General features: G+C 40.1%; 1 protein-coding gene and 1 pseudogene across 1 annotated transcript; one reads left to right on the top strand and one right to left on the bottom strand.

The window, feature by feature from the left end:
• The first annotated feature begins 18496 nt into the window (after window positions 1-18496).
• On the top strand, window positions 18497-18597 carry LOC113613520 (uncharacterized; annotated as a pseudogene).
• Window positions 18598-41647: 23050 nt separating this feature from the next.
• Window positions 41648-59338, bottom strand: FAM240B (family with sequence similarity 240 member B). Its single transcript, XM_027094290.1, has 2 exons — window positions 59196-59338; window positions 41648-41944 (listed from the first exon to the last, which is right to left on the bottom strand). The coding sequence occupies exons 1-2, from the start codon at window positions 59336-59338 to the stop codon at window positions 41851-41853; spliced, it is 237 nt and encodes a 78-aa protein (XP_026950091.1). The 3' UTR covers window positions 41648-41850.
• Window positions 59339-72089: the final 12751 nt, after the last annotated feature.

The following is a 72089-nucleotide window of genomic DNA, read 5'->3' as shown; positions in this document are numbered from 1 at the left end:
TTCACATAGAAGTACACAGAATGTTAGTTCATGAAAGAAAATATGTTGTTGTCTCAAGCATATTTTTATTAACAGTGTACCAAACTTAGAAAAGAAATTCCCCTCTCAAGATATATTAGTATGTTCCCATAGTAAACAAATAAGTGTTGTCTAAAAGCACACGTGTCTACTGAAATGAAGTCTGTGGTGTGCCTGTAGGTCTGTCCTCTAGTTTTGCTCTGGCCCCTGACACTGCACTGCATGATTTTGGGTCAGTTAACCTCTCTGGGTCAGATTCCTCCCTGAGAGAGACCCCTGGAGGTGATTTCTAGAACTTCTTGAAGTTCAAAAAGCCTGGATTATCTGTGCATTTATTTCCTTTTGTCAACATGATGGTCTGCTGCCAAGTCAACCACAGAGTTGCCTTTAAGACACAATATACTATCGCCCGTTCCTCTGTCTTAGGAGTGTGCACTTAGAACAAAAAAAAAGGAAAGGAAATAAAATGCTTGACTTGTGTCTGTCATAGGCTATTTGATCAGAGCAACTCTACTTGCATGGTTGACAGGCTATGATATGCAGGGCTCATCCTTTGGGCTTATAATTTCTATCATTAAAAGAACTGAGGGGATGGGGACTGTTAAAGAAGGAAGAGAAGAGAGAAAAATAATCAGAAAGCCTGTTGGGTCGCAGGGTGCCTGTCCTAGAGAGCTTATTGGGTAACCCTAAGTCTCACGTAGACTTCAGCCCCACTCATGAGTGTCAATGACAACTGCTCCTATCACATCCACACTTGCGGGCTTTTGTGTCCAGAATGGGCCTTCTGCCCATGGGTCGAGTATGGGTGTCTTCTCCCCTGGGCCTTTTATTCAAAGTTGAAAAAGAAAGTTCTACTTCCCCTCCTACCATTCCTCACACTCTGGGGGCAGAGCTAGGCTCAAAAGGAGACCTTAGAAGTAAACGCCGCTCCTGAATATTTCCCCTGAAATTCTTCACTTTGTCATTGTGCCTCAACTCCTGATTAGGGATTTATTTGTTTAACCAGCACAGTTAATCTGAAGCCAGCACCCACTTCCCCTTTGGTGTGATCAGTGGGCTTCCTCTGAACACCTTACTACAGCTGCGTTGACCTGTGGCACCTAATGGAGCAAGCATTTGTGGGGTCAAGAGATGGATGGGGGCAAGGTTTGCTACACCAAATGGTCAGGGAATGTGAAGTATCTATGTGAAGAGAAAGAAAGAAACAAGGTTTTTGAAACCCTGACAAAGATAAACCTGATTTATTCAAACATTTTGACCATTGTCATCCCTGCAGGGTCTGTAGCCCTAGAAAATAACCAGCAACCATGAGAGGATCTGAAACGCATAAAGAAACAAACAAAAAGATTTAGGACCAGTTAGTTTTAGGGTAGATTCTGATAAGGGATGTTATAGTCTCAATTTCTCACGTTCACATCTACCATTTGCAAAGAAGCCACTAGGAGTCAGCAGAGCGCTGTGCTCTAAGATGGTGTCTGAGCCTGTCAAGCTTTGCTCTCTCTTGTCAGCCTACGACATACTTTATTTTTTAATAAGCGTTTTGCGATATCTTCTCTTGGTACGTTATCCTGCATATGTAATCATTTCAATATAGTTTCTTCCTTTGTTTTATTACTTGCTTTCTTCCATGAGTAAGCATACAATATAGAAAAACAGAAGGATTTTTGACCAAGCTTCCTTGGGCCTATCTGTCCTCCTGTTGGCTCAGATCTCAGCGTGATTCGTTATTGGTGTAGGTGGATGCCATGGCTGGACCTTCAAAACTCTTCTCTCAGAAAAGAATTTTTTTTTTAACATCTTTATTGGGGTATAATTGCTTTACAATGGTGTGTTGGTTTCTGCTTTATAACAAAGTGAATCAGTTATACATATACATATGTTCCCATATTTCTTCCCTCTGGCATCTCCCTCCCTCCCACCCTCCCTATCCCACCCCTCCAGGCGGTCACAAAGCACCAAGCTGATATCTCTGTGCTATGCGGCTGCTTCCCACTAGCTATCTACCTCACGTATGGTAGTGTATATATGTCCATGCCACTCTCTCCCTTTGTCACAGCTCACCCTTCCCCCTCCCCATATCCTCAAGTCCGTTCTCTAGTAGGTCATGCCTTTATTCCTGTCTTACCCCTAGGTTCTTCATGACATTTTTTTCCCCTTAAATTCCATATATATGTGTTAGCATACGGTATTTGTTTTTCTCTTTCTGACTTACTTCACTCTGTATGACAGACTCTAGGTCTATCCACCTCATTACAAATAGCTCAATTTCGTTTCTTTTTATGACTGAGTAATATTCCATTGTATATATGTGCCACATCTTCTTCATCCATTCATCCGATGATGGGCACTTAGGTTGTTTCCATCTCCTGCCAATGCAGCGGACGCGGGTTCGTGCCCCAGTCCGGGAGGATCCCACATGTCGCGGAGCGGCTGGGTCCGTGAGCCATGGCCACTGAGCCTGCACGTCCGGAGCCTATGCTCCGCAACAGGAGAGGCCACAGCAGTGAGAGGCCCGCGTACCACAAATAAGCACAAAAAAGAAACAAAGCAAAAGCAAAAGGGGAAAAATACAAAAAAAAAAATAATCCTTTTTTTTTTAAAAAAAAAGGAGACAGATCCAAAAAAAAAAATACTACTATTTATTTCAAAAAGTGTTCTACCTATGTTCCCTTCTATGAATTTTATAGTTTCATGTCTTACATTTAGGTCTTTAATCTATTTTGAGTTTATTTTTTTATACAGTGTGAGAAAGTGTTCCAATTTCATTCTTTTACATGTTGCTGTCTAATTTTTCCAGCATCACTTTTGAAGGGACTATCTTTTCCCAAGAGCATTATATACTCTTGCTTCCTTTGTCATAGATTAATTGACCATAAGTGTGTTGGTATACTTCTGGAACTCTATTTTGTTGCATTGATCTATGTGTCTGTTTTTGTGCCAGCACCACTCTGTTTTGATTACTGTAGCTTTGTAATATAGTCCGAAGTCAGGGAGCATGATACCTCCAGCTTTGTCTGTTTTCCTAAAGATTACTTTGCAATTCAGGGTCTTTTGTGGTTCCACACACATTTTAGGATTATTTGTTCTCACTCTGAAAAATGTCATGGGTATTTTGATAAGGCTTGCATGATATCTGTAGACTGCTTTGGGTAATACAAACATTTTCACAATATTAATTCTTCTAATTTATGAACATGGAATATCTTTCCATTTCTTTGTATCATTTTCAAAGTCCTTCATCAGTGTTTTATAGTTTTAAGAATATAGGTCTTTTACCTCCTTGGTTAAGTTTATTCTTAGATATTTTATTCTTTCTGATGTGATTGTAAACAGGATTGTTTTCTTAATTTCTCTTTCTGATAGTTCATTATTAGTGTATAGGAAATCAACAGATTTCTGTATGTTAATCTTGTGTCCTGCAACTTTACTGAATTCATTTATTAGTTCTAATAGTTTTTTGGTGGAGACTTTAGGGTTTTCTATATATAGTATCATGTCATCTGCAAATAGTGACAGCTTAACTTCTTCCCATCACATTTGGATGCCTTTAATTTCATTTACCTGTCTGCCAACTGTGAGTAAGACTTCCAATACTATGTTAGATAGAAGTGGTGAGAGTGGGTATTTATATCTTGTTCCTGATTTTAGAGGAAGAGCTTCCAGCTTTTCACCATTAAGTATGATGTTAGCTGTGGGTTTGTCATAAATGGCCTATATTGAGATATATTCCCTCCATACCAAACTTGTTGAGGTTTTTTTTTTTTTTTTTATCATGAATTGATGTTGAATTTCGTCAAATGCTTTTTCTGTGCCTATTGAGATGATCATGAAATTTCTACCCTTCCGTTTGTTAATGTGGTGTATCACATTGATTGATTTGCAGGTATTGAAACATCCTTGCATCCTGTGATAAATCCCACTTTATTGTGCTGTATAATCCTTTTAATATGTTTTGAATTCAATCTACTAATATTTTGTTGAGGATTTTTGCATCTATGTTCATCAGTGATATTGGCCTATAGTTTCTTGTGTGTGATATCTTTGTCTGGTTTTGGTAACAGGGTGATGCTAGCCTCATAGAATGAGTGCAGAAGTGTTCTTTCCTCTGCAATTTTTTGGAATAGTTTGAGAAGGCTAGTTATAATTTCTTCTTTATGTGTTTGGTAGAATTCACCTGTGAAGCCATCTGGTTCTGGACTTTTGTTTGTTGGGAGTTTTTTGCTTACTGAGTCAATTTCATTACTGGTAATTGGTCTCTTCATATTTTCTATTTCTTCCTGGTTCAGTCTTGGGAGATTGTACATTTCTAGGAATATGTTCATTTCTTCTAGGTCCATTTTATTCATATATAGTTGTTCATAGTAATCTCATGATCATTTTTATTTCTAGGGATGTTGGTTATAACTTATTTTTCATTTCTTATTTTTGATTTGGGCATTCTCTCTTTTTTTCTTCATGAGTCTGACTAAAGTTTTGTCAATTTTGTTTATCTTATCAAAGAACCAGCTCTTAGTTTCACTGACCTTTTCTATTGTTTTTTAAAGTCTCTATTTCATTTATTTCTGCTCTGATCTTTATGATTTCTTTCCTTCTACTAATTTTGGGTTTTGTTTTCTCTTCTTTTTCTCATTCCTTTAGGTGTAAGGTTAGGTTGTTTATTTGAGATTTTTCTTGTTTCCTGATGTAGGCTTGTATGACTATAAACTTCCCTCATAGAAGTGCTTTTGATGCATCTCATAGATTTTGGATCATTGTGCCTTCATTTTCATTTGTCTCTAGGTATTTTTAAATTTCTTCTTTGATTTATTTAGTGACCCATTGATTTTCTTAGTAGCATATTGTTTAAATTACACGTGTCTAGGTTTTTTGCTTTTTTTCCCCCTTGTATTTGATTTCTAGTCTTACAGTGTTTTGGATAGAAAAGGTGCTTGATATGCTTTTAATCTTAAATTTACTGAGACTTGTTATGTGACTTAGTATGTGATCTATCTGGGAGAATGTTCCACTGCAGTTGAAAAGAATGTGTATTCTGCTGCTTTGTGAGGGAATGTTCTATCTATTAAGTTCAACTGGTGTAATGTGTCATTTAAGGCCAGTGTTTCCCTTATTGGTTTTCTGTATGGATGATCTGTCCATTGATATAGATGGGGTGTTAAAGTCCCCCATTGCTATTGTGCTACTGTCAGTTTCTCCCTTTATGTCTGTTAATATTTGCTTTATGTATTTAGGTGCTCCTATATCAGGTACATATATATTTACTGTTGTTGTATCTTCTTCTTGGATTGATCCCTTGATCATTATGTAATGTCCTTCTTTGTCTCTTGTTAGAGTCTTTGTTTTAAAGTCTATTTTTCTGATATATGTATTGCTACCCTGATTTTCTTTTAATTTCCATTTGCATGGAATACCTTTTTCTATCTGTTCACTCTCAGTCTGTTTTTAGATCTGAAGTGAGTCTCTTGTAGGCAGCATATATATGGGTCTTGTTTTTTATCCATTCAGCCACTCTATGTCTTTTGATTGGAGCATTTACATTTAAAATTATATTGATAGGTATGTACTTAATGTCATTTTGTTCATTGTTTTGGGGTTGCTTTTGTAGTTCTTTTCTGTTCCTTTCTTTCTCTTTTTTTCTTTCCACTTGTGTTTGATGACTATCTTTAGTGTTATGTTTGGATTACTTTCTTGTGTGTGTGTTTGTACGTGTGTGTACTTGTTATAGATTTTGGTTTGTGGTTACTGTGAGGTTTATATATGGCAATCTATATATATTTGATTATTCTAATTTGCTGATTTCTTATGTTCAAATGTGTTTTAAAAACCCTGCCTTCATACCCTCCCCACATGTTTACTGTTTTTGACATCATATTTTACATCTTTTTATTTTGCATATCCCTTAACTACTTATTGTGGGTATAGATGATTTTACCACTTTTGTCTTTAACTTTCCTACTAGGTTTACACATGGATGATTTACTACCTTTGCTGTATATTTGCCTTTACCAATGTGCTTTTTCCTTTCATAATTTTCATGTTTCTAGATGTAGCCTATTTTTTTTCCACTTACAGAAGTCCCCTTAACATTTCTTGTAAAGCTTTTTTCATGGTGCTGAATTCTTTTAGCTTTTGTTTGTCTGTAGAACTTTTGATCTCTCCATCAAATCTGAATGAGAGCCTTGCCATGTAGAGTATTCTTGGTTGTAGATTTTCCCCTTTCATCACTTTACATATATTGTTCCGCTCCCTTCTGGCCTGCAGAATTTCTGCTGAAAAGTCAGTGGATGGCCTTATGGGAGTTCCCTTGTATGTAACTTGTTGCTTTTCCCTTGATGCTTTTAATATTCTCTCTTTATCTTTAATTTGTGCTATTTTAATTATAGTGTGTCTTGGTGTGTTCCTCTTTGGGTTAATCCTGTATGGGACTCTCTGCACTTCCTGGACTTAGATGTCTGTTTCCTTTCCCAGGTTAGTGAAGTTTTCAGCTATTATGTATTCAAATATGTTCTTTGCCCCTTCTCTGTCCCTTGTCCTTCTGGGACCCCTATAATGAGAATGATAGTATGCTTGATGTTTTCTTAGAGGTCTCTTAAACTGTTTTCATTTCTTTTCATTCTGTTTATCTGTTTAGTTTCAATGATTTCCACTACTCTGTCTTCCCGCTCACTTATCTGTTCCTCTTTATTATCTAATCTACTGTTGATTCCTTTTAATGTATTTTTCATTTCAGTTAATGTATTCTTCACCCCTGTTTTGTTTTCTTTATATTTTCTAACTCTTCATTAAATACTTCTATATTCTCACTCTCTTCTTCCAGTCTTCTCCTGAGTTCTTTGAATATCTTTATGATCATTACCTTGAACATTTTACTGGGTAGTTGCCTATCTACTTCATTTAGTTCTTCTGAGTTTTTACCTTGTTCCTTCATTTGAAACATTTTCTTCTGTGTTTTCATTTTGCCACATTTGCTGTTTTTATTTCTATTTATAGAAATAGGTAGGTTGGTCATGTTTCCCAAACTTGGAGAAATGTCCTTTCATAGGAGATGTCCTATGCATCACACAGCACACTCCCGTCTGGTCACCAAAGTATATATTCTCTGGGGTGCCCCCATGTGGGCTGTGTGGGTCTTTCTGTTGTGGAGGGTTGACTACTGTGGGTGGTCTGGTGGGTGTGGCTGGCTTTTGGTCAAGTTGATTGTCAGGCCTTGCCTTGTTTGTAGGCTGCCAGCTGCTGGTGGGTGCAGCCTGGTCTGGAGACTACTGGCTGTAGGCCTTGAGTGGTCCCAGGCCTACTGCCAGCCCACTCATGGGTTTGGCTGAGTTCCAGGTGGGTGGTTGCAGGACTGGAAGTCTTGGATCTACTGTTGGTCTTCTGATGGGTGGAGCCAGTTCCTGACACAGCTGGTTGTGTGGTCCGTGGTGTTAGTCCCTTGGTGAAAGGGGCTGGATCTGAGGATGGCTGGATGATGGGTCCAAGATGTCTTAGAGATTGTATAGCCTCCTGGTAGATGAGGCTGGGGCCCAGGGGGTCCTTGGACTAGAGCCAGCCCATTGGTGGGTGGAGCTGGGTTCCCCAGTCCCTGGCTGCAGGTCTCTGGATGTCCTGAAGTTGGTATTAGCCCTCTGCTTGGTTGGGCTGGATCCTGGGGCAGCTGGCTGAGGGGCCCGAGGTGTCCTAAAGCTGCTGTTGGCTTGCTGGTGAGCAGGGCTGTGGCCCAGGTGGTCTTGGTGTGGATGCTGGTCTGCTGGTGAATAGCCCAGGTTCTGATATAGCTGCAGGGCTGTGATGGTCCTGGGGCTGGTGTCCACCAGTGATTAGTGGGGTCAAGGCCTCTGGAGTCCCAGGACTGGCGCCTGTCCACTGGTGTGTGGGGCTGAGGCCCAGGGGGTCCTGGGGATAGTGCTGTTCCGCTGGTTGGCGGATGTGGGTCCCAGGGTCTCTGCCTGGAGAGCCCTTGGGGTTTAGTGCCAGTGCACTGGATCCTGGGCCCTCTGGTGGACAGAACTGGGTCCTGGGGTGGTTGTGGGCTCAGGGGGTCTTATGGCAGCTTACCTGCTCATGAGTGGGCTGTGTCTCCACCCATCTAGTTACTTGCCCCAAGGAGTCTCAGACTAGTACTGACAGCTTGGTGGGTGGGGCTTGGTCCTGGAACTAATAATCTAGAAGGAGGATTCCAAAATGGTGCTTGCCAGCACTAGTATGCACGTGGTAGAGCAAGCTCCCCCAGACGGCTGCCAGCAGTGTCTATGTCTCCAGGGTGAGCTCCAGTGGCCTCCTGAAGGCTCTCCAAGATCAGCAGGTGGGTCTGACTCAGGCTTCATTTAAATTACTGCTTCTGCCCTAGGTCCTAGAGCATGCAAAATTTTGTATACATCTTTTAGGATTGGGGTCTTTACTTCCCACAGCCCTCTGGTTCTCCTGAAAGTAAGCCGCACTGGCTTTTAAGGCCAAACATTCTAGGGGCTTATTATTCCTGTGCAGGACTCCTGGGCCAGGAAGCCCAGTGTGGGTATCAGACTCCTTGTTCCTTGGGGAAAACCTCTGAAATTGTAATTATCCTTCCATTTGTGGGTTGCTTACCCAGGGGTATGGGTCTTGACTCCTACCCGTCTTGTCGTGGTTCCTTCTTTACATCTTTTCTGCTATTCATACGGTTTTTCTCATCAATAGTTTCTCTGTAAATAGTTGTAATTTTGATTTATCCATGGGAGGAGGTGAGTTCTGTGTCTTCCTACTTCATTATCTTGTCCACTCCCCTTTAACTACTCTATAAGTTAGTAATTAGTAAAAAAACAAAATAAAACAAAACTACAGATTAGAAGAAATAAATTTGGGTCTTAACATACTTGCATTAGTCTTTATCAAAGTTCTGAGTCAGTTCATTTGATAAAATGATCACTGGTGCCTACTCTTGTACTTAGGTGGGGGAGCCATAAAAAAACCACATGAAGGAACTTGACAAACCTGTCTAAAGCAGGACCTCAGAAGAAACAACTGAAACCTTCCTTCCTTGGCATTAATTTTTCTAATATGAGTAAGACACAGCCTCACAGCAGAATGGCAAAACTCTGAAAGCTTTATATCAAAGAACAAAAAGGGAGCATGAAAAAATACAAACTAGAGCTTGGAAAAATGCCACAAACAATGAATAGATGAAATTGGGGTAAACAATGTGAATTTCATTGGAAAGCACTTGAAAAACAGCTCGGTGAGAGAGAGCCAAAAATTCATTTCCTGTGATATCTTGTAGAGACTACATTTAAAGGAGAGAGTAATTAGCTTAAGAAATCACCTATCAGGGAAGGATGACAGAACACCTTACTTTTCTCGGGTGACCTCCAGAAAAGACCAAGTTCTCTCCAGTGTCTATCCTCTGATTCTCCCAGTGGAGCCAGCGGTTCTTGTCATCCTTTTATGTGCAGGAAGTGATGTACTCCTAATCGCATGGTAGGCAGGGGAGAGGTTTGAACCTAGACTGGCAGTCATCAAAGCCATGGCAGGGCACTTCAAAATAAATGTCTAGAGGAGCAGTAATTTAAAAAAAGATTTCATGCTAACTAGAGACCTGAAAAAGCCTTCTAAATCCTGCCTACCAACTATTTAGATCACTGGCTTTCTCACTTAAGAGAACTTCAGAAAATTAAGGAGGTAAAAGCCACACTCAAATACTGTTGCAGCTTTACTTTTGGAAAAATCAATCTTGATGTAAACTTTCATGTTCCATGGGATGATCCAATCAATGATTTAATAACAATAGTAATAAAAACAGAGCAATCAGCTCTACTTGAATGTTCACAAGCCAAGGAGTAATGGCATTCTGGCTTTGATGCCTTCTGTTATTGTTTACATAGCAAGCGAGACTAATATTAACAGCCTTTGGAAAGATACCCTTTCATACTTGATGCTGAGGTCATCTTGTTCAAATAGAAAACCTTGAGAAAAGTGAGTCTGTCTCCCCTCGAGGCTGTCATTTATTATTTAAACATTGAGAGTCCCTTTGTTGTCCTTGCTGGATCTGTAAGTCATAGCTACCCTGGCACACATCCAGCCCAGCCAGCTGCTCTTTGATCAGCCCTTTGGATGGATCTACAGTTGCGTCACTTAGAGGTGGGATCACCAGACCTCTCTGTGCCCTAATGCCATTCCCCTCTGGTGCATGTGAATGTCACATGATAAATGGGACTTTCTCTCTAGATGGAGACCGGAGACATCCCTCACCTGCTCACCAATGCCTGCATATCTGGTATCAAAAGCAGCCTTGCAGAACACCTCCTACTGTAAAAATCAATATGATGTCCAAAATGTGTATATCCTACAGTGTCCTTGTGTGTGTTTTGTGTTTTTCCATTTGAAAAGCAAATATGATCCCAACATCTGCATTAGGAAGTATTAGTAAATTGAGACTTGCTTGCTGAAGTTTTACTTAGTCATGGCTCTAAGAATGCCCAAGGCAGGACCTTGCACACGGCGGTGGGAAACGGATGTGCTGACGTAATGAAATGATGATGCTGAATGACTTTCATTATTATTATTAGTCTTCTGGTGGGTAATATTTAGGGTACTTGCCAAATTATAGAACTATTCCTTTATCAGCTTTGTCCCACTTTTATACCTTGTCACCTGAAGCAGAATTCCTTTTTTTTTTTTTAAGATGTCAAAATTTATTTGACAAGTCTTCTATTGATAGACGTTTTGTAGCAGAAGTCTTAAAATGTGATAAAGGTACACACACTGGAGGATGAGGAAGAAAATTTCTCTGTTTGTTCAACCAAATGGCTAAATGCACTGTGACCAAGGTTGGGAATCTAAAAATAGCCATTTTTATAATAGTTGCTTCAATTTACATCAAAGTAACATCTGAAGTTACATTAAGCCCTTGGCGGTGGCATCCCAGCCGTCTAACCCCCCCACCCTACACCAAGCGGTCAGATGCCAATGGTGACCGGGGACTGGCAAGAAGTTTGATAGCTGTGGGACTGGGTATTGCAGCTCTTGGATTTTCAGGTCATTGTGCATTTCAGATCTGGAAACCTCTAGGACAAGAAATCACAGAAACTGCAAAGAAGATTTCAACTCCTAGCTTTTCATCCTACTATAAAGGAGGATTTGAACAGAAAATGAATAGGTGAGAAGTGAGTTTTATTTTGGGTGTCAGCCCATCTGCCAGCAAGGCCAAGATTAGAGCAGCTCACAGGAGAATCATGATTTTGAATCACCCAGATAAAGGTGGATCTCCTTACTTAGCAACTAAAATTAATGAAGCAAAAGACTTGCTAGAAGCAACCACCAAACGTTGACTGATGCTCAAGGACAACTCTGAAGCAGAAAAAGGGGGAACCTTATAAAAAATGTCCTGCAAGTTAATCTAAACCATGGCCTTCATAATTGTCATACATGTACTGACCACAATCATTTCTTCCACTACTAAACTATATAATAGTAAAAGATGAACAATCAGAAAAAGTTACATTAAGCATGAACACACCCATGGCAGGGATTAAAAGAAAACATTAAAAAAAAAGGCAATCAGTTGCCAACATGATACAGTGAAAAGACTTCATGCTCCTAGTCTTGGATCAGGTCCTGGGTGCAAATGTTCTAGGCTGGGAAATCTTGGGCAAGTCACTGAATGTCTCTAAGCCTGTGTCCTCATCTGTTAACCTCACAGGCCTGCTGTGAGGAGTAAATGTGACAATGAATTTGGAGACCTCTTTGTCAGTGCTATTCCAGTGTTCTTATTTTAAAGTTTATTGCTTTTAGAGCTATACGAATTGGGTGTTGAGACATTTAAAAATTCTTCAGCACATATGGTGAGGTTCAGAGAGCCCTGATTTACATGATGCTAATTTGCAAGTGTCAGCCACACCCAGCTATGGGGTTGCTTGGGGAGACTGTGGCAACAAGAACTGCCTTCCCCACAAGCTGTGGCTGCTGCTGCTGCTTGGGCTTCCTCTCTTCCTCCTTCCATTTCTCTTCAGAGCTCCACCACCATCCCCTGCCAGTAGCTGAGACTGTAACTTCGGGCACAAGGTAGATTAAATACACTTTTGTAGTTGGCTTTTATAGTTAAGCACCAAACATAATTAAGCTTACATGTGAAAAAGTCTTGCAATTTACAAAGGACTGACAAACAAATACATTTTTGAAGATCAGTATGTTTGGAAATTGAGGACTGCTCTGGGCAATATTTTTTTTAATGTGTAGACCTGGTATAATTTTTCTCTAAATTAGATAAGGGACATTTGCAGCTAAAGGCAATACTCTGGCTAATGTTTAATACTGATGAGCAGGTAGTAAAGTCATGAACCATGATTCTCTTTATATGTCTACTGCCAATGCTTAACCAAATCAGGAATGGAGCTTCCTTGATCTGATAAAAGTTATCTACAAAACAACCTACAGATGTATATGGTGAAATACGGAACATATTCCCCTAAGTTGAGAACAAGACAAGGATGTCCACGCACACTACATCTATTCAACATTGTACTGGAGGTCCCAGACAGTAGAGAAAAATCAAGAGAAGTATAAAGAAAAGTTATAAAGATGAGAAAGGAAGAACTAGAGGTGTCTTTGTAGATGGTGGTTGTGTACATAGAAAATTCAGTGTAATTCACATGATGAAACTTTCTAAGGAGCTGAAAAATATTATACATTATACACAACAAAAATGTTATATATTTTGATCTAGGTGGTGGTTACACAGGTATATACTCATGTAAAACTACTCAGCTGTACACTTAAGATTTATGAATTTTACTTTACATAAATTATATCTCAAAATAAGCTATAAAGCTTGAAAATAATTTACATTTATCTATAACCACTGATGGTTTTAAAACACTTCTGCAAATTATGACACCCATCCCTTCAAAATGTAGAGCTTGGGCTTCCCTGGTGGCGCAGTGGTTGAGAGTCCGCCTGCCGATGCAGGGGACACGGGTTCGTGCCCCGGTCCGGGAGGATCCCACATGCCGCGGAGCGGCTAGGCCCGTTAGCCATGGCCGCTAAGCCTGCGTGTCCGGAGCCTGTGCTCCGCAACGGGAGAGGCTACAGCAGTGAGAGGTCCGCGTACCGCAAAAAAAAAAAAAAAAAAAAAAAAAAAGTAGAGCTTAATTCCCTTCCCCTTGAATGCTGGCTGGACTTAGTGACTCACTTCTAATGAATAGAAGTGATGTTATTTGACTACTGAGACTGGGTCATAAACGGGATATAACCTCCACCTCTCACATCACATTTGCTCTGTGGGAAAACTGCCACCACGTCATGGAGATATTCAACCAGCCTTGTGGAGAAGCACACATGGTAGAGACCTGAGGCTTGGTATCAACAACAAGTACTGGCTGCCAGCCGTGTGGATAGGCTAGTATGCATGTAGATCTTCCAGCTCACCAAGCTATCAGATCCTGGCAGCCCTTACCTACTATGACCTTGTGAGAGACATGGATCCAGGACCACCCTAAGTTCTTGCCTCACAAAAACTGTAAAAGATAGTAAATGTTTATTGCTGTTTTAAGTCAGTAAATTTTGGAGTAATTTGCTACACAGCAGTAGATAATATCTGTGCTCAGGGTCAGTGGTTATGTTTCAGTAGAATACTTCATGATTATAAGTGATTGAAATGTCTGAGGTTCTTTATATCGTATATTCTAATCTGAAAAACCAGTTTTGAGTGCTGTGTATAAGGCATTACTTAAAATAAATATGTAGGCCTGAAAACAAAAATGCAAGTAAAATTAATTAGCTAGAAAGTTGTCCCTTTCTACCTTGGGACCCAAAATGAATATAGTCTCTGCATATTCAGAATAGGTTTTCTATAACTATGGTGGGTAATGTTGGAACAAATTACTGAGTAAGAATGAGAGAATCATAATAAAGTTACTCTCTGGGGAATTTTTCCATAGTAGGAATCCAAGGCACAAAGACTGAGGATGTCTCTTGTCAAAGTGGCAGTGAGCAAAGTGACAGAAGAATAAGGAAACTGCCCCTACTCTAGGAACAGCTCTTAGCATCTAACCAGTTCCATGTTGGTCTCATTCCACTAATTTTGTTTTTCTAAACTAGATTTCAAGTCCCTATAAATCATCTTGTTTATGCTTTTTTTTTTTTTTTTTTGCGGTACGCGGGCCTCTCACTGTTGTGGCCTCTCCCGTTGCAGAGCACAGGCTCCGGACGCGCAGGCTCAGCGGCCATGGCTCACGGGCCCAGCCGCTCCGCGGCATGTGGGATCTTCCCAGATCAGGGCACGAACCCGTGTCCCCTGCATCGGCAGGTGGACTCTCAACCACTGCGCCACCAGGGAAGCCCTATGCTTTTTTTAATATCGTATTTTAAAATTGAAGTATAGTTGATGTACAATATTATATAAGATACAGATGTACAATATAGTGACTCCTGTTTATGCTTTTGAAGCACCAAGAAGTCAGGTTGGTACTCACCCAACGATGAATGTCTGGTTAGGTTGGTGTCCCCATCACCACGGCTGCCTCCCCAGCTGGCTGCCTGTGCTCACCAGGCACGTTCAACTTTTGTAACGACTGTTGTTGTTGCTACCAGACACAAATTCTCCTACACGCACTGAATGACCATACATAGACACTTACAGCAATCCGTTTTGCTTAATACTCAGTGCGCTAAGAGAAATTTAATTCCCAACACAATGCCATGCTTTGCAGCCCAAAGGTTTCTTTTTCAGATCAGCCCTTTCAGTATTAGCAGAGACAAAGCTGCTAATGTGCTTTCAAATCAGTATGCTGTTCTTCTCCAATTCTGCTTTGTAGCCTTTCCATTCAGTCCATGGTTTCCATAGTAAGTTTGTTAAATGAGCTCTTCAAGATACATTGTCATGAATAATTTTAAGAGTAAAATGGTTTGTTTAAACTATAAGTGCTGGTAAGTAAGCACCTGGTTATGGAAATGCAAGATTTTCCCCTCAAAAAAATCAGTATTTCTCCAAAACCACTAGTGGTTTTCTCAGGGCATCAATTTTCTCTGAAAAAGTAAGAAAAGTTAAAGGGCAGGAATAGCTACATGAATAACCAGGGTCTTCCTATACCTCTGAGTTGTTATGTCTGACCACAGATATGTTCTTGATGCCTTTTATACACAGTTTCCTTGTGTGAAGCCCTTATGTTAAAAAAAATAACACACACCTGAGGGGAAAAATGAGCATGTATGGATGGTAAAATGCAGACACCAGTGGAAATTATTCTTAAGCTGACAGTTAAAATTCAACAACAGAACCATTAATTTCAAGTAATACGAAAGTAGGATGTTTTTATGTTAGGAGAGAAGATTTTGTAAGTAAGGATCAGAGTGAAAATCAATACTAAATGATAACAATAATAACGATGATGATGATGATGACAATGATGAAGATGATGTTGATTTTAAAAAATCATGAAAACAACATAAAACCTTTTCCCTCTGTCCCCGAACTGTTTGAAGTCTTTTAATTGGAAGGTGAGACCACTGAAGTAAGAGATGAAGGAAGCCTGGGAAGATTTCTTTTTTAAACAAAGGAGCTTTGTTTAAAAAAGAAATCCTGGGCTTCCCTGGTGGCGCAGTGGTTGAGAGTCCGCCTGCCGATGCGGGGGACACGGGTTCGTGCCCCGGTCCGGGAGGATCCCACATGCCGCGGAGCAGCTGGGCCCGTGAGCCATGGCCACTGAGCCTGTGCATCCGGAGCCTGTGCTCCGCATCGGGAGAGGCCACAACAGTGAGAGGCCCGCGTACCGCAAAAAAAAAAAAAAAAAAAAAAAAAGAATACAAAAAAGAAATCCTAAGATGGAGGTAGGTAATAAAAGTTTGGGGGATGTGTGCATGCACTGCTGAGTGAATAAAGCTAAGTTACCTACATTCTGCTCCTGTTGAATTTTTGATGGTTAACATGAAAAGAAATGAGCTGTGGCCAAGGGGAGAGGAGGTAAGGGTCATACGGAGCTCAGGGAAACATGTGGCAGAGGTGATGAAAGGCAAATTCATAGATATGAAAAAGGAAAACCTAACGGGGAGATGGGACATGCAGACAGAGGGATATTTTTGGTTACTGGAATCTTTGGCTCAGCAGGGCCAAGTATGGTGGCAAGGGGACAGGTGTCAGAAGGTTTTGGTCCATGACCTCATGACAGGCACCTCTCTCCCGTTCATCACCTCCCCAGCCAAGAGCCCACAGGGTTATCCAAGCACGCTCTCATCCTGCAGTGGGAGCATTACGCATTTGTTCTCACTTTGATCCAAGAGATTAGTGTGTTTTTCACCATGTTCTCTGTGAAGAGGGTGGGAACAAGCAGGAGTTATAGGAAACTTAATGGACTCAGCCTACCAGAAGCTATGCTTAGAGACAGAGGGCATTCTAGTTTTTCCCAAGGATTAAGTGAAACTTTGCAGAATGCCAGGACAGGAACCAGCTTCAAGACTGTGTCTGCATGAAGACACACTCTACAGTGGAGACAGAGCCTGGGGATAGCTCATGGACCCAGGGCTTTTAAGGTTTTGTGTGTTACCCAGCAGTCTTGATCATCGTGTGATACCTCCAGACTTTTGATCAGCCAGGGGACCAGAACACACTTCATGGATAACCACAGCGTATGCGATCAAGTGGTAAGGTCAATGTTCAAGCACATTAAAGGGCCTTATAATCACAGGCCACATTTCTTTCTACTTTCCATGGCTTCACCCATGGTGCAAAGTGACCAGAAGAACTTTATTGATACCATTTCTAGGGTGCTGTGGGAATAGAAGTTGCCTTTAAAAAATGCAGTAGTTAATGACATATTGCGCAAAGTGGAGTAACAAAAGCAAGGGTTTAGGCACCAAAACCATGTGCTAAATCTGGCCTGGCTCCTGGCTAAGGGATGTTGGACCAGCTGCTTGACTTCTAAGTGTTTTCCCCTCATCTGTAAAATGAGAACGCTGTTGTTGATGTTGCTTCCTAAGAGCTCTTGGTGTTATGAATAACCCATAAAGTGTGAAGGGTCACGTGAATGTCAGCTGTCCTTGCTATAACTCAGTGTTGGCATCCTTGGTCTCATGAAATCTCAGACCTACCCAGTCTGGCCCATAGCAGGCCTTCTTGGAGTTGGGTGTGACAAGTTCTCCATGAATTTGGTGGCTGCAGACATACCTCAGGTTCCAGGGAAAGCCATCTTCAGAACCCACTATCAGCCCCAATGAGAGGTGGGGACTTCTTTACAGATGTGGTGGGGCAGCATCTTGCTGGGTATCTTGCAGGCTTAGGCAAAATAGGCTCTACTTTACGTTAGTTTTTGGAAATTACAAACTGCTTCAGAGGTCTGAGTGTCAATAGTTGTGAAACCGTGATGCATAGAATCGAAGGAAAACCTACTATTTAAAGACTATCACATGATATCGCTTGTATGTGGAATCTAAAAAAAATGGTACAAATGAACTTATTTACAAAACAGAAATAGAGTCACTGATGTAAAGAAACAAACTTATGTTTACCAGGGGAGAAGGGGGGGGAAAAACTGGGAGATTGGAGTTGACATATACACACTACTCTATATAAAATAGGAAACTAATAAGGACCTACAGTACAGTGCAGGGAACTCTACTCGGTACTCTGTAATGACCTACATTGGGAAAAAAATCTAAAAAGGAGTGGATATATGTATATGTATAACTGATTCACTTTGCTGTACAGCAGAAACTAACACAACATTGTCAATCAACTATACTCCAATAAAAATTTAAAAAACAAATATCACAGAAAAATGAAAAAACATTTTTAATAGAAAAATAAATATATATATTCAATGAATATAAGAAATAAAGACCATCAGGTGTTTCCTCTTTTATGAGAGATAAAGTCTGCATTAATAATTCTTCTATTTGAGAAAAGGATAAAAAAAAATCCCTCATTATTGATTTTAGTTTTTCAAAGGTGAAGTCAAGATCCTGCTCTGGAATGGAGTTCAAGGCAATGCAGAACTTCATAATTTTCTATAATAAAGTCAAAGATGTTTTCCACTGAAGGTAGAATTGCATTTCTGTGTTTATTCATTTAACTAGGATGCACTGAGCTCCCACTGTGTACCTAACATTCCTCTATGCCCTGAGTGCTGCCCTCAAGGAGCTCATAGTCTAGTGAGACAGAACAGACACCAATGAAACAAGCATATAACTCAGGGGTCCCCAATCCCCAGTCCTCGGCCTGTTAGGAACCTGGCCGCACAGCAGGAGGTGAGCGGCAGGCGAGCGAGTGAAGCTTTATCTGCCGCTCCCTATTGCTCCCCATCACTCACATTACCACATGAACCATCTCTCACCCCAGCCCGCGGAAAAATTGTCTTCCACGAAACCGGTCCCTAGTGCCAAAAAGGTTGGGGACGGCTGATATAACTCATACTGGGTGCTGTGCATTCAAGGGGAATGTATGATTGTGATGGACCTGGTCTTGAAAGGCTTCCCTGAATAAATGGAAGATGAGTCAGACTTTATAGTCAGAAGGGAGAAGGTGCTCACTTCAGCAGCACATAGACTAAAATTGGAAAAATACAATTAGCATGGCCCCTGTGCAAGGATGACACACAAATTTGTGAAGTGTTCCATATTTTTGCACAACAATGTGAAAGTGCTTAATGCTACTGAAGTGTATATTTAAATTAGTTAAAATGGTAAATTTTATGTTATGTATATTTTACCACAATAATAAAAGGGGAATGGTGTTGGGATGGTTCCAATGCAGACAGAGGGAACAGCAGGTACGAATGTCTTGTGGGGAGAGGGAGCATGGATGAGAGGAAAGCCAGCAGGGCTGGTTTGTCAAGATTTGGAGGATGTTTTATGGCCTGAGATGAGGAGTCACAGGCAGAGGCCAGACCACCACAAACCTGGATACTGATCTCTGTCCTGAGATCAGTGGGAAATTGTTGAAGAGCTTTCATAAGGGCAGCAATAGAATTGTGTTTTGAAAAGTTACCATGGACTAGGGTAGACAGTGGGTAGAGGGGCAGTGGATGTGGCTGACCAGTTGGGAAGGTGTCAGAGTCCTTCAGAAGAGAGATGGGTGTTGCTGGGACTAGGATGTTGAGGTTGAGATGGAGCGAAGTGGATAGATTTGAGAAAAGTCAGAGGGCCAATGGCTGAACTTGTTGAAAGTTTGCTTTGGGAGTGAGGGGAGGAACCAGTCAAGAAAGATCTCCATGTTTCCAGATGGATGGTGGTTCCAGTGACTGGGACAGGAAGCACAGAGAGAAGGAGTTTGGAGAGGTGGGTCATGATTCTTGTTTTTGACATGCTGAGTTTGTGAGCCTCAGGAAGTTTGCAGCTGCCAGTGCAGGGGAACCTACGCATGGGGCATTGGTGCTGGGTTAACTGAGGCCCACACTAATTTCTGGTAGAGTTTCCAGTGATGCTACCTGGCTCACAGCACAACTTATTCTCTGAGGCATGTTTGTCATGGGACATGTGAGGACTCAGGACCACTCCCAAGAGAGAAAACAGAAGGAACACCCAGTCTGCTCCATTGGACAGCTGACAAAAACAATTTTTTCTTCTTCTGAAAAGCTGCTCTATGTCAGAATCTTGACTAAACCATACATGTTGTGGATGGTAGATAAAATGCGGTTGGTTGTATGCAGCTGGGATGGCATCTATGTGTCCACCTCCAGTCTTTTAGACCCAAGGATGAGCAGTCCTCAGAGTGCTTCTGAAATATCAAGCATAAAAGGCAGGTAATGTGTGCTAATTGAAGCTAAATGTCATGTTCAATCACAGGGCTTGATAGTCTCTGGAACAGCTGCCTTTTCATTTGATAATTTTGGAAAATCAAAAACATCCACCCAAGGCAGAGGTAGCATTGTATTTTTCAGCTTCTCTCCTCCCTGCCTTGAGCTTCTCTGAAATGACTACCACTGTTCCGGTCCCATCTGAGGTAACCTCAATCTTTATTCACACCCCACCAATGAAAGATGTGTAAAGGCTTCAAGTGAACAATCAAATGTCAAGAAAACAACATTTTAAAAGACTCTAGCTTTAGGACATACCATCTAGGCAACTAAGCATGTAATAAACGCCTGCAATTTGTTACACATGCCTCAAGAAGTAAACTCTGGCTAGATTGAATGGCAACTTTTTCTTTTTTTTTTTTTGAGATGTCAATTCTTCCCAACTTTATGTATTGAATCTACACAATCCAAATCAAAATCCTAGCAAGCTATTTTGTAGATATTGAAAAAATTATTCTAAAGTTTATATGAAAACACACCATAATGGAAAAGAATATGAAAAGAATATGTATATGTATGTATGACTGAATCACCTTGTTGTACACCAGAAACTAGCACAAAACTGCAAATCAGCCATACTTCAGTAAAAAAAAATAAAGAAAAAGAACTTTGAATAAAGTTTATATGAAAACACAAAAGACCCAGAATAACCAAAGCAATGCTGAAGAAGAACAAAGTTGGAGGACAGATACTACCTGACATCAAGACATGCTATAAAGCTACATAATCAAGACAGCCTGGTGTTGGTGAAAGAAAAGATAAACATATCAGTAGAATAGAATAGAGAGCCCAGAAGCAGACTCACACAAATATGATCAACTGACTTTTGACAGAAGACCAAAGGCAACACATTGGAGAAAGTATAATCTTTCATCAAATGGTGCTAGAACAATTGCACAGTCAAATGTTTTAAAAAAAGAAACTAGAAATAGACTTTACACCTTTCACAAAAATTAACTCAAAATGTATTCTTTTTTTTTTAACATCTTTATTGGGATATAATTGCTTTAAAATAGTCTGTTAGCTTCTGCCTTATAACAAAGTAAATCAGCTATACATATACATATGTTCCCATATCTCTTCTCTCTTGCGTCTCCCTCCCTCCCACCCTCCCTATCCCACCCCTCCAGGCGGTCACAAAGCACCAAGCTGATCTCCCTGTGCAATGCGGCTGCTTCCCACTAGCTATCTACCTTACGTGTGGTAGTGTATATATGTCCATGCCACTCTCTCGTTTTGTAACAGCTCACCCCTCCCCCTCCCCATATCCTCCAGTCCATTCTCTAGTAGGTCATGCCTTTATTCCTGTCTTATCCCTAGGTTCTTCATGACATTTTTTTTTCTTAAATTCCATACATATGTGTTAGCATACAGTATTTGTCTTTCTCTTTCCGACTTACTTCACTCTGTATGACAGACTCTAGGTCTATCCACCTCATTACAAATAGCTCAATTTCGTTTCTTTTTATGGCTGAGTAATATTCCATTGTATATATGTGCCACATCTTCTTTATCCATTCATCCGATGATGGGCACTTAGGTTGTTTCCATCTCCAGGCTATTGTAAATAGAGCTGCAATGAACATTTTGGTACATGACTCTTTTTGAATTTTGGTTTTTTCAGGGTATATGCCCAGTAGTGGGATTGCTGGGTCATATGGTAGTTCTATCTGTAGTTTTTTAAGGAAACTCCATACTGTTCTCTATAGTGGCTGTACTAACTCACATTTCCACCAGCAGTGCAAGAGTGTTCCCTTTTCTCCACACCCTCTCTAGCATTTATTGTTTCTAGATTTTTTGATGATAGTCATTCTGACTGGTGTGAGATGATATCTCATTGTAGTTTTGATTTGCATTTCTCTAATGATTAATGATGTTGAGCATTCTTTCATGTGTTTGTTGGCAGTCTGTATATCTTCTTTGGAGAAATGTCTATTTAGGTCTTGTGCCCATTTTTGGATTGGGTTGTTTGTTTTTTTGTTATTGAGATGCTTGTAAATTTTGGAAATTAATCCTTTGTCAGTTGCTTCATTTGCAAATATTTTCTCCCATTCTGAGGGTTGTCTTTTGGTCTTGTTTATGGTTTCCTTTTTTTTTTTTTTTTTGTGGTATGCGGGCCTCTCACTGCTGCGGCCTCTCCCGTTGCAGAGCACAGTCTCCGGACGCGCAGGCTCAGCGGCCATGGCTCACAGGCCCAGCCACTCCGCGGCATGTGGGATCCTCCCGGACAGGGACACGAACCCGTGTCCCCTGCATCAGCAGGCGGACTCTCAACCACTGCACCACCAGGGAAGCCCTATGGTTTCCTTTGCGTGCAAAAGCTTTGAAGTTTCATTTGGTCCCATTTGTTTATTTTTGTTTTTATTTCCATTTCTCTAGGAGGTGAGTCAAAAAGAATCTTGCTGTGATTTATGTCATAGAGTGTTCTGCCTATGTTTTCCTCTAAGAGTGTGATAGTTTCTACCCTTACATTTAGGTCTTTAATCCATTTTGAGCTTATTTTTGTGTATGGTGTTAGGGATTGATCTAATCTCATACTTTTACATGTACCTGTCCAGTTTTCCCAGCGCCACTTATTGAAGAGGCTGTCCTTTCTCCACTGTACATTCCTGCCTACTTTATCAAAGATAAGGTGACCATATGTGCGTGTGTTTATCTCTCGGCTTTGTATCCTGTTCCATTGATCTATCTTTCTGTTTTTGTGCCAGTACCATACTGTCTGGATTACTGTAGCTTTGTAGTATAGTCTGAAGTCAGGGAGCCTGATTCCTCCAGCTCCATTTTTCGTTCTCAAGATTGCTTTGGCTATTCAGGGTCTTTTGTGTTTCCATACAAATTGTGTAATTTTTTGTTCTAGTTCTGTGAAAAATGCCATTGGTAGTTTCATAGGGATTGCATGGAATCTGTAGATTGCTTTGGGTAGTAGAGTCATTTTCAAAATGTTGATTCTTTCAATCCAAGAACATGGTATATCTCTCCATCTATTTGTATCATCTTTAATTTCTTTCATCAGTGTCTTATAATTTTCTGCATACAGGTCTTTTGTCTCCTTAGGTAGGTTTATTCCTAAATATTTTATTCTTTTTGTTGCAATGGTAAATGGGAGTGTTTTCTTGATTTCACTTTCAGATTTTTCATCATTAGTATATAGGAATGCCAGAGATTTCTGTGCATTCATTTTGTATCCTGCTACTTTACCAAATTCATTGTTAGCTCTAGTAGTTTTCTGGTAGCATCTTTAGGATTCTATATATATAGTATCATGTCATCTGCAAACAGTGAGAGCTTTACTTCTTCTTTTCTGATTTGGATTCCTTTTATTTCCTTTTCTTCTCTGATTGCTGTGGCTAAAACTTCCAAAACTATGTTGAATAAGAGTGGTGAGAGTGGGCAACCTTGTCTTGTTCCTGATCTTAGTGGAAATGCTTTCAGTTTTTCACCATTGAGGATGATGTTTGCTGTGGGCTTGTCATATGGCCTTTATTATGTTGAGGAAAGTTCCCTCTATGCCTACTTTCTGCAGGGTTTTTATCATAAACGGGTGTTGAATTTTGTCGAAAGCTTTCTCTGCATCTATTGAGATGATCATATGGTTTTTCTCCTTCAATTTGTTAATATGGTTTATCACATTGATAGATTTGCGTATATTGAAGAATCCTTGCTTTCCTGGAATAAACCACACTTGATCATGGTGTATGATGCTTTTAATGTGCTGTTGAATTCTGTTTGCTAGTACTTTGTTGAGGATTTTTGCATCTATGTTCATAAGTGATATTGGCCTGTAGTTTTCTTTCTTTGTAACATCCTTGTCTGGTTTTGGTATCAAGGTGACAGTGGCCTCGTCTTCTACATCTTCTACCTTCTGAATTTCGGAGTGTTCCTCCCTCTGCTATATTTTGGAAGAGTTTCAGAAGGATAGGTGTTAGCTCTTCTCTAAATGTTTGATAAAATTCCCCTGTGAAGCCATCTGGTCCTGGGCTTTTTTTGTTGGAAGATTTTTAAAAACAGTTTCAATTTCAGTGCTTGTGATTGGTCTGTTCATATTTTCTAGTTCTTCCTGTTTCAGTCTTGCCAGGTTGTGCATTTCTAAGAATTTGTCCATTTCTTCCAGGTTGTCCATTTTATTGGCATAGAGTTGCTTGTAGTAATATCTCATGATCTTTTGTATTTCTGCAGTGTCAGTTGTTACTTCTCCTTTTTCATTTGTAATTCTATTAATTTGAGTCTTATCCCTTTTTTTCTTGGTGAGTCTGGCTAATGGTTTATCTATTTTGTTTATCTTTTCAAAGAACCAGCTTTTAGTTTTATTGATCTTTGCTATTGTTTCCTTCATTTCTTTTTCATTTATTTCTGATCTGATTTTCATGATACCTTTCCTTCTGCTAACTTTGGAGTTTTTTTGTTCTTCTTTCTCTAATGGCTTTAGGGGCAAGGTTAGGTTGTTTATTCGAGATGTTTCCTGTTTCTAAAGGTGGGCTTGTATTGCTATAAACTTCCCTCTTAGAACTGCTTTTGCTGTGTCCCAGAGGTTTTGGGTCATCGTGTCTCCATTGTCATTTTTGCTAGGTATTTTTAAATTTCCTCTTTGATTTCTTCAGAGATCACTTTGTTATAGTGTATTGTTTTGCCTCCATGTGTTTTTATTTTTTACAGATTGTTTCCTGTAATTGATATCTAGTCTCATAGCGTTGTGGTCGGAAAAGATACTTGATACAACTTCAATTTTCTTAAATTTACCAAGGCTTGATTTGTGACCCAAGATATGATCTAACCTGGAGAATGTTCCATGAGCACTTGAGAAAAATGTGTATTCTGTTGTTTTTGGATGGAGTGTCCTATAAATATCAATTAAGTGCATCTTGTTTAATGTATCATTTAAAGCTTGTGTTTCCTTATTTATTTTCATTTTGGATGATCTGTCCATTTGTGAAAGTAAGGTGTTAAAGTCCCCTATTATGAATGTGTTACTGTCGATTTCCTTGTTTATGGCTCTTAGTATTTGCCTTATGTATTGAGGTGCTCCTATGTTGAGTGCATAAATATTTACAATTGTTGTATCTTCTTCTGGGATCGATCCCTTGATCATTATGTAGTGTCCTTCTTTGTCTCTTTTAATAGTCTTTTTTTTTAAGTCTATTTTGTCTGATATGAGAATTGCTACTCGAGCTTTCTTTTGGTTTCCATTTGCATGAAATATCTTTTTCCATCCCCTTACTTTCAGTCTGTATGTTTCTCTAGGTCTGACATGGGTCTCTTGTAGACAGCTATATATATGGGTCTTGTTTTTGTATCCATTCAGCCAATCTGTGTCTTTTGGTGGGAGCATTTAGTCCATTTACATTTAAGGTATTTATCGATATGTATGTTCATATTCCCATTTTCTAAATTGTTTTGGGTTTGTTATTGTAGGTCTTTTCCTTCTCTTGTGTTTTTTGCCTAGAGAAGTTCGTTTAGCATTTTTTGTAAAGCTGGTTTGGTGGTGCTGAACTCTCTCAGCTTTTGCTTGGCTGTAAAGGTTTCAATTTCTCCATCAAATCTGAATGAGATCCTTGCTGGGTAGAGTAATCTTGGTTGTAGGTTTTTCTCCTTCATCACTTTAAATATGTCCTGCCACTCCCTTCTGGCTTGCAGAGTTTCTGCTGAAAGATCAGCTGTTAACCTTATGGGGATTCCCTTGTGTGTTATTTGTTGTTTTTCTCTTGCTGCTTTTAATATGCTTTCTTTGTATTTATTTTTTGACGGTTTGATTAATATGTGTCTTGGTGTATTTCTCCTTGGATTTTTCCTGTATGGGACTCTCTGTGCTTCCTGGACTTGATTAACTATTTCCTTTCCCATATTAGGGAAGTTTTCAACTATAATCTCTTCAAATATTTTCAGTCCCCTTCTGTTTCTCTTCTTCTTCTGGAACCCCTATAATTCGAATGTTGGTGCATTTAATGTTGTCTCAGAGGTCTCTGAGACTGTCCTCAGTTCTTTTCATTCTTTTTTCTTTATTCTGCTCTGCAGTAGTTATTTCCACTATTGTATCTTCCAGGTCACTTATCTGTTCTTCTTCCTCAGTTATGCTGCTATTGATCCCATCTAGAGTATTTTTCATTTCATTTATTGTGTTGTTCATTGTTGTTTGTTTCATCTTTAGTTCTTCTATGTCCTTGTTAAATATTTCTTGCATTTTGTCTATTCTATTTCCAAGATTTTGGATCATCTTTACTATCATTATTCTGAATTGTTTTTCAGGTAGACTGCCTATTTCCTCTTCATTTGTTAGGTCTTGTGAGTTTTTATCTTGTTCCTTCGTCTGCTATGTGTTTTTCTGTCTTCTCATTTTGCTTATCTTACTGTGTTTGGGGTCTCCTTTTTGCAGCCTGCAGGTTCGTAGTTCCCGTTGCTTTTGGTGTCTGTCTCCAGTGGCTAAGGTTGGTTCAGTGGGTTGTGTAGGCTTCCTGGTGGAGGGGACTAGTGCCTGTGTTCTGGTGGATGTGGCTGGATCTTGTCTCTCTAGTGGGCAGGTCCACGTCTGGTGGTTTGTTTTGGGGTGTCTGTGGACTCATTATGATTTTAGGCAGCGTCTCTGTGAATGGGTGGGGTTGTGTTCCTGTTTTGCTAGTTGTTTGGCATAGGGTGTCCAGCATTGTAGCTTGCTGGCCGTTGAGTGAAGCTGGGTGCTGGCGTTGAGACGGAGATATCTGGGAGATTTTTGCTGTTTGATATTATGTGGAGCTTGGAGGTCTCTTGTTGACCAGTGTCCTGAAATTGGCTCTCCCACTTCAGAGACATAACACTGAGTCCTGTGTGCAGCACCAAGAGCCTTTCATCCACACGGCTCAGTATAAAAGGTAGAAAAAGTAGAGAGAAAGAATTAGCAGAAGTAGGAAGAAAGAAAGAAAGAAATGAAGGGAGGAAGGAAGGAAGAAGAAAAGAAGGCAAGAAGGAAATAAAGAAAGAAAGGAGGGATGGAGGGAGGAAGGAAGGAAGGAAGGATGGAAGGAAGGAAAAAAGAAAGAAAGAAAGAAGATAAAGTAAAATAAAATAAAGTAAAATATAATAAAGTTATTAAATTAAAAAATAACTATTAAGAAAAAAAATTTTTTTAAAAAAAGACCAATAGAACCTTAGGATAAATGGTGGAAGCAAAGCTATACAGACAAAATCTCATACAGAAGCATACACATACACACTCACAAAAAGAGGAAAAGGGGAAAAAATCATAAATCTTGCTCTCAAAGTCCACCTCCTCAATTTGGGATGATTCGCTGTCTATTCATGTATTCCACAGATGCAGGGTACATCAAGTTGATTGTGGAGCTTTAATCCCCTGCTTCTGAGGCTGCTGGGAGAGATTTCCCTTTCTCTTCTTGGATCTCACAGCTCCCAGGGGCTCAGCTTTGGATTTGGCCCCGCCTCTGCGTGTAGGTCGCTGGAGGGCGTCTGCTTTTCGCTCAGACAGGACGGGGTTAAAGGAGCCGCTGATTCGGGGGCTCTGGCTCACTCAGAGCGTGGGGACCGAGGGGCACGGAGTGCAGGCGAGCCTGCGGCAGCAGAGGCCAGTGTGACGTTGCACCAGCCTGAGGCTCGCCGTGCGTTCTCCCGGGGAAGTTGTCCCTGGATCCCAGGACCCTGGCAGTTGTGGACTGCACAGGCTCCCTGGAAGGGAGGTGTGGATAGTGACCTGTGCTCGCACACAGGCTTCTTGGTGGCGACAGCAGCAGCCTTAGCGTCTCATGCCCGTCTCTGTGGTCCGCGCTGTTAGCTGCGGCTCACGCCCATCTCTGGAGCTCCTTTAAGCAGCGCTCTTAATCCCCTCTCCTCGTGCACCAGGAAACAAAGAGGGAAGAAAAAGTCTCTTGCCTCTTCGGCAGCTCCAGACCTTTTCCCGGACTCCCTCCCGGCTAGCCGTGGTGCACTAACTCCTTCAGGCTGTGTTCATGCTGCCAGCCCCAGTCCTCTGCCTGCGCTCCGACCAAAGCCCGAGCCTCCGCTCGCAGCCCTGCCCATCCCGGCGCGTGAGCAGACAAGCCTCTAGGGCTGGAGAGTGCGGTTCGGCACCGATCCTTTGTGCGTGAATCTACCTGCTTTGCTCTCCGCACCCCTGTTGCTGCGCTCTCTTCCGCGGCACCAAAGCTCCCCCCCTCCACCACCCGCAGTCTCCGCCCACGAAGGGGCTTCCTAGTGTGTGGAAACCTTTCCTCCTTCACAGCTCCCTCCCACTGGTGCAGGTGCCGTCCTTATTCTTTTGTCTCTGTTTTTTCTTTTTTCTTTTTTTTTTTTTTGCGGTACGCGGGCCTCTCACTGCTGTGGCCTCTCCCGTTGCGGAGCACAGGCTCTGGATGCGCAGGCTTAGTGTCCATGGCTCACGGGCCCAGCCGCTCCACGGCATGTGGGATCTTCCCAGACCGGGGCACGAGCCCGTATCCCCTGCATTCGCAGGCGGACTCTCAACCACTGCGCCACCAGGGAAGCCCTTGTTTTTTCTTTTTTTTTATGTTGCCCTACCCAGGTACGTGGGGAGTTTCTTGCCTTTTGGGAGGTGTGAGGTCTTCTGCCAGCGTTCAGTAGGTGTTCTGTAGGAGTTGTTCCACGTGTAGATGTATTTCTGGTGTATCTGTGGGGAGGAAGGTGATCTCCACGTCTTACTCTTCCACCATCTTCCCCCGGAGCCCTCTAAATGGCACCTTTTAATCACGATCACGGACTGAGTTCTCTCATAGTGTATAAAGGTGTACAGGTCAAATTCTTGGGTAAGTTCAGAAATTTACTGCTCTGGAATTGGCTAGTCATAGTCAATTTAAAAGTGGATACAAGTATGAGACAAACCCCCGGGTCTGATGGTAAATATGTACTGAGGGAAACTTGTTAATCTACAAAGGTCAACCTAGATGACCTTTGATGTATCCTCAAGAAATTACAGTATGATGTGAGTAAGGCTACATATAAACCAATATTACAAGTACAATACATCTAAGGAAAGCATTCTATTATGAAAATAGAAGGGTGATAGTACACCTGGAGTGCAAGAAAAAGGGGGAAAAATGAGAATGTACGGGGTTATGGGGTTTTGCCACTGTTCTGACTCCATAGTCACTAAGCACCATTCTCTGGTTAATTTGGCCCTGAATGTTGGCCTTGCTTTGCAGGTGGAAGCATTCACCAAAAAGTTGGTACAATGATTTTGAATCACCTAGTCAAAATATTCCTAGTCCCAAATTACTACACTGTTATTCAGATTTATATCATCTTTTGGATAAGTTTGGTTGGTGCTAATCTGTTCCATAGCCTCCAAACTGCTTTGATCCTCCTCAGGAGCCCACCATCTGTGGGGTGGTGAGACGCTTTAGACTTGCCAGTTAACAGTATTTTGATTTCAATGGAACATTTTGAATTTGAGCATTTGGTCTGTTTAAAGTCCCATTGGATATCAGGACTGGTTTAAATATTCTCTTACATATGGCTCTTAGACAAAAGCTCAGTCTTTGGGATGTCACCAACCTGTTTTTCCCCTTCTACAGCATGGTGTCCCAGAGTATGAAGTTTGTTATTCATAATAAAGAGTTTGCTTGGCCTTTGTCTTTGGTTCCTGGGAGGGAGACTAAATCCTAGGAATTTCCTGAGTAATAAGAGTGTCTTTGTTATTCATGAGACTCTGGGATCACACCCCAGTTTATCCTAACAAGATAACTCAGAAGGGAGGTTGGTTACCAGAAAGACCAGCCGTGTAATTAGAGGGTTGAGGTTTTGAGCCAGTCTGACCTCCAGGGAGGGGAGAAGAGCTGGAGATTGAGTTCAATTATGTGGCCAAGGACTCCACCAATCATGGCTACATAAAAAAATCCCAATAAATACTCTGGTCATTGAAGCTTGGTGAAACTTCCTGGTTGGTGAACACATTAACGTGCTGGGAGGGTGATGAACCCTGATTCCATGGGGAAAGGGCATGGAAGCTTTGTGTTCATAACACTTCCAGATCTTGCCCCATGTATGTTTTCTTTTGTCTGGTCCTGATTTGAATCCTTTGTAATAAAACCGTGTTTATAAGGATAGTACTTTCCAAAGTTCTGTGAGTCATTCCAGTGAATTGTTGAAACTAAGGGGACTCATGGGGATGTCCTGGACTTGTAGCCATTTGGTCAGAAGTACAGGTGGCCTGGGAATCCCTGAACTTGTGGCTGGCATCTCAAAGGGGGACAGTCTTGTTGGGGACCTGTGGAGTCTGATGCTAACTCTGGGTGTTTGCATCAGCATTGAATTGTATTGCCTTATACAAAGGCTGTACTCACGGCACAAGAAGAGATATATCTGCCCTGCCCTGGTGTCCTTGGAATTCTTGCTGGGCCACATCCCCCAGGTAAGATTAGTTTCTCTTAATTCATTTATTCCATGTCTTTTATCTCTAGAGGCACATGTGTCTTGGTAAAGAATCATCAGTGTATAAGCTGGCATTTTTGGTTATTGTTATACCAGTGAAACAGCTTGTAACTTTTCTTTCTTACATAGTTAAAAAGTTGAAATTTCTTGGGAGGTCTGAAAATCCTATTTTCAACAACTGGTGGTAGTGCATCCAGTATATGGGCTTTATCCAAAATGATGTTGAGCCAATTGATGTCAGTGCGAGATAGTTCTCCTAGGCTCTGCTCATCATGGCCTCGCAAGGCATAGCACTTGCCTGCAGTCTTCTGGCTTGTTTAACACCAGAGAGAAAAGACCTCTCCCTAGCTGTGTCTCCCAATTCACTCTTGGACCAGGTACATTCTGTCTCACTCCTAGGTTTTATACCTAGAAAGAAAGTTGTCAGCTTGAAATGCTTCATCTAGTTTTTCAGTTCCAATGACACATCTCTAAATTAATATCAACAAAACCAACAACTACCTTATTTAATGAGAACTTACACTGTGCTAAGGGTTTTACATGCATTTTTTTTCCTTAGCCTTTTTATTGTGAAATATGACATATACAGAAAAAGTTTATCAAACATAAATATACATCCAAGAGAATTATCACAAAGCCAACACTCATGTAGCCATCACTCTTTCTCATTACACCCTCATTCCCCATCAAAAGTAGCCTCCACCCTGACATTTAAGGTAATCACTTCCCTGTTCTTTTTGATTGTCCATCTCCAAATACGCATCTCCAAAGTTGGGTTTTATTCTGCAGTTTGTCAATTTCACACACATGGAATCTCACGTATGTGTTTATCTGTGTCTAGCTTCTTTTGCTCAGTTATCACTTTTGAGATTCATCCATCTTTCTGTATGTAGCTGTAATTCATTCATTTTCATTGCTATATAACATTTCAGTACATTAAAAAATCCTCTTATCCACTCTATTGTTAGCATCTGAAGCAATTCCCGATTATGGTCATTTTAACAATGATGCTATGAATATTCTTGCACGCGCCTTCTGATGCACACATATTAGTTCTCATGTTAGCGGTCCTGATGAGTGTGTATGACAGCCCACCATTGTTTTGCTTTGCATTTCCCAATACAGTGAGGTTGAACACCCATCCTCCTCTATCTTCATTGACCACCTAGACATCTTCCCCCGAAAAGTGGCTGTTAGTTCCTTTGCTCATTCTTCCGCTGGCTTATCTGCTCATCTCTTATGATTCTCAGAACATTCTGGATGCAAGCCTTCTCTGTTATAAATGACGAAACACCCCCTTCACTTCAAAGCCTGACTCCTCATTCTCTCAAATGATATACCCAGATGAATAGAGGTTTCAATTTTAAAGTAGACCATGTACATTTTCTCATGTGATCCTTCTAAAATATCTGTGAAGTAGAATTATTTTCCCCACCCTGAGGGTGAGGAAACTAATGCTTATGGAGGTTCACTAACATGCCTAGTAATTGGTAGACCTGAGATTAGCTCCCATGTCTGTCTGACTCCAAAGCCCATGCACTTGACTCCTTGGCTCTACTAATAACAACTTTGTCACAGTCCCAGCAAGCAACACTTGAAAACCAGACTTGTAGGTTTCTGTTCCCTTTGTTAATCACTCTCCCCACCATGAGAGTTGCCCATTAACATTTGACAGTTAATTATTAAATATTTACTTTAAAATACTGAGAATTTAATCCTGGGAAGAGTCTTGGAATATAAGTATCTTCAGGCCACACTTGGTAAAAAGTTAGCTCCAGTTAACCACTTTTATTAATTAATTAATTAATTTATTTATTTATTTATTTTGCGGTACACGCGCCTCTCACTGTTGTGGCCTCTCCCGTTGCGGAGCACAGGCTCCAGACGTGCAGGCTCAGCGGCCATGGCTCACGGGCCCAGCTGCTCCGTGGCATGTGGGATCTTCACGGACCGGGGCACGAACCCGCTTCCCCTGCATCGGCAGGTGGACTTGCAACCACTGCGCCACCAGGGAAGCTCTAGCCACTCTTATTTTGTAAATCAAGTTTTAACACCGAAATTTTATCACTTGGCTTCATCCTCCCACTCATAAGACCTGACTGGGGAAAGATCAAACATGATAATTCAAGCGGCATCTTCTGGGACCCCCTCATGTCCACTCATCATCACAGGGTCTCCACCCTGTGCTGCATTTGGGGGCACTTAGTTTACTTAATGTGGCTTAGTTGGCAGGTAAATAGGACAAGAATGATGTCACATTCGTGATGTTTCACCATATGTTCAACGTGCGTCAGACCAAGACAGTGGAAAATAGAGAAATGGAAAAAGAATACCCAAAAAATGCCAACCAAAGAAAACTGGGGTAGCAATATTAATGTTATATTAAGTCTAAACTCTGTGATTTCTTTGTTCCACATTTCCAACCCCACTTGCCAGCCACATTGCTCAGTCTTCTGTACTCACCCAGAGGGTGAATCCTTGCATTCTATTTATTTTCAAATGGTCTTAAAAGAAAGCTTAAGGTTCTTCTTGGTCACAACCCGGACACTCTCTTAGTGCAAGGCTGACAAGAGAAGGCTCAGCTCTGACCTGACCTTGAGGCATTGCCATTGATTCTGAGGTTTTGCACCAAGACTGGTTTCTCTTGAGACCTGCCTCTGTTCTCAGCTGTGTTTATGATCAAATCCTCAGAGTCAGATCTTATGTTTTAAATTAACTTCTGGAAGGAGGAGGGGCACTTGTCAGTTGACCTGGAAACAGAGATGGGTCAACCTGAAGGCTCACCCACTGACTAGGGGAAGACTGCCTGGGACAGGGATCCAGGTGGTGCTGTGGGACCTCGCTCAGCTGGACCCTCCAGGAGACTCCAGGTGCTGGTGAACAAATGGATACTGCAGAAAAGAAAATGCTGATTACTTGGTCTTAAAAAGTTCAGCCTACTCTGCCTCTCCCTCTTATTTAAGCTAGAGAAAGAGGTGGAAAAGAGTAAGTACAGAGAGACAAATAGTCAAGGGAGTGAGAGAAGGAGGAAAAGAATCAATGTTTAAATGCTGATCCTTGGAAAATATTTGATCAGTCTCCAGGACTGGGCCTTCCCTGCCCTTGCAGCTCACTCACCTTCCTGTGCTGTGGAAGCCTGGGGAAATTTTTGCTCTGTGAGGGACCCTTCCTCAGTATACTGTGAACTTTTATCCTAGCCGTGGCTATATGCTACTATCTGAATTTTTAATATAGTTGATATCTGAACAACGTGGGGGATAGAAGCCTGACTCCCTGCAGTTGAAAATCCACATAACTTTACATTTGACCTTCTGTATCTGTGGTTCTGCATGTAGGGAGTCAACTAACTATAGATTGTGTAGTGCTGTAGTACACATTTATAGAAAAATCAGTATGAGTGGATCTGTATAGTTCAAACCTGTGGTGTTCGAGACAACTCTACACTGAAATAAATGTGCGACTGTCAATACCTGTTTAGTGCTCTGGAGTGACCAGGACTTCTCACACACCCATCAGACCAGGACAATGGGGGCTCCTGTGCTGTCCTTACTCTGGGGAAGGAGCCCCAAACCTCCACTGCTCCAACACCACGGACACAAGTTCCAACGTATTTATGTACCATCTGTCTTGTTATTTGCTTAATATTAAAAAAAAAAGTGCTCACTTTCTTTTACTTAAGTAAATATATATATATCCTTTATAAGTCTCAATCAGTTTTTTACCGATATATGAATACTTATACACATCAATTAAGCATTTTTTTAAGAGCTTTTTACTACTATTGGTCTGACTGTCACATAGTGGGAGGTACTGGTGATGAGAAAAGACTGAAAAGACTCATTACCAGTTAGGATCAAGTAAAGGAGGCCTCTTCCACCCAAGGCTTCCGAGGAGCTGTACCACCTCCCTGGGGATGGATGGGGCTTTTAAGGAGCCAGCCTGTATTTATTGCACTGGGGTGACACCCTGGGAATCAAAGAGGTATCTGAAGAGAAAAGAATGTTCTCCTTGGGAGGAACTATAACATGTTTTGGTACCAGCCCCAAACAAACAATGTTTAAAATATTGACCTCTTGACAGAAGTTCACAGGCAGGGGTGTCTGATAGGGACTTGTGGTTAAGACCACCACCACTGGAAATGTCCTGAGATGCAATGCAATTATGAACAGCCTTGTCCACCTGCCTCTTCCTCTCCCAGTCCAAGAAAACAGAATGTGTGGGATCTAAAAGAAAAAAAACTCAAACCACAGCCCTGCACAGACCTCAGCTGAGAAGAGCAGCCTTGGCAGGAGGAGCACCCCCATTGCCTTCCAGCAGATGCACTGTGACCACAGCTTACACAATGAAGAAACTCAGTGGGCACTAAAGCCAACGTGGAGGCCAGAAGTCAAGGTGACCTTGGCTCCCAGCTGACTCCTTTGATCTAATTGCTTAAATCATATTCTTCCACTGTCACCTCCTCTCCACCAGCCTCCTGCCAGGTCAGCAGACTAGAGTATGATCTGCTCACTGCCCTCTTGGACTTGGACTTGGGTACAAGAGTCCTCAGATGAGGTAATAATGGGAAAAGTACATTGTGGACTTTAATGCTAACATGTTAATAGCTAACATTTATTGCAGTCTTTTGGTGTTTCAAGTATTGTTCAAGCACTCTGCTTATCTAATCTTGACAGTAACCCTATAAGGTAGGTACTTCAGAGATGAGGGAACTGAGTTTCAGAGAGGTTAAGTGACTTGCCTATGGTCTTCAGCTTGGAAGGTGCAGCCCAGGACTCTTAACTGGTAGCCTGTGGGCTAGGTGGCCAGAGGCCCCCCTCTCCCCCACTTCCCCCCATACTCTGAAGGTCCAGACCGCATGGAGCCTTTGGAAAGCCTGATGCATATTAGTATGCTAATGCATCTGAGAAGTTCAGCAGTAAACACTTAAAAATGAAGTTGATTATATTTCTTCAGTCTAACGCGTCTCACACTTAGTTGAGCAGCCCCGTACCCCACCCCCACCTTTAAATGGGATTCTTATTCCCCAAAACATAGAAGGAAGTGAGCCAGGGCTCTGTGAGCATCTTTGTGCGGGCATGGGAGGAGCTTCTTCTCCCAGGGCAGCCACTAATGCTGATGTGCTTGTCTCTGGCCAGGCTCTGGGCCAGTATCTAGCCTGGGATCAGTCATTGTAGCCAGACATTCAGGCAGTATCATTAGGTGCAACCTAGTCAGGGCCCCGGGGCTGGTGCCTGTGTACTGGGAACTAGGTCCAGAGAAGGACTTTTTTTCTTTAACCATTATTTCCTTATTCTTTACATTTTTTGTTTACAAGAGAGAGAAAGACAACTACAATGTTTTAAGAAAAAAAAAGGGTGAAGAAATCAAATGGTCTAGGGGTGAAGTTGGCTCCAGATCTGTCTGAATCCAAGGACTAAAATAAAGTCCCCCCACCTCCCCATCTCTCAGCCTTGCCTTCTTGTGCTTTGGCTTCATTCATGGACAGCACTGTCCCCGTGGTGACTGACAGCAGCTTCAGGCTCCATCAGCTTTATTGCTGGCAGATCCTATAGTTCCAGCCCAGGCCCTGGACCTATTTGGGTCCTGGGCCGTCCCTGCAACGATCTTTAGCACTTCTTTGATCAGCCAGGCTTGTGTCACAGGTCTGGGGGTGGGGATACCTCTCTTTACCACATGCAAAGTGAGTTGGAGATGGGCCTCTACCCCATCCCCCACCCCATTACAGTCTGCTATAAGGGAAAGGGGGAATTGACACTGGTCAGGCAAAACCAACAGCACCAGTACGAAGGGGTCTAGTATGAGCCAGGAGTTGTCTTCTCTTGCATGGTCACTCTTTGACAGAGCAGTTCCATCTCTTAGAGTTTATTCTAAGTAGATAATTGGACATATATATTAAAAAAAAATTAAAGAAAATAACATTCATTGAAAAGTCCTTTGTAGTGAAAAACTAAAAAGTCTGTCAAAAGGGAATTGTTTAAATTATTTACATCCGAATAATACACAGCCAACAAAAGTATGGTGTACAAAAGGTTTTTTAATCAATTTTATAACGTCCAGAATATATTGTTGAATGGAAAAACAGGTAAAAAATAATTTGTGGTAAGGTTACACTTTTGAAAAATTATTTATCTTTTTGAAAGATAATATATCTAAATAGAGGGATGCTTGAAAGTTTAAAAGATATTAGCAGTGTTTATTGCTGGTTGGTGAACTTTGGGTGATTTTTATAAGCTTTTTACTTTCCTGAAATTTTACCACAAACTTGTCTATTGTTACAATCAAAAATTATTTATTACAAGTGCAATTATTTACTCTCTTCAAAGAAAACTATTATTTTCTAAGATAATTAATCTAAGGTTCCTGGCGTGGGGGAATCCTATCTTCCCCCTTTAGCATCTATGTTCTCAAGGGGCACATTGGCAAGCAGAAGCTGAGGGGGTTGCCTGGGGCTCCTCATTCCTGTCCTGTTGTGGTCCTCTGGGGAAGCCTGGCTTTGTTCTTCACCTGCATTTCAGCAGTGTTTCAGTGCTCATGGTGTTTGGGGGAGGTGGCCCAGAGTTGCAAATAATCCTTTGATTTATCTAAGGATTATTAGGTCTTTTGGTGCTGCCCATCTCGTCTGAAAGCGTAGGACAGTAAATCTTTTCTAACCAGTGTCCACCCCTCACTCTATGCCCAACCACCATGTCTCTGGTAGCAAAGCCTTCAAGTGCCGTGCTGTCTCCTGGCTGGGCGTGTGTTTCCGCTTGTCTGAACCAAAAACAGTCTGAGGGCTTGGACGCTGATCTGAATGTTGAGAGCTCTTCACAATTTTACTGTTTAATTGCTTTTGTGAAAAGAGATATTTTCTGCTTTCATTTCTTCTGTCACTGATACTAAATCATTTGTCCAAAAGACAAAAGGCCTTTTATAACTTCTTATTATCAATCATAAATAAAGCTGTGGTTTAAATTCAGTAAAGCCTTTTTGAGTGGCTGAGCTCATCTCTAGTTTGATGCAATTCAAGATTTTGCCATTTTCAGTTTGTTTCACACAGGGTTATTAAAGGAAATGTGCTAATTAATTTTGAAATAAAAAGCTGTAAGCTTAAGGGTTTTTTTTTTGAGTCACAGCATAAGGCAAATTAGTCATGTTTTGGTCTCTATATTTAATCACTTTAGAACACATTTTTATTTGTATTTTCACTCACCTTGAATGGAGTAGAGATCACATAAGGGGTATAGTTTCCAAATCAAGTTGTTTGGATAAACATAGCTTTAACAAAGACTATCCCTAGCATCTGTAGAGTGCATTCTCCACACTGCTGCCAAGGGTGTTTCACGCAGTCACTTAAGACAAATTCTTAGCAAGTTACTGCCCTGCCTAAAAGCCTCTAATGTGTCTCCATTGCCTTTGGAGACTCAACTCCTTAGCCAGCATTTCAAGGGCCTCCCTGTTTAACCCCAACCCATCTCTCCAGTTAAAAAAAGCTCATTCCTGAGGAAGAATGCTGTTCCCTCTCCTTCAAGGCCTAATCTCACCCTCTCTGTGAGACCTCCATGCCTCTCCCAGGCTGGACCCTCTACAGCATCTCATGTGCCCTTATTATGGCCTTCCATGCTGGCTCAGTTTCCACCCCTCTTCACTGAGGTATAATTGACAAATTGTATATATTTAAGATATACAACGTGATGTTTTGATACATATATACTTTGTGAAATGATTACCACAGTCAAGCTAATTATCATTTCCATCACCTCACATAGTTACCTTTATCTGTATGTGCATGTGTGCTGAGAACACAAGTCTACTCTCTTAACAACTTTCAAATATACAATATAGTACTATTAAACTACAGTGGTTGCCAGGGGCTGGGGCCTGGGGGAAATGGGAAGATGGTACAAAGTTTCAGTTGTGCAGGATGACTAAGTTTTGGAGATCTAGTGTACACCCTCGTGACTGACTCGGTTTTAATTGTTCGTTTTTCTCCACTCAATCCTGTGCCCTCTGGAGAAGACATTCCCAAGTCTGGCTAAGCATCAGAGTCTCCTGGGTAGCTTGATAAAAATACAAAAATCCCTGAGCCCCATACCAGACCAACAGAAGCAGAATCTCTGGGAGTGGAGTCCAGATATCCATAAATTTTAATCAGTTTTCTAGGTGATTCTGACCAGCAGGCAGGCTTGGTAACCACTGCCCCATTGCATTTTCCATGGACCCAGCCCAGTGAGAGCAAGAAATGGAATGAGGCAGAGAGTTGAGGTACATGGAGGACTCACTCTGTATCAGCTCCTCTCTAAGAGATTTTACATCTGTGCATTTAATCTCAACCACCTCAAGAAACAGATTATAGCAAGCCCAAGCCTATTACTATAGACAAGAAAACCACAGTTAAAGGGGTTAGGCCCTTGTCCAAGATTCCCACTGGTAACAAAACCAGCTCTGCTGTCTTTTTAGGCTCATTCTTTTTACTTAACTCATGTTAAATGTTAGTTAAAATAAGTTAACATCTATATTTTTAGAATCTCTGTGCCTTGCTCCCTTACATTCAATCAACCTGCAAGACCTACCCACTCTATCTGCCCATCTTCATTCTCTGCCATGTAGACCTCGGAAACAACCTTCTAATTTGTCTCCTACCATTTCACCTCTAATCTGTTTTCCTAACTGTAGCTGAGTAATCATTTAAACTTTGCAAATCTGCCAAAGCCACTGCTCGTGGTATATTTTACCACATATAAGCTTTTCATTTTTACATATAAAAATATGCCTAATTTTACCTTTATAGCTTTGAGGTTTTCAGACTTGATAATGGGTGTTTAAGTGAGCCTTCCCTGCCCCTTTAGACTTCTAATGCAAATGACAATATAAGGGTTAAGTTTTACAATGAATAAAGAGTTTGTACATATTGACGTAGGAAGGCAAACCTCAGAAGAATGGGCAATAGGCATGAGAGGTAATTCACTGATGAGGAAATTAAACTAATAAACAAATAAATGAAAAGAAACCCCAATCACTAATGGTCAAAGAAACAAAGTGATGTCACTCAACTCCCCTCAGATTAGAAAAAATTAAAAACAGCTATGACCAGGACATGGAACCAACCTAAATGTCCATCAACAGATGAATGGATAAAGAAGATGTGGCACATATATACAATGGAACATTACTTAGCCATAAAAAGAAATGAAATTGAGTTATTTGTAGTGAGGTGGATGGACCTAGAGTCTGTCATACAGAGTGAAGTAAGTCAGAAAGAGAAAAACAAATACCGTATGCTAACACATATATATGGAATCTAAAAAAAAAAAAAAAAAGGTATTGATGAACCTAGTGACAGGGCAGGAATAAAGACACAGATGTAGAGAATGGACTTGAGGACATGGGGTGGGGTGGGAGGGGGAAGCTGGGGCGAAGTGAGAGTAGCATGGACATATATACACTACCGAATGTAAAATAGTTAGTGGGAAGCAGCAGCACAGCACAGGGAGATCAGCTCGGTGCTTTGCGATGACCTAGAGGGGTGGGATAGGGAGGGTGGGAGGGAGGCTCAAGAGGGAGGGGATATGGGGACATATGTATGCATATGGCTGATTCACCTTGTTGTACAACAGAAACTAACACAGTGTTGTGAAGCAATTATACTCCAATAAGGATCTATTAAAAAAAAAACAACTATGATACATATTGCTGGCAGCAATGTGGGAGAAGAGTACTCTTGTAAACTGCTGGTTCATAGGGAAGTTTCGTCAGCCTTTTTGGGAAGTGTTCTAGTAACATTTTAAAAGAATCTGCAATACTGTTTGTTCTAATTTCCCATTCCTGGAAATCAGTTTACTTTCCAGCTCAAAACCGTTAGAATAAAGGACCTGTGAACAAGAGTATTTACTGCTGCATTGTTCAAATGGCAAAAACCTGGAGGTAGCATGATTGTTCATCCCTAAAAGAATTGTTGACTTTATTATGGAACATCCACATCATGGATGTGGAGCTTCAAAAAAAAGGGAGGGAGCAAGTCAAGACAGTAAAGACAAGGCATAAAAGGTTAATAAAAACTAATAAAATCGTATCAGCATATGTGATATGATCAAATTTATGCACTTATATAAAATTATATACATATGTATGTATAGACAAAATCTGAAAAAATTAAAAATGCAAACCTAATCTGTTCATTTCTCTACCTAAAATCTGTCAATGGCTTCCTAATCCCCTGTGGATCAATGCAGGATCTTTAGCTTGGGCCCCAGAGGCCCCTGCTCATGTCTCCACCCTCCGATAAAACAGCTGCCCTCCTCATTCTGTGTCACAGACACGTTTCCTGGTTCTTCACCTCCCAGGACCCCCAGGCCCCCTCCACTCTGCAGCCCTCCTGCTCCTCTTTAGCTCTTCACACATGCTGTTTCTTTTCTTCTGCATGACTCTTACGCATTTTTATGTCTCAGCTTAAACATCAGTTTCTCAGGGGGCTTTCGCTGACTCTCAGATGTGGTTATGTATCCTGATATCTATTCCCATGGTTCTCTGTCCTTACTAAAATTCTATTTTATTATTAGCTTCTTTTCCCAAACTTTGCTCAGATTTTCCCAGCTGTAATTTACTGCTTAGTTGTTACATCTGAATTGGATAAGAGCCTATAGCAAAGACCTGAACATTGTACCCTGGATCTCATAACTGTGGGGATGTGGAATCACCTCTCCAACCCTGTTGCCACCCTGTGGACCTCTCAGCCATAAGGATCTCTTTTAATTTTACAGGGACAGCAGTTTATGCCACCACATAGCATCTGTGAGTGCTGTGATACCCTCCCCAGGATTGTCTGTGTCATTCTCTGGGTCCCTCTGGCCATCTGTGCTCCTTGGCTGCCTCAGGCTTCCCACTCTGCTCCTGTCCCCTGTGAGGAATCCCTGGGTAGAGGAGAAGAGGAGCCCTAGTTCCTGTGATTGTCAGAGTCCCTCCTGATCTGTGACCATGATCATGCTCTGGGCCTGAGAGGAGGCTGCAGTGAAAGTGACTTTAAATTCCAAAACATTCTAAAGACAGCTTGGAGCTGACACTTGCTATAGCAGCAGAGAACTAACCACGACAGGCGTGAGGGGTTAACACAGGGCACACACCAGGGAGGGCACGACAACCAAGTTTATTAAGCATTATTTTGCTTTCACTGCATGTTTCTAATTAAATGTTTATTTTAAAAAAAACCAATTTATATGAAGAGAAAATAATTTAGTTCAGTTCATTTTCAAACCATAATGCTAAAAAATTATTCTTTTCATAATAACAGCTTTCTTTCTGTAAGCAGTAGCATTTCTGTCTTCACAAAAAAGGGAGAACAGGAAAACAGATTGTATGACGATGTTTTTCCAGAAGACCTAGGTAAGCCAGTTTCCCAACAAGGTCATTGCCCCTGGTAAGCTTGGATAAAATAACAAGATTTTTTACATGAGAAGAAAATGTGGAAATAAATTACATTACATGTTAACTCAAAGAGATTTTTATATTAGATAACCCGAGCTTCTTATCCCTTTGGAGGTCATCCTGTCCTCTGTGGCAGGGAGGATTGAGTTGGATAAAGACTCTCATTAGCACTGGGGGAGGTTTCACATGTAAATCCCCTCACAAATGCGAGAGCAAATAGAGAGTGTCCTGCTTAGTAAGTCAACATAATTTGGGTGCTAGTTTTTTCTCTTAGAAAAGTGCCCTTGGTGGCTTTTGAAGTGGATGAGGCAGGAAGCTCTCAGCCCACAGTGTTTGCCTGCTTTTCCTTCCCATCAGGATTGTCCAACATCACCAGCCTTTTCTCCAGTCTCTGCTTCCATTCTTCTCTGAGCCTGAGGAGGGGAAACAATATACGTGGTTAGTGCATTTGTCTAGACATCTGCTGGTCCAGAGAAGTTTTTTGTTTTTTGGGTTTTTTTCCTTCTGAAGAATATTTTTTAAGAGAAATAAGTGGCTTTTACAAATTAATGAAGAAAAAAATCAGTAGAGTAATGAGCAGTCTATGAATATGTAGTTTTCTCCAAAATTTATTCCTTCCTACATTGGTATGCGGATTCAGAGTAATATCAATCAAAATCCCAGCAGGACTTTTCTGTAGCTATCAACAAGCTGATTCTAAATTTTATATGGAAAGGCAAAAGAAGTCAATTAGCCAAAACAATTTTAAAGTAGAAGAAAGATGGGAGACTCATACTACATGATTTTGAGGCTTAATGTAAAGCTACCATCATCAAGACAGTGTAGCATTGGTGAAGGAAGAAACAGATCAATGGAACAGAATGGTGTGGAAATAAACATACACGAATATAGCCAATTGATTTTTGACAAAGTACAAAGGCAGCTCAATGGAGGAAGGATAGTATTTTTTTTCAATAAATGATGCTGGAACATTATATATCCATATTAAAAAATGGCCTTTGATCCACACTCCACATCTTATACAAAATTAACTAAAAATGGATCATAGACATGAATGTAAAATGTAAGACCAAGGCTTCAAGAAAAAAGCCACAAAATAATATCTTCATGACCTTGGGATAAGGAAAAAATTCTTATATACATTACAAAAAGCATGATTCATAAAAGAATAAAAAATTTGGGACTTCATCAAAATTAAAACAATTTGTTCTGTGAAAGATACTTTAAAGAGAATAAAAGACAAGCCACAAACAGGGAGAAAATATTTGCAAGTCACATATCTGATAAGGGACTTATTTCCAGAATATATATAGTTTCAAACTCAATGATAAGAAAATAATATAATGAGGAAAATAGTTGAACAGACATTTTCCTAAAGAAGTAATATGGGTGGCAAATAAACACGTAAAAGATGCTCAACATAATTAGGAAAATGCAAATTAAAACAACAATGAGGTACCACTTACCTCACAGAATAACCAAAACAAACAAAAAAACCCAAAACCAACTCTTTCCCCCTACCTCCCCTGGCAAAACCAAAACCCAACCCCCACCCCCCAAACCAAAAAACCCTCACAACAAAACTCAAACCAAGTGCTGGCCAGGATGCTGACTAACTGGAACTCTTTTACATGCTATTAAAATGCAAAACGGTGCAGTCAGTTTGTAAAACAGTTTGGCAGTTTCTTATACAGTTAACCATACACTTACCCTATGACCCAGTAATTTCAATCCTATTTGCTCAAGAGAAATAGAAATTTATCTTCACACAGAAATCTATATGTGAATGTTTACAGCACTTTTATTTATAGTCACCCAAAACTGGAAACAACCTAAATGTCCTTCAATGGGGAGTGGATCACCAAATTGTGATACACCCCTACCACAGAAAAGTACTCAGCAATGAGAAGGAATGGATGTACACAATTGATACACACAACAAGAAGAAAAAATCCCAAGTACATTGTGCTAAGTGAAAAGAGCCAGACACAAAAGACTACATACTGTATAATTCATTTATGACATTCTGGAAAAGGCAAAACTATAGGGATGAAGTACAGATCAGTGGTTGCTATGGACTGGAAATTGGGAGAGGAGCTGACCACAAAGGAGAAGCTTAAGGGAATTTTTCAGAGTGATGGAACTATTCTATATCTTGACTGTAGTGATTACATGACTCTGAGCATTTGTCAAACTCACAGATCTGTACACAAAAAGAAAAGAAATGCATGGTGCTTATAAATCAACTAAGAAAAAGAAAGTCTATAATCAAACAGGCAGAGGCTATACAAAGGCAGTTTCTGAAGAAGAAATCCAGCTAGTTCCTATGCATATGAAAAGATCTCAACCAAACCTGTAATTAATTAAATTCATTTTAAAACAGTGAGATGCCATTTTCAGCGTCAGATTAACAATGATTAAGAGTCTGACAACACACAGTGTGAGTGACTGGGAATTGGCATTCCCATACTTAGAGTGGAAGTTTAAAACAACCTCTTTGCAAGACAAGGAGGCAATAGCTATCAAAATTTAAAACACTCATCTTTTGACATATCTTCATTTCTATGAACTTATCCCATAATGCTTATCCATGTATGAATAATGTATGTACAAGTATTCTTATTACAACATTGTTTGTAAAGCCAAAAAATGAAAAACAACCTAAATGTCCTTCAGTGTGATTGTTTAAATTAATTGTCACATCATTATTGTGGAAAACATTAAAGAAGTACTGAAAGTGCCAATATAGAAAAACTTCCAAGATAGCATAAGTTAAAAAAGGAAGGTGCATATTAATACTATGTATAAAATAGATAACTAATGAGAACCTACTGTATAGCACAGGGAACTCTACTCAGTGCTCTGTGGTGACCTAAATGAGAAAGAAATCCAAAAAAAGGGGATATATGTATATGTATAGCTGATTCACTCTGCTGCACAGTATAAACTAAAACAATATTGTAAAGAGACTATACTCCAATAAAAATTTTTTTAAAAATTAAAAAAGGAAAGTGCAGAATATTGAAGATTGTGTAGATCCTATTTTGCATAAAAATACAGCACACTTATTTATTTGCTTAGAAAAACTAAAGTTTTGGAGAGATATATGTGAGAAACTGTTGATGTCAGTTTTCTCTGGAGAGCAGGTCTAGGAGCCTAAGTGTGAAGGACACTAGTATTAAAAAGTATACACTTGGGGAGACCTTCAAGATGGCAGAGTAGTAAGATGTGGAGATCACCTTCTTCCCCACAGATACATCAGAAATACATCTACATGTGGAACAACTCCTACAGAACACCCACTGAATGCTGGCAGAAGACCTCAGACTACCCAAAAGGCAAGAAACTCCCCCACGTACCTGGGGAGGGCAAAAGAAAAAACAGAGACAAAAGAATAGGGATGGGACCTGCACATCTGGGAGGAAGTGGTGAAGGAGGAAAAGTTTCCACACACTAGGAAGCCCCTTCACAGGTGGAGACGGGGTGTGGCAGGGAGCGGGGGAAGCTTCGGAGCCACAGAGCAGAGCGCAGCAACAGGAGTGCAGAGGGCAAAGTGGAAAGGTTCCCACACAGAGGATCACTGCCAACCAGGACTCACCAGCCTCAGAGGCTTGTCTGCTCACCCTCCGGGGTGGGCAGGAGCTGGGAGCTGAGGCTCAGGCTTCAGAGGCAGACCCCAGGGAGAGGACTGGGGTTGCCTGTGTGAACACAACCTGAAGGGGGCTAGTGTGCCACAGCTAGCCGGGAGGGAGTCCGGGAAAAACTCTGGACCTGCCTAAGAGGCAACAGATTGTTTCAGGGTGCGCAAGGAGAGGGGATTCAAAGCACCGCCTAAATGAGCTCCAGAGACGGGTGTGAGCCACGGCTATCAGCACAAACACCAGAGATGGGCATGAAACACTAAGGCTACTGCTGCAGCCACCAAGGAGCCTGTGTGCAAGTACAGGTCACTATCCACACCTCCCCTCACAGGAGACTGTGCAGCCCACCACTGCCAGGGTCCCGTGATCCAGGGACAAATTCCCTGGGACAACACACGGTGCACCTCAGGCTGTTGCAATGTTACGCTGGCCTATGCTGCCACAGGCTCACCCCGCATTCTGTACCCCGAACTCCCCGCAACCTGAGTGAGCCAGACACCCCGCATTCCGTACCCCGACCTCCCCCAGCCTGAGTGAGCCAGAATCCACAAATCAGCTGCTCCTTTAAACCCATCCTGTCTGGGCGGAAACAGACGCCCTCAGGAGACTTACGCGCACAGGTGGGGCCAAATCCAAAGCTGAACCCCAGGAGCTGTGCGAACAAAGAAGAGAAAGGGAAATCTCTCCCAGCACCCTCAGGAGCAACAGATTAAATCTCAACAATCAACTTGATGTACCTGCATCTGTGGAATACCTGAATAGACAACGAATCATCCCAAAATTGAGGCAGTGGACTTTGGGAGCAAGAGTAGACTTGAGGTTTGCTGTATGCGACAGACGGGTTTCTGGTTTTATGTTTATCTTAGTTTAGTAGTTAGAGTTTATTATCATTGCTAGATTTGTTTATTGATTTGGTTGCTCTCTTTCTTTTTTTTAAAATATATATATATATATTTTTTTCCTTTTTCTCTTTTTCTGAGTGTGTATGGGTATGCTTCTTTGTGTGATTTTGTCTCTATAGCTTTGCTTTTAGCATTTGTCTTAGGGTTCTGTCTGTTTTTCTGTGTTTTTTTTTTAATATAGTTTTTAATGCTTGTTATCTATGGTGGATTTGTTTTTTGGTTTGGTTGCTCTCTCTTCTTTTATAATCACTTTCTAATTTTTTAAATTTTAATACTTAAAAAATTTTTCATTTTAATAATTTTATTTCTTTTTCTTTCTTTTTTCTCTCTTTCTTTTTTCTCCCATTTATTCTGAGCCATGTGGCTAACAGGGTCTTGGTGCTCCGGCTGGGTGTCAGGCCTGTGCCTCTGAAGTGGGAGAGCCAAGTTCAGGGCATTGGTCAACCAGAGACCTCCCAGCTCCATGTAATATCAAACAGTGAAAGCTCTTCCAGAGATCTCCTTCTCAACGCTAAGACACAGCACCCCTGAATAACCAGCAAGCTACAGTGCTGGACACCCTATGCCAAACAACTGGCAAGACAGGAACACAACCCCACCCATTAGCAGAGAGGCTGCCTAAAATCATAAGGTTACAGACATCCCAAAACACACCACTGGACGTGGTTCTGCCCACCAGAAAAACAAGATCCAGCTTTATCCACCAGAACACAGGCACCAGTCCCCTCCACTAGTGAGCCTACACAACCCACTGAACCAACAGACACTGGGGGCAGACACCAAAAACAAGGGAACTACGAACCTGCAGCCTGTGAAAAGGAGACCCCAAACACAGTAAGTTAAGCAAAATAAGAAGACAGAGAAACACACAGCAGATGAAGGAGCAAGGTAAAAACCCACCAGACCTAACAAATGAAGAGGAAATAAGCAGTCTACCTGAAAGAGAATTCAGAGTAATGATAGTAAAGATGATCTAAAATCTTGGAAATAGAATGGAGAAAATACAAGAAATGTTTAACAAGGACCTAGAAGAACTAAAGAGTAAACAAACCTTGATTAACAACACAATAAATGAAATTAAAACTTCTCTAGAAGGAATCAATAGCAGAATAACTGAGTAAGAAGAACAGATAAGTGACCTGGAAGATACAAGAGTGGAAATAACCACTGCAGAGCAGAATAAAGAAAAAAGAATGAAAAGAACTGAGGACAGTCTCAGAGACCTCTGGGACAATATTAAACTCACCAACATTCTATTTATAGGGGTCCCAGAAGAAGAAGAGAAAAAGAAAGGGACTGAGAAAATATTTGAAGAGATTATAGTTGAAAATGTCCATAATATGGGAAAGGAAAGAGTCAATCAAGTCCAGGAAGTGCAGAGATTCCCATATAGGACAAATCCAAGGAGAATCATGCCAGGATGAATATAAATCAAACTATCAAAAATTAAATACAAAGAAAAAATATTAAAAGCAGCAACGGAAAAACAACAAATAACATACAAGGGAATCCCCATAAGGTTAACAGCTGATCTCTCAGCAGAAACTCTGCAAGCCAGAAGGAAATTGCAAGACATATTTAAAGTGATGAAAGGGAAAACCAACAACCAAGATTACCCAGCAAGGGTCCCATTCAGATTCGACAGAGAAATTAAAACCTTTACATACAACAAAAGCTAAGAGAATTCGGCACCACTGAACCAGCTTTACAACAAATGCTAAAGGAACTTCTCTAGGCAGGAAACACAAGAGAAGGAAAAGACCTACAATAACAAACCCAAATAATTAAAAAAATCATAAAAGGAACATACATATTGATAATTACCTTAAATGTAAATGGATTAAATGCTCCCACAAAAAGACATAGGCTGGCTGAATGGATACAAAAACAAGACCCATATATATGTTGTCTACAAGAGAAACACTTCAGACCTAGGGACACATACAGACTGAAAGTGAGGTGATGGAAAAAGATATTCCATGCAAATAGAAATCAAAAGAAAGCTGGAGTAGAAATTCTCATATCAGGTAAAATAGACTGTAAAATAAAGACTATTAAGGGAGACAAAGAAGGACACTACATAATGATCAAGGGGTCAATCCAAGAAGAAGATATAACAATTGTAAATATTTATGCACCCAACATAGGAGTACCTCAATACATAAGGCAAATGCTAACAGCCATAAAACGGGAAATCGACAGTAACACAATCATAGTAGGGGACTTTAACACCCCACTTTCACCAATGGACAGATAATCCAAACTGAAAATAAATCAGAAAACCCAAGCTTTAAATGATGCATTAAACAAGATGTACTTAATTGATATTTATAGGACATTCCATCCAAAAACAACAGAGTACACTTTCTTCTCAAGTGCTCATGGAACATTCTCCAGGATAGATCATATCTTGGGTCACAAATCAAGCCTTGGTAAATTTAAGAAAATTGAAATCATATCAAGTATCTTTTCTGACCACAACACCCTGAGACTACATAACAATTACAGGAAAAAAATCTGTAAAATATACAAACATATGGAGGCTAAACAACACATTACTAAATAACCAAGAGATCACTGAAGAAATCAAAGAGGAAATCAAAAAATACCTAGAAACAAATGACAATGAAAACACAATGACCCAAAACCTATGGGATGCAGCAAAAACAGTTCTAAGAGGGAAGTTTACAGCAATATAATCCTGTCTCAAAAAAAAAAAACCATCTCAAATAAACAACCTAACCTTACACCTAAACAATTAGAGAAAGAAGAAGAAGAACAACAACAAAAAATTAGCAGAAGGAAAGAAATCATAAAGATCAGATCAGAAATAAATGAAAAAGAAATGAAGGAAACAATAGCAAAGATCAATATAACTAAAATTGGTTCTTTGAAAAGGTAAAATTGATAAACCATTATCCAGACTTATCAAGAAAAAAAGGGAGAAGACTCAAATCAATAGAATTAGAAATGAAAAGGGAGAAGTTACAACACACACTGCAGAAATACAAAGGATCATGAGAGATTACTACAAGTAACTATATGCCAATAAAATGGACAACCTGGAAGAAATCTACAAATTCTTAGAAAAGCACAACCTTCCGAGACTGAACCAGGAAGAAATAGAAAACATAAACAGACCAATCACAAACACTGATATTGGGACTGTGATTAAAAAACTTCCAACAAATAAAAGCCCAGAACCAGATGGCTTCACAGATGAATTCTATCATACATTTAGAGAAGAGCTAACATCTATCCTTCTTAAACTCTTCCAAAATATAGCAGAGGGAGGAACACTCCAAAACTCATTCTACGAGGCCACCATCACCCTGATACCAAAACCAGACAAAGATGTCACAAGGAAAGAAAACTACAGGCCAATGTCACTGATGAACGTAGATGCAAAAATCCTCAACAAAATACTAGCAAACAGAATCCAGTAGCACATTAAAAGGATCGTACACCCTGATCAAGTCGGGTTTATCCCAGGAATGCAAGGATTCTTCAATATACGCAAATCAATCAATGTGATAAACCATATTAACAAATTGAAGGAGAAAAATCATATCATCATCTCAATTGATGCAGAAAAATCTTTCAACAAAATTAAACACCCATTTATGACAAAAACACTCCAGAATGTAGGCATAGAGGGAACTTACCTCAACATAATAAAGGCCATATATGACAAACCTGCAGACTACATCATTCTCAATGGTGAAAAACTGAAACCATTTCCTCTACGATAAGAAAGAGAAAAGGTTATCCTCTCTCACCACTATTATTCAACATAGTTTGGACGTTTTAGCCACAGCTATCAGAGAAGAAAAAGGAATTCAAATCGGAAAAGAAGAAGTAAAGCTGTCACTGTTTGCAGATGACATGATACTATACATAGAGAATCCGAAAGTTGCAACCAGAAAACTACTAGAGCTAATCAATGAATTTGGTAAAGTAGCAGGATACAAAATTAATGTACAGAAATCTCTTGCATTCCTATACACTAATGATGAAAAATAAGAAAGAGAAATTAAGTAAACACTCCCATTTACCATTGCAACAAAAAGAATAAATTAACTAGGAATAAACCTACCTAAGGAGACAAAAGACCTGAATGCAGAAAACTAAGACACTGATGAAAGAAATTAAAGATGACACAAACAGTTGGTAAGATATACTATGTTCATAGATTGGCGGAATCAATATTGTCAAAATGACTATACTACGCAAAGCAATTTACAGATTCATTGCAATCCCTATCAAACTACTAATGGTATTTTTCACAGAACTAGAACAAAAAATTTCACAATTTGTATGGAAACACAAAAGACCCCAAATAGCCAAAGCAATCTTGAGAAAGAAAAACAGAGCTGGAGCAATCAGGCTCCCAGACTTCAGACTATACTACAAAGCTACAGTAATCAAGAGAGTATGGTACCGGCACAAAAACAGAAATATAGATCAATGGAATAGGATAGAAAGCCCAGAGATAAACCCACGCACATATGGTCACCTCATTTTTGATACAGGAGGCAAGAGTATACAATGGAGAAAAGACAGCCTCTTCAATAAGTGGGGCTGGGAAAACTAGACAGCTGCATGTAAAAGAATGAAATTAGCACACTCCCTAACAGCATACCCCAAAATAAACTCAAAATGGATTAAAGACCTAAATGTAAGGCCAGACACTATAAAACTCTTAGAGGAAAACACAGGAAAAACACTCTATGACATAAATCACAGCAAGATCCTTTTTGACCCACCTCCTAGAGAAATGGAAATAAAAACAAAAATAAACAAATGGGACCTAATGAAACTTCAAAGCTTTTGCACAGTAAAGGAAACCATAAACAAGATGAAAAGACAACCCTCAGAATGGGAGAAAATATTTGCAAATGAAGCAACTGACAAAGGATTAATCTCCAAAATTTACAAGCAGCTCATGCAGCTCAATAACAAAAATACAAACAACCCAATCCAAAAATGGGCAGAAGACCTAAATAGACATATCTCCAAAGAAGATATACAGACTGCCAACAAACACATGAAAGGATGCTCAACATCATTAATCATAGAGAAATTCAAAACAAAACTACAATGAGGTATCACTTCACACCAGTCAGAATGGCCATCATCAAAAAATCTGCAAGCAATAAATGCTGGAGACGGTGTGGAGAAAAGGGAACCCTCTTGCACTGTTAGTGGGAATGTAAATTGATACAGCCACTATGGAGAACAGTATGGAGGTTCCTTAAAAAACTAAAACTACCACATGATCCAGCAATCCCACTACTGGGCATATACCCTGAGAAAACCATAATTCAAGAAGAGTCATGTATCCAATGTTCATTGCAGCTCTATTTACAATAGCCAGGACACAGAAGCAACCTAAGTGCCCATTGACAAATGAATGAATAAAGAAGATGTGGCACATATATACAATGGAATATTACTCAGCCACAAAAAGAAACAAAACTGAGTTATTTGTAGTGAGGTAGATGGACTTGGAGTCTCTCATACAGAGAGAAGTAAGTCAGAAAGAGAATAATAAATACCATATGCTAACATGTATATATGGAATCTGAAGAAAAATGGTTCTGAAGATTCTAGGGGTAGGACAGGTATAAAGACACAGACCTAGAGAATGGCCTTAGGACACGGGGAAGTGGAAGGGTAAGCTGGGACGAAGAGAGAGTGGCATGGACTTAAATATACTCCCATATGTAAAATAGATAGCTACTGGGAAGCAGCCGCATAGCACAGGGAGATCAGCTTGGTGCTTTGCCATGACCTAGAGAGGTGGGATAGGGAGGGTGGGAGGGAGACACAAGAAGGAGGAGATATGGGATATATGTTTATGTATAGCTGATTCACTTTGTTATAAAGCAGAAACTAACACACCATGGTAAAGCAATTATACTCCAATAAAGATGTTAAAAAAATATGCTTGGTTAGTTTCTTAAGTTGGATAAATCATTTTATTCATTTAATAGGGCTGCCATAACAAAATACCAACTTAAACAACAGACAATTGGCTTAAACAACAGACAATTATTGTCTCAGTTTTGGAGGGTGATAGTTCAAGATCAAGGTGTTAACAGGTTTGATTTCTCCCAAGGCCTCTCTCCTTTACATGCAGATGTCCTTCTTGCTCCATGCTCATGTGGCCTTTCCTCTGTGTTTGTGCATCCCTGGTGTCTCTTTGTGTATCATAACCTCTTCTTCTTACAAGGACAACAGTTACTTGGATCGGGTCCCACCCTAAAAGCTCTCACTTTAACTGTCACTTGTTTTAAAGGCCCTATCTCCAAATACAGTCACGTTCTAAGGTGCTGGTGGTTAGGACTTCCCGTATGAATCTGGGGGGACACAATTCATAACAATGCTAAAGCAATGCATGATTATTATGGATAAATTAGAATACACAATAATGAATAAAGAAAAATTGGATTCAACCTTAATTGTTTACTCTTGTAAATAACCCTAAAATGAGTATGATAATAATTAATACTCTTTCCATATACCAGTCTACTTTCCTTGAAAAGATCCCCAGAAGTGAATAATTAGAGGGTATAAATATTTTGAAAGCTGTAGGCACCTATTATCAAACTGACTCCAAGAAACTTCTTACGTAAAACTCTGCTCAATTATGGGCCCAAGAAAGAATGGAAAGAATTTGGAATGTTGGCCTGTTGTTTGGTGGTGATGTTGCTTAAGCACATTAGCAACCAAGGATTAAAAGTTGAAATACTGAGAGAATAGGGACATGGGGGGATATCATCCTCATTCTACCTCAACTTTAAATAGAACGAATGACATAGAAATATAGTTTGCCGGTTTGAAAGGGAAGATAAAACATGTAACTGCTGCTCTCCCATTAGTGGACATAGGTCCATGCACATTTTTCTTAAGAAGTGATGATTTATTGAGATTATATGACCTTGTATTGAGATCCACCTATTAGTAATTTTAATAATTATATTCCTTCATTATGGTTATTAAGTAATCATCTTGTTATTTTATTTGCAATCAACCTCTCCAACCTGGGAAATATCCAAGCTCACAAGCTCCCGTTGTTAACCATCTCTGAAAGCCTCTGTAAATAAATCTGCCTCCAAATGTACATGATTTTTGTCACCTGGGGTCTTTTAAAGCTCAGTAATAAAGGTTGCTGCCTGTATGTTTCATTGAACTGTAGGGGCATAATATAATGTGAATTCATCATTAATTAAAGGGGCTTTAACTTTTCCTTGGTGTGGTGGGTATGAAAATGTGTTATTCAGAGATCCTGCTGGCCAATTGCCTGTTTTTGTAAATAAAGTTTTATCAGAACACAGCCCTGCCCATTTGTGACTATTGTCTGTGACTGCTTTCATACAATGGCAGGATTGAGTAGTTGCAACATAGAGCACAAAGCCCAAAATATTTACTACTTTGTCCTTTCTAGGAAATATTTGCCGCCCCCTCATCTAGATTTAAGAAAGTGATGGAGAAAATCTTAATAATGCAGATTAAACTTAGAAGTGTGCCCTGTCTTCTATAACTATTATGTTGTGAATGGCAGAAAAAGAATGTGGAAAAGCTCTTGCGGCACTAGAAAACTATAATCCTTAACAATCTGACTTTGCTGAATTGTATAGTAATTAAACATTTATTCGTTGTCTGATTTTGTCCTATCATGGCTGAATTGCAACCATATGTTGGCTATAGAGACAAAAGGTTGGCAAAAACCAATAGAAGGATGCTGTGAGAATCAGTTGGATGTATGAAATGTGTAATAAAGAGCATTGCATGTTTTATTCTTATTTGTAAAGTATATGTCACACATCTTTATAAAAGTAAAATTCATAATAAAAATATGTACATATATATGTGTAAACATTTTTTCCACAGAGAGACAGTCATTAAATGTTTACCAGCACACCATAACTTGCTTCCCATTTTTCTCTCACAGGTGCTTTCCCCAATAAATCTCACACCCATCTAATTTCATCTTGCCCTCTGCTTCTTGGAGGAACCAAATTAACACATTTGGAATGATGAATTTATTCTAGGAACAGAATTTATGAATCTGGGGTTTATGACACATTTATTCACTTTTTGTATTAGCTATATCACCATTTATTGCCAGATGGATGATAGTTGCCACTATCTACCTAGTTCCCATTAAATCCTATTTTATGAGTATTTAGACTGTTTCCTGTCCCTTTCTGGTCAATATCTTTCATCACTGTGTTGCTTCCCTTTATCTTTGTGCTCTCAGTAAGCTGGTGAATATAAGTGTATATATGGATCTTTTCTTCTATAGTAAGGAAGGTCAATATGAGAAAGATAATGCTTAAAAATTGGTACGCAGAGTCAGATACAGCAGAGGAGCAATAAAACTGACACTAAACTTGAAGAGAACATTTTTTTCCTTATGTCTAGAAATACTGACCTCACTTTTCAAATGGAGACCAAATGATATTTACTATTTATTGTTCTAGATTCATCTGATTAGTGGAGGAGTTGTAATTAATATCTAGGAACACAGATTATGCTTGATAAGTATGGGATTTGACTAGAAAGGAGGACTTTTTTTAAGAACCATAAGCCAGAATCACAAACCAGAATCACAATGTCCTTACTAAGAACCACAGAAGATCAACTGGGCACATAATTAGTTTTTTTTTTTTTCTATCATGTGCTTGCTAGGCCCTAAAGATATGTGCCAGTTTGGGTCCTCCAAGAAGCAGATTCAAAGGAATCAACCATGAAAAATAAAGCAGGGGTTGGGGGAAGAAACAGAAATGGTAAGGGATAGCCTTCAGATTAGCATGCTGGTCTAACACCTGTGAAAGGAGAGTGAGAAGTAAGGAATGATTGGGTAGGAAAAGGCCCGAACCACAGCATAGTTCTGAGAAAGCTTAGCTGAGCTGATGAGGAGTCCCTGGGTAAAAGTTTCCCAGTAGAGGAGTTCTGTCACACAGGAATTTACCATGACTAGCTACCCCTGCCATGCTCAGTCATTGGCTAGAGCAGTCAGGGGTAAATGTGGCCTCAGCTCAAATAAAATGGCAGATCCAGAAAGGCAGCACCTAGGGCTCTTAGTCAACTTTCTCCCCATTGCAAGTTTAGAGCACCTCTGTGGCTACCTCAGTATGTAAAGAAGAGCAGTAAAATAATAATCCTTGTCATCAAGGAATTTATAATTTACTGAGTCCTTGATCTCCCAATTTAGATTTCACACTATAATCATAATCTCTGTGCTTCTGTTTTAATATGAAAGGTCAGATGATGCTTTTGCTGCCCCTATTCCTGTGTAATAATGAACATGCCTTTACAGTGGTTTTTCCATAGTGGGGAGAGATGGGCCTGATCCTGGTTCCCTTTGACCTTCAGCTCACCAGCTGGATCTGGTCACGGGGCAGCTCAGCATACTGCTCTGAACAACTCAGTTTACCAGCCATATACCTCACCCCCTCAGTTTGAATGAAAAAACTAACTAAAATTTTTCTCACTGGTTATTTTTCATAGACTAAATCTTATAAAAAGTTTGAAATGATGATTTCATCTGGCTTGGAGATTATGAGTTGGATATTTTGTTACCTGCTTCTGAAAGCATCCTGATTGACATAACTGATAAGTAGGAATCAAAGCAGAGGGAGGTGAGTGGTCTTGGGGTGAGGCCTGATAAACCCCTCTCCTCACTTAGACACTCTGAGCTCTGCTAAATTCTGAAGAGGTATTTTGAAGATCATACTTCTTGCATTAAAAAATTATTATTTTCATATAAGCATTGTACATTTACTCAGTTATAGTTACAGGCTGGTTATTTAGGCTTAGGTGTTCATATAATTTATCATCTAAATTGAGATACTTTGGAAATAAAAGGGAGCACAATTCATAATTATAACAAATTGATATACATACACCTGGACTGTCCCAACACACCAGGAGATTTGTTCATTGTACCTACAGTACACTTGACTTCTCTCAAATTGCCTCAATCAGTTATTTGCAAACAGACTTCAACTTCTCCAGGGGACTGATGCCTGCTGTGCTGCTTCTTTCTAGCCAGACTCAGAGAGAGTAAGAGGGTTTCTAGTTCTGAGGCCACCCACTTTGGCTTGTGATCTCACCTCCAGGGCTTCTTCCACACACATGTGTTCCTAGGGTAAATGGATTCTCTGCAGCTCTGGTTGCATTCCTCTCAGTCAGTGAACCTGTAGGCATGTGCTAATGAGCATGTCCATGGTGAAACACCTGTTTCCACTCTACTCAGCTTGGGCACAAGGCCTTGCCGGTTAGCCCAGCTGAGGAACATAAGGCATTATTGGCTCTGTTCTATCAGCAAAGGCGTTGGTGGAAAATTTTGAGGGTTTTTTTTTTGAGGTTTTTGTCTTCTACTGTTCATTTAGAACATTTCTTGATTGCACAGTGGCTTGAAATTGCCACTTTTATAAATGGAGGGTAAAATAACAAAAGGTGTCAGTGTTATGTGTGTGTCTCAGGTTATGCACTTACATATAAGCATTTTGGAAAGCCATAGCCTTAGGTGAAATAGGGACCCAAGGTTTTATGCCATTCATTGGTCTGGTCAAGTGTATCCTGGAAGATAATTATTCTAGGACAATATTTCAAACTGTTTGCTTACATAAGCAATATTTAAGCAAATATTCTGACATTCTGGTTTTGGTTTAAAAATATTTATATTCTTTCTGTGCAACTTGGTTCATCTGGGATATATGTGGCTGTATGTTTTGTTTTGTTTTCGTTTTTTAACAAAAATAATAACAAAACCACTATGTTGTCATTCATTGTTTACCAAATTAAGAAGGCTTTTTGAGTTTTATATTCATAGTTGATAGGGGGCAACAGCTCTGGTAAGTGAGACTCAAGAACAGAGGAGGAGACCACAGAAGCTGCCTCTCCTCCCCCAGCCTCTGCTGATTTTCCTCTTCTCTGAGCAAGGCAGCAGCTCTGTCTCCATCTTCAAACGTTTATTTGGGAGAGACAATGCTAAAACGTTTCATGATGAGCACATTTTGAAGATTTATTCTCTTGGCTATAGAAGGAAGAGAAAACTGCTCCAAACTCTGAAGGGAGTCTTTTTAGGGGGCACATTAGAACCTGGATAATTAATTCATTTGTTCTATGGGCCATTTGCAAATGGTTGCTTTTTTGAATAACTTTTTTCCTAATATGGTAGTGTCATTTTAGAAACTTTGGAAAAAAATAGAAGAACACATGCACACAAAATTTGCCATTCCACCAGTCAAAAATAACCCTCTTAATATTTTAGAGTATTTTCTTCTAATCTTTCCCTATACATATGGATAAACTGCATCTATACATTAAAAAAGTCAGATCATATTGCAAATTTTGCTCTTAATCCCACACCCCAGGGCTTCTGGAAAGGAAGATGCAGTACAGGGCTCATGTGGGGATCTGGCTCCCAGTGGGCTTGTGCGCCAGGACTGGGGAGGAAGATGGCAGGGACCATACAACTGACTCTTCTTGCTCCCCTGGACTCTTCAGGACTGGGTGCTCTAACATGTAACTCTTTTAGCATTTAGAAAAACCTGGTTTTTCTTGCTGGACAACCAGGAATGTAACTGGAATAATGGTAGAGCGCTTCTCTGGATATAGAGAGAGGCTATTTCCCCTCAGGAGCTGAAGAAAAGTTTTTAGAAGTTAATGTTGGTGCAACACATGTGAATTACACATGTTTGTAGCTCAGCATACTCAGAAACATGGAAGCACATGCCTTGCTGTCCAGCAGAACACACAGATGCGATTCCACTTATAAGTGGGCATCTCAGCAAATAGACAGCCTGGCTGGACTGTTGCCATTTTAGGGACAGAGAACCCAGACAGTCCCTGAAAAGTTGAGCTGATCTGTCTGCTCCAGGGCACTACATGTGTGAGGGCAGGTGCTGGCCCTTTTAGTCAGAGCAATGTTGACACTTGTGACACATCTTCTCACATAAATAAATGTTCCCCTCTCAGCAGACTTCTTTGACTAGAACAAGTTCAACTGCCAGTAAGAGGAAGATCACATTATTCTTCCCCCAAGAAACTTAATATGTATCATCTCAGATGTGGGATCTTTCACACTTATACACATCTGTTGACCTAACTCTGAAATTCAGTGTATCCTCGTGTGCTGAGGATTGCAACAGAGGCAGGGTGAGGAAGAGATTTTTTCAGTTCATTAAGATATAAATAACAGAAACTCATTTTTGTTTACACCAAGAAAAAGCTTGTTCATATCTATAAGTCATTGGTTCTCAATAAGGGGCAACTTTGCCCTCCAGAGGACATTTGGCAATGTCAGAAGATATTTTTGGTTGTCACAATGTGGCAGGGGCGTACTAGCAGCATCTAATGTTTTGAGGGATGCTGCTAAACATCTTACAAAGCATAGGACAGCTGCCTTAGTAACAAAGAATTATAAGACCCTAAATGTCAGTTGTGCTGAGGTTGAGAAACTCTGATATAGATGGTAGCAAGACTAAATGAGTAGATGAATTAATCAAGTCTTTAATTTTCTATATTTTATGATATTTTGACATCTTAAAAAGCTTCCTGACTGCCCTTGACAGGGCTAGCCTTCTTCTGCATGTCAACCAATCCTGAGTCTGTGGCCCTAAGCACCTCCTTATCTAACTCTCATAGATAAAGCCATATTTCCCCTGCCCTATATCATCCCAAGACCAGGCCAGGCACCAGACAACTAGAGACCATCCCTAAATCCCACAACCCTCAGGAATTATTCGAACTAGCCAATCCTAAACTGTTTACTCTGCCTTTCCTTGGAAACCCTGATAAAGGCTCTGGCTTAGACTTTCCCTCTGCTTTCATCTTCTGCCACGTGGCCAAAACCTGGTGCTTATCCTGTGGCCCTGAGTGGCATGCAGTGATACTCTCTCTGAAAGCTGTGTGTATAATAAATGTCTTCCTTCTAAGCCTCATTCTCCTTTTGTCTGTGGCTACACCGACTTGACCATACCACCTCCAATATTTGCATTATTAGAACAGTAGGTAATGAAAACAATTCAGTTTCCCCATCTTCACATCTGGTATGTTTCTGGGGAAATCTACCTCAAAAAATAGTGAAGAAACAATCCACATACTTTCTCAGGGCACTTCTTCCCTGACGATCTTCCTCCAGTTCCCGGTAACCAGTCTGTTTGCTAATTTCTTTCTCCCAGAAGCTTTTGAGCTCATGACAAGTTTCACAGCAGAAGACTTCTCGACGTATGTATTGATTGTTCATCCTCTGAAAATAAAAGAAAAAACAAACCCAAGTACTTCAAATAAAGCCACTCTAATTTTGGAGTGATGAAAAATGAGTTTGAATCCATACACTGCCAGTTACACTTTTTGTGCCTGTAGACAAATCACAGTCACTATGATTTTGTTTGTCAACTGCAAATAGGGATAATAATGGTTAATGTCAGAATATACTGTGAAAAATTTTGAAATGAGCAAAAATACAAAGGATGTCTGATAACCCTTCCAGATTATCTGATTCTACAAGCGCCTGCCCCTTTCATGCCTTTGAGCTATTTTACAACTCTGTAAATTATAGAAAAAGTATAGTAATGCAAATGATTTTTGAACATAGAGATTCAAATATATTTTGTCCAGTGGAATGTGATTCATATCGCTGTGAATATCAACCAATTTTCATCTACTTATAAATTCATTTTAATATTCTTGATTGTCTATATATGTGTTTTTTAAATTCTCCTTGAATCAGTTGTAGTATCTTACTAGTTTTCTTATTAATTATAGTAAGTTAAGTAAAATATTTGATACAAGTTCATTTTATATTTGTATGAAAGTCATGGTTTTAACTTAAAAAATTATCCTTTAACAATTACTTCACAGCTTTGTGTGTGTGTGTGTGTGTGTGTGTGTGTGTGTGTAGAAAGAGATGGTGTATGCAAAGCTCTAAACACAACGCAAGGCAAATAACAGGCACACAGAAAATGTTATGTTCTTTCCATCCTTCCTCACATAATAACATCTACCATTTATTGAGCATATAATGTGCAATAGGCTTTTCTTACACACTGTCCCATTGGATCCTCACTACAACTCTGTGAGATGGGTGGTTCTGAATTCATGGTTCAGATGAGGAAACTGAGAGACAGAGTTTGCTTATAGCCTCATAACTGAGCATGAAAGAGCAGAAATTTGGATCTAGGTCTGTCCATCTTCAAAGTGGATGCCCTCTATTCTATCAATCCTCATCACAAGAAATGGTGACTGTATTTGGAAGTATACATGTTTACTACTAAAAAACATTTACTTTTTACTTAAACATTGCCCGTTTTCCAGACCTTAGTGGCTCTGGTGGGCAGGTAGATGAAAAGGACTGCAAAACAAATCCTTTTCTGCCTGCTGGTGAGTGCCTGCTCAGAGAAGAGCTTTGTCCCTGGCTGGAGACTGGAAAGGACCTGGACCTTCACTCCCTTGCTACAGAATCCCAGTGATCCCATTCAAACTGGATTGTCTGGGGGGGCAGCCCAGAGGATTGGGGGTGAGAGAGAAGTTTAGAAAAGCTTTCAGGGAATAAATAACCCATTTATTATTTCATATTTATAATATAGAATGGTAATTCTATATTATAGAATTATAATATTTTATGCTATAGAATATGCAATTTATAATATAGAATTATTTATAATACAGAATAACATAGAATATTTTATTTATATTATATTTATAATAACAGACTGACACCTGTGCCAGAGGTGGCAAGACCTTCCCACTTGTAGAGATATATAAATGTCCTAAAGTAGGAAGAAACTTTGTTTTCTGGAACTGAAGGAAACTTCGAGTATTCTGTAAAGATTTTTAAAAAATCCACTCCTATTTTTCCTCCTAGACCCATCTTCTATTCATCTGGTCATTTCTGTAGCCACAACTGACTTGGGCAAAACTGCCAGAAGCGTGTGGGAGGGCACTGTACCCTGGGGCTCTCCAGGTTCTCTCTGAGCCTGAGCTCTGAAGAGTGGAGCAGGGCCCGTCCTGCAGCCTGATAGGAGCACATGTTCTCTCCTGTATGCACATTATTTCCCATTTATTTTCTGTCCTTGGCTAATGGACTCAGCACACAGATTTCTAATAAATTCCTAGTCACTTGACATTGAAAGAATTGCTAACATTGAATCTATAGTCATTTTCACAATATTGATTCTTCCAATCAAAGAACATGGTATATTTCTCCATCCATGTATTTCATCTTTGATTTCTTTCATCAGTGTTTTATAGTTTTCTGAGTACAAGTCTTTTGCCTCCTTAGGTAGGTTTATTCCTAGGTATTTTATTATTTCTGTTGCAATGGTAAATGGGATTGTTTCCTTAATTTCTCTTTATGATTTTTTTGTTGTTAGTGTATAGGAATGCAAGAGATTTCTGTGCATTAATTTTGTATCCTGCACCCTCACCAAATTCATTGATTAGATCTCGTAGTTTTCTGGTAGCTTCTTTAGGATTTTCTACGTATAGTATCATGTCATCTGCAAACAGTGACAGTTTTACTTCTTTTCCAATTTGGATTCCTTTTATTTCTTTTTCTTCTTTGATTTCCATGGCTAGGACTTCCAAAACTATGTTGAATAAGAGTGGCAAGAGTGGATTCAATGCAATCCCTATAAAATTACCAATGGCATTCTTCACAGAATTAGAACAAAAAATTTTACAATTTGTATTGAAACACAAAAGACTCCAAATAGCCAAAGCAATCCTGAGAAAGAAAAACGGTGTTGGAGGAATCAGCCTCCCTCAAGTCAAACTATACTACAAAGCCACAGTAATCAAGACAGTATGGTACTGGCACAAAAACAGAAATATAGATCGATGATGCAGGATAGAAAGTCCAGAGATAACCCACGCACATATGGTCACCTAATCTAAGACAAAGGAGGCAAGAATATACAATGGAGAAAAGACAGCCTCTTCATAAGTGGTGCTGGGAAAACTGGACAACTACATGTAAAGAATGAAATTAGAACACTACCTAACACCATACATGAAAGTAAACTCAAAATGGATTAAAGACCTAAATATAAGACTGGACACTATAAAACTCTTAGAGGAAAACATAGGAAAAACACTCTTTGACATAAACCACAGCAAGATCTTTTTTAACCCACCTCCTAGAGTAATGAAAATAAAAACAAAAATAAACAAATGGGACCTAATGAAACTTAAAAGTTTTTGTACAGCAAAGGAAACCATAAACAAGACGAAAAGGCAACCTTCAGAATGGGAGAAAATATTTGCAAAAGAAGCAACAGACAAAGGGTCAATTTCCAAAATATACAAACAGCTCATGGAGCTCAATATCAAAAAAACAGACAATGCAAATGAAAAATGGCTGGAAAACCTAAATAGACCTTTCACCAAAAAAAACATACAGATGGCCAAGAGGCACATGAAAAGATGTTCAACGTCACTAATTATTAGAGAAATGCAAATCAAAACTACAATGAAGTATCACCTCACACCAGTCAGAATGGCCATCATCAAAAAATCTACAAAAAATTAATGCTGGAGAGGGTGTGGAGAAAAGGGAACCCTTTTGCACTGTTGGTGGGAATTTAAATTGATACAGCCACTGTGGAGAACAGTTTGGAGGTTCCTTAAAAAATTAAAAATAGAACTACCATATGGCCCACCAATCCCACTACTGTGCATATACCCTGAGAAAACCGTAATTCAAAAAGACGCACTTACCCCAATATTCACTGCAGCAGTCTTTACAATAGCCAGGACATGGAAACAACCTAAATGTCCAACAACAGATGAATGGATAAAGAAGATGTGATACATATATACAATGGAATATAACTCAGCCATATAAAGGAAATAATTGGATCATTTGTAGAGACGTGGATGGACCTCGAGTCTGTCACACAGAGTGAAGTAAGCCAGAAAGAGAAAAACAAATATCGTATATTAAGGCATATATGTAGAATCTAGAAAAATGGTACAGATGAACCTATTTGCAGGGCAGGAATAGAGATGCAGACATAGAGAACGGACATGTGGACACAGGGTGGGAAGGGGAGGGTGGGACGAATTGGGAGATTAGGATTGACATATATACACTACCATGTGTGAAATAGATAGCTAGCGGGAACATGCTATAAAGCACAGGAAGCTCAGCTCGGTGCTCTCTGATGACCTAGAGGGGTGGGATGGGGGGTGGAGTGGGAGGGAGATCCAAGAAGAAGGGTATATAGGTATACATATAGCTGATTCACTTCATTGTACAGCAGAAACTAACACAATATTGTAATGCAATTATACTCCAATTTAAAAAAGAGTTGTTAACAAAAGCATATGTCAGACTTTAAAAAGTATGTATCATATTTAAAATTTTATTTCATAGAACTAGAGTCTAGGATGTGTGCAGTTAGGTTTCCTGTGAATTTCAAGCTGCAGGAGTGTCTAAGACTCTCACTTTCCTGATGTGACCTCTGCCTCTATAAATGCTAGATAAGAAAGTAGCACTTGCTTTGAACTGGGAGGAAGGTGTTAATGCAGACTTTCAATTTAAGTAGACAAAAGGTAATGCAAGATTCATTCACACATTCTTTTATTACAAAATGTCCCTAAAAATTTAAAGTTTATGTTAGGTATCTGGTATTCAAAAAAGGATAATTTGGTCTAATAGGAACTCATTAATTTTTTTTCTTGAAATTTTGAATTAATATTTTTTTCTAAAGAGATTTTCATTTTTAAAAAAAGAGGTCTATTCAGCAACACAGACTGCTCACATCATCATTTCATCATGTCATTTCACACACATTCCATTTGGATAAAAGGTGTAGTTTGGATATGGAAGGAGGATTTATTCTAAAAAACATTGTAGTTGTGTAATTATGAGCTAGGTTAAGAGAAACAGCTGAAAGCAGGGTGGTATCTATACATCCAAGGAATAAATTAAATCAGCGTAAGCCTTTGGGAAATCAGGCAGCAGTCTCTGAAGAATCTGATGCATGCTGGCTCTCCTTCCTGTTCCCTTTGGGTCAGGAAGCACTTCTGAGGCTGTGACCTTTGGGAGGACTTGAGGAAGGGTTGAACTCAGACGTCCTCAGGGGCCAGGCCAGGCTCCCTTTACTCATAAGGAAGTGAAGCTACTAGATCTGAGCAACAGGGAGCAGTAGGCACTGTGGTCATCTGCAGAGCACATGCTTTGCTTCAAGACATCCTATTCAAGGAGGCGAACACTGTGCTTGCTGAAGAAAAGAGGGTTTTCGGTTACATGAAGTCTGATGGCTCCCTAGTTGCTCCTCTTAAGGGATGTATTCTCTATCTGTAGCTTTAGCTTTATGTCTTTCTTCCTTAGCTTTTCTCAAAACCTCCTCCCCAAGGCTCTCCCTGAAGGGCATTCTGAACTATTTCACTTTCTCTCTGCCTCCCTTCCTCCTACACATTCCTGCCTCCAAACCTGAATGTGCAAATAGCACCCTCACTGTCCACACTGGTTCTTGCTGTCATCCCAGCAGCAACTGGGATTGAAACTTTCTACCAAGCCTCACTAGAGGACATGTGGACACAGCTACCTACCAAACACAACTTCGGTTTTGGTCTCACTCGCCAGACCTGGAGGCTGTGCTCTGACAGCCAGGATGGCCAGGGATTTAAGAAGGAGGACGGAGGACTGTTGTCACTACTGTGACTTTAGGCAATAACCCCTTCAGGTGCTCTGAGCCCCAGTTTCATTATCCATGAACTAGAGTTTAAATGTGGCAATACAGAGGAAAGCACCTAATACACTGCCATTCATTCTCCAAATGTTCATCTACCAATACAATACATGCTTGCCCTCAGGGAGCTCACAGTCTATTGTCCCATCCCTGGTAAGAGATCAAAAATGTTAACTGAACCTGAACCATCACCTAAATAAGCTCTCATCGTCTCTATTTTATAAATGATATTAAATGCTTTGCTCCTTCTTGACTCAGACCATATTTAAGGTTTATTTATCTCTATTGCTGAGCTGTCAGAACTAGAAACCCTTACACCTCAGGGATAAGAGGCTTCCCTTCTTGTCCAAGGCCCAGGGTTGGACTGTGAACAGAGAACACTTTAACAAAAGCTCTTGGTGATGTTTCGCCCTTATATCACTTAGGATGCTATATTTGGGGACCTTTGGTGTCAGAGCTTATAATTATATTCACTAAGTGATGCCCAATATGTTTAAGAAGTGATTGTCTTACTAAAGTTGACAGTTGCCACTCTGCTAAAGTTTGGACTCAATCCTCCCATGCTACTTCATAAACTAAGTGCTTGTTTTGCTGGAAACTGCTGGGAAATTGAACTTCAGCATTTGGGATCATGACAACTTGTAAGAACTTCTATAAGAGGAAATGCATTTTGTTTTGCATGAGCTATGCCACACCAACTTCTTTTTTTACTTGTTTTACATCTGTCGCATTATATACTGTGCTGTGAGCAGCATGGTAGGAGCTGGTATCCTCTCCTTTGTACCCTCAAGAAACAGAATTGACAGTAACTTTAGAAACGCATTTTTTCAGGAAAATATCAAAATGAGACAGGGAACAGAAAATAAAAGGTGTCCAGTTTTCCTAAAGGGTACTGATGAGAAACCTAAGCACTGAGAGTTACTTTCTCTGCATCTTCACCTGGTCCTTCAACTATGTATGTGGTGCTGCCCCTGTAGGGGCTCCAATGAGAATGAAAAGGTATTACTTTCCCAAGTTGTTCTCTGAGTAGAGTCAGGAAGAAGGGAAAACCACTGTGATCTCCTGTGGGACAGATCAGTGGTGCTTTTATAGTCACAGAAATAAGAAATAAGCAAGTTCAGGTATGAAGTGAGTTCATGCCCCCATGAAGGGACCAGAGAAAACCTGCTGCCATGCCTTCCGCTACTGGCTGGTGGGCTGCTAGTCTGTGATCTCTGGCTTATTTTTATGCTCTTTATTGAGTACTTACTGAACACCTTCATTTTTCAAAATGCTTTATATCTTGCATTCATTTCTTACAACACTATTCTTATCCATATTTGACTGAAGACATGCAAAGAGGCAAGCCATTGCCCAAAGTCACCTAATCTATGGTGATGGAGCTGGGATTCAAACCCTACCCAACTCCAAAGCCTGTGCTCATCACAGTCACACTTCCCAGTCAGCCCATCAGAAAGATGGCAACTCATGGGAAGAGCTGGGTAATGCGAGAAGCATACGCCCTGGTTAAATTTGTTCTGAGTGATATGCAAATCATTAGTTCTTTCTCAAGGCAGAGCTAGATTAATTTTTTTCCAAGATTATTTTATGATTATTGAATTAAGACAAACTTCCCTTCTTCTCTCCAGTACCTTTATGAAAGGTGCCCACCATTATCAGTTTTATGTGCATCATGATAGGAACCAAAATACACATACACAAACTAGAGGCACCCTTCCCCCATCCCACACAAATGCTGATCCCATCACCTGGAAATTCTGCCTCTAGAAGTGTCAGGGGACACAGCTACCACTTCATCTCCTCTCAGGTTGTCTTTTTCACCCATAGTGAAAATAACTTTAGGAGTGATGTTCCTAGTACCAGTTGCTAAGATGACTGCAACTGACAGTGGCTCTGAGATATTTTGATGGGTTTCTCCTCCCATCCCACCTTTGGGCCCCCCTGGATGAGAGTAAAGTGAGTTTTCTTACCGTCTCCTCCTTTGCAGTTGGAAGTTGGAGGATTATGTGAAAGCACTTCTCAGTTTAGCACTTTTTCAGAAAACATTTTCTCTTTAACCTCCCCTCTCCTCTTAAAGGCTATTTAAATTTGTCTTGAGTCCCTCTCCATAGTTTTCCCTGCAATTAATATACTTCAAAGCCACCTCAGATTTTTGCCCACTGTATGATATTTGGGTCTTAAGAAAAGGTGCAGGTGAAATAAAAGACTGCCTGTGGCAGTACGAGTGAGTTCTGAGATAGCTGAGCATTTTAAGTAAAAGAAGACTAATAAGAAAAAAATGCTTATATTGAACGTGCCCATAATAACTCAGCCCTGTTGTTTCCTCTGGGATTTATCTGAATTAATTGAAATGACACAAAGTCATGAAGGAGGGATGCCAATAATGACTAGGCAAATAGCTAACAATTAAGTAAGGAAGTGGCCTTGAGTCCATGTGACCTTGGGAAACTTAAATAACCTTTCTAAAGTTTAAGTTTCTCTACAAAAAAAAGAGATTGCTGGGCTTCCCTGGTGGCGCAGTGGTTGAGAATCCGCCTGCCAATGCAGGGGACACGGGTTCGATCCCTGGTCCGGGAAGATCCCACATGCCGCGGAGCAACTAAGCTCATGTGCCACAACTACAGAGCCTGTGCTCTAGAGCCTGTGAGCCACAACTACTGAGCCCGGGTGCCGCAACTACTGAAGCCTGTGCCTAGAGCCCGTGCTCCACAATGAGAGAAGCCACTGCAATGAGAAGCCCACGCACCACAACGAAGAGTAGCCCCCGCTCACCGCAACTAGAGAAAGCCCGCATGCAGCAACGAACACCCAACACAGCCAAAAATAAATAAATAAATAAATAAATAAATAAATTAATTAATTAATTAAAAAAAAAGATTGTTGTGAGAAGTAAATGAGATTAGCATCTAAAACACTTAATATAATATGTGACCTATGGGAAAACACTCATCATCGTCCTCATCATTCTATATTCAAATTATCGACTTGCATCGAGTACAGTACTAACTGTTATCTCATTTAATCCTCAGAATATTGTGGTAGGTTTTATTATTTCTGTATTTGTGAATGAAAAAGTGAGTCTGAGGGGCTTAGAGACTTACCCACAGTCACTGAGCTAATAACGGGGAAATCCACGAATCTAGCCCAGACCTGTGGATTTCAGGGTCCCTGGTCTGTTCACTCATCAGGTGTTGACATCACACAGAAGTAACAGTGGGTGATGAATCATGCTTTGCAGTTGCTAACGAGATCTTGAAAATTATCTTATTTGATGATATAAATAGCTCTGGGAAGTAGGTCTTATTATTTCCTATTACCAGACAGAAAGTCAGGCTTAGAAGTTTTAAATTTTTGTTCACATCACAGAACAAGTTAATGCTGGTGCTGAGCTCTGAACCTATGCTGTCTGATTCCAAAGGTCCTGTCATCACTTCCCACAGTTTGAACCAATTTCCCCACTCATTTAGGGGAAAGTTCACCTACCCTAGAAAAACTAAAGACTGCTTAGTTTCTGTCATCAGAGAATATAATTATTCTCTGCAAGGGCATTTGTTGGACTCACCCAGGTCCAACCTACAGTTTCAATCCTGAGAGTTTTTGTATCTCTGTGGAGTTAGACTGGGAGCTTTGGTAACTAGATCAGAACTATTCTTGTAACATTTCACAATCTTGACATTTTTTTCCAAATAAAAAGTTAAAAAGATAAAAATTACTCTTTTCTTCTTTCAAGAGACAAATTGTTATTTACCTTTTTCTCTCACATTTACTGCCTCCTCCCACCCCCCACCAACTTCTTATGCAGAGCACTGAATAAATCCTGGACACACATTACCGTTTAAAATCCTTGGTACCGAGGAGCATTTTGTAATGCCAAAAAGTAAGAAAGGGCTTAAAAAAGTGAGGGGCATTGAAGAAAGATGAGAAGCCAACTTGAAAGAGCACCCAATATCTAAAACTGGGAACAATTTGAGCAACAAATGACATGATATTAGTTATGACCAAAGAATGGATCCAATATAAATTAGTGAAATAAATAAATGGGGGAGAAGGAACACATTCCTTTCAGAAGAATTCCAATGAATAAATGTAGAAGGAATGAGGGGAATAGAAATATCATCATGAGAATACCACAATAGTTGCTGCAGGTAGGATCCTTTATGAATGATAAAATTAGTGGATGAAACTTTAAGGAGAAATAGTGTATTTGCATAGCCTCAAAAAAATCTCTCCAAAAATTCGGTAACCACTGTGGTAATTTTAACATATGACCACAAATTCTTGATTACCGGCCCCCATCCTGAGAATGGAGCTGAATTCCCCTCCCCTTGAGTCGGGGATGACTTGGTGACTGAAGGGAAAATAGTAACTTTACAGTAGAGAAACAAATAGCACCCTTAACCACATGACCAAGGTTCACATCTTTAGTAATAAGCAATATTGATATCACATGTCCTCTGATATAAGACAGAGGGACACATCACCTCTGTGGTATACTTTCCTTAACACCAGAAAGTTAAGTCTGTCTATTCATGAGAAAACTGCAGACAAAATCAAATTCTGGAACACTACAAAATACCTGATCACTACTTGTTAGAAGTGTCAAGGTCACAAAAGACAAGGAAAGACTGAAAAACTGTCACAGACTGGAATTGATCTAGTTACCATAAATACAATGTAGTATTCTGGATTGGATCCTTAAACAGGAAAAAGGACATCAGTGGAAAAAGTGGAGGAATCAGAACAAAGTCTGCAGTTAATTTTTTTTTTTTTTTTTTGCGGTACGCAGGCCTCCCACTGTTGTGGCCTCTCCCGTTGTGGAGCACAGGCTCCGGACGCGCAGGCTCAGCGGCCATGGCTCACGGGCCCAGCCGCTCCGTGGCATGTGGGATCTTCCTGGACCGGGCACGAACCCATGTCCCCTGCATCGGCAGGCGGACTCTCAACCACTGTGCCACCAGGGAAGCCCTGCAGTTAATTTTATTGTACCAATTTTTATTTCATAGTTTTGATAAATGTACCTGGTTAGGTAAGATGTTACTATTAGAGAAAAGTGGGTGACAGATTTGCAACTTTGTCTAAATCTAAAATGATTTCAAAATAAAAAGTTAAAAAAAATTTATATCAAGTACACGCATCTTCCTGACACTACTGACAGTTATGAATTATGGACCATTCTCTAGCAGAGGAACATTTTTCAATGAGCTCAGAATTAACCCCTCCAGGAGCACAACCCTACCTGAGTCATGGAAACAGCCGTGAACTAGGAGTTAGGAGAACTCTACGTTCCACATGGGCAAGTTACTTGAACCAGGTCTGTTTTCTCATCTGTAAAATGGAACAATACATACTTTCACAAGATTAAATTAATTTTCAACTGAAAAAGCTGCTGTGATAAGTATTTAGCACCTGACAGAGTAATTGCTTAATAAAATCCTGGGTGGTCTAATTCATATCCATAACATTGACTGTCTACAAGTCAGGGGCCACAGACTCAGAAGCCTGCAGGGTCCAGGTGCATTTAGATGGCTCTGTAACAAATTCTAGAATGCACGGCCCATTTAAAGGAGACACAGCTCGAACGGACTGTTGCCAGCAGAGCTTGGTCCCAGAGCTGCCAAAAGTTTTTCAAGACAAGCTAAAAATTCTGATTTCTAAAAATGTGTTATCTCCTTATTTTTAAAATGTTGATAATGAATTTAAGACATTTTAAAGCATTGTATGAATATCAGAAAATGTCTGTTGGCTAGATTTGGCCTTTCGGTCACCAGTTTCTGAGTCCTACATGGTCTAATGGGAAAAACCTTGGAGTTCTCCGTGAACCATGTAGCTATGCCTTAGACTCCAGGAAAAAATATACACTGGGCACGTGTAGAGTTAAAATAAAACACTACAAAGCAAAAGCAAACAGAGTTTAGCCTCCTCCATCTCCCTGGTCACTGCTAACCACTGTAGGTTTATATTGGTCACATCTAGGCTGTTCCATTTGATGTCTAGACACCTTACTGGGGTTGGAAGGGAACTGGGGGGCCATAAAGCCCATCCTGCCAGTCACTGAGAAGCCCCTGGGTCTGCATTTGCCCAACTCCATTGAAGCACAGAGAGCCTCTGTGTCTGGCTGAGTTGGGACCAAGAGCCAGGTCTCCATCCCCTTTTCCCATTAACCAAACTCTAAATACTGTGGGCCAAGGACCTTGCTTAATAGAACACCCTTCACCCAGTGCACCGTAAACTTTCTTGCCCAATGGACAAAACACCTATGACTCCCTCATGATGACATCACTCATCTGGTAAGTCAAAATTCTCCAAAGAATTTTGAGCTAAAAGTGATAACTTCTCTAGCAAATTTTATATTCTACTCCCATTAAAAAAAATCTTTAAAAGTAAGTGGTAAGATGGCTAAGATATAAAATTTGGCTAAAATATCATTTCTCCCCCCATCCCCAATTCCAGCCCAGTGGCTACTTGACTGTCATTAATCAATGTTACTTTTTCCTGGACAGAAAATGATCTGTGTATCTTCTTTAAAAAAGTGGGTTTTAGCCAGAGTCTGATTTCCCAAATAGTTGCATGTCTAGAAACATTTCTTTTTCTTTTAGAAAGTGGAATACATGGAACAAACCTCCTTAATCATTTTTATTGCTCTGCTGAGTGAGAATAAAATCATGGTGGTTGTTATCTCACATTTCTGCCCCACAGAGAGCAGGTTCTAAATAAGCTGGATCATTATGATCAATAAAGCATAATTCTTTAGAAAATCAAGAGATGTGAGAGAGGCAGCTGTGTCCAAACAGACAAATTCTGGAAGACTGGAGTGCGAGGAGAAAAGAGTGAGCATGGCTGACAAGGAGGACAAACACAGTTGGCACACTTGGTGGTGGTATTGAAGGAGATAAGACACTTGAGACCAAAATATGGAGACTTAGAGCAGCATTCACCTTCCTTTTTCTCTCTGAGTATTGTAGGTCACTTTTAAAATTTTTCCCCTTTTGTTGTGATGGTCCATATATTGGGGATACATATGAAAATTATTGCATGCCACAATTTATTCAATCTTTCTTGTCAGAAAATCCCCCAAATAATTTGGTCAACCAGTTCTGAAGTTTTACACTATAAGCAAAGATGCTCCTTAAAGAATGTGAAAATAGAGTAGTACACAGCAAAACATTTCAAAAAGTACTGAAGGATATAAAACTCAAAATCTTCTCTTTCCTTGCTGTTGCCAGATATACTTCCCAAAGCTGTCCACTGTTAATGATGTCTTATTTATATTTCCATTTTAATGAAACCACATGTGTGCAT

This window comes from Aethalodelphis obliquidens, unplaced genomic scaffold (assembly GCF_003676395.1).
Source record: "Aethalodelphis obliquidens isolate GAN/ISIS:26980383/991018 unplaced genomic scaffold, ASM367639v1 scaffold88, whole genome shotgun sequence".
NCBI lineage: Eukaryota > Metazoa > Chordata > Mammalia > Artiodactyla > Delphinidae > Aethalodelphis > Aethalodelphis obliquidens.
The sequence above is the reverse complement of the archived record's forward strand: the minus strand, read 5'-3'. Positions and strand labels throughout refer to the sequence as shown.

Bases quoted from the DNA above. Each gene is read 5' to 3' on its own strand.
- FAM240B (XM_027094290.1), bottom strand. From the start codon at position 59,338: ATGAACAATCAATACATACGTCGAGAAGTCTTCTGCTGTGAAACTTGT. The intron at 41,945-59,195 runs GTATGTGGATTG...TCCCCTCCTCAG, and splicing joins GGAAGAAGTGCCCTGAGAAA to GCTCAGAGAAGAATGGAAGC.